Here is a 72,089-nt window from a genome sequence, read left to right on the forward strand (position 1 = left end):
GATGAGGGAGAATTGCAGCTGTCCACAGAGCAGCTTTCAGATCTCAGACTCATAAACAGAAGCCCCAGAGGGGAGGGATTGTTGGTGCAGCCTTTTGTTGTCTTTCCCCTCAAAAGCGGAGGAGGGAGGGGTTACAGGGGGCGGGGGGGGGGGGAACAGCTCTTCCAGCAGCCCTGTGTATCACCCCCTTCAGAGGGGTGATCGGATGACCCCTAAGCAGCTGCCCCTCAAGGCCTGATGGACGCCACCTGCATTCCCCTCACTCAGGGTAAGGACAAAGACATTAACTCTTCAGGGCTCACAAGCACAAGCTCACCATCAGCCTAGAATGAAGACTTCAGTCCTCTCCTCATCCCCACACGCACCGTCCCTGGCACATGGTAGGCACACTGGGTCAAAGAAGGTGATTTCTTAGGTTCTCTTCCAGCTCTAGCATCCTTTAATGTTCCCTAGGGTGGACCCTGGAGCCAGTGGGAAGAATCAAGTGCTCATAATGCCTCCCCAGAGGGAGTAATAGTATATTACCAGATAATAGTAATAATAATTAATGGTGGTACAGTAGCTAGCAAGCCAGCCCTGGAGTCAGGAGGACTCATCTTTATGAGTTCAGATCTTGCCTTAGACCCTTACTAGCTGTGTGACCCTGGGCAAGTCACTTCACCCTGTTTGTCTCAGTTTCCTCATCTGTAAAATGATCTGGAGAAGGAAATGGCAAACTACTCAGGCATTTTTGCCAAGAAAACCCCAAATGGGGTCATAAAGAGTCAAACACAACTGAAACAGTTGATGAACAAGATAATAATAATTAACTTTATGTAGCACTTGAAGGTGTGCAAGGTACTTGAGAGAGAGAGAGAGAGAGATGGGTAGATAGAGGTATAGTCATTTTATCTTTACAATAATCCTAGAAAATAGAGCCTATTATTATCCTCATTTTACAGATGAAGAAACTGAGGCAAGAAGAGATTTAAGGGTCACACAATGAATATTTGTCTGAACCCAGTTCTCCCTGACTCCAGGTTCAGCCCTCAATTCACCACATCAAGTAGCTGCTTCTAGAAGGAGGGGTTACCGACAACAACTGGGAACCACAGCTGATGTTTACCTCCTTTCAAAGGCCGAAATTGCCATAGGCACGTCTCCCCCAAGCTCCATTCTTCCTCTAGTTGCTTCTGTTAATACATTGGTACAGGCTGTTCCAGCTAAGCACAGGTATTGTCCCTGGAGTGGAGAACATTCCCTCTCCCCAAACGCCAGGAGCCCAACAAAGAAAAAAATGGAACAAGTAAAAGAAACTATATCCGTGTGTGTGTGTGTGTGTGTGTGTGTGTGTGTGTGTGTGTGTTTAGGAAGATACCCCAAAGTCCATCCCTGGAAGAGAATTTTGACTGGAAAGTTACTATGGGGGGGAAAGCAGGACCCAGGGTAGGATTGGAATAGGCAGAGGGCATGATGGGTGGAGTACTGGGCTTGGAGTCAGGAGGACCTGAGTTCAAATCCTGCCTCAGACATTTACTTAAATGTGTAACCCTGGGTATGTCCCTTCTGTGTGTTTCCTGAGCCCCTCACCTTTCACATTTCCCCCAGGGAAACCATCAATGGGAAAGTGTTGGAGTGAGGAAGATCTGTTGTTGAAATCCCCCCTTATCAAATACCCAATAGACTGTGACCATAAATAGAAATGCACACACACATGCACACACGCGCACAGGTGCTTCTGTAAAGCTCATCACAAGATGGATATCTAACAATATTTGGATTGTTTTTTTTAAAAGGCGTAAGCATGGGCACTTTTCTGTGCCTCGTTTTCTTCAACTATAAAATGAATTTATTGGAGCCACTGGCCCCCAACATCCCTTCCAGTTGTAAATCTAAGAGTCTCTGATTCTCTCCTCAAGAATTCTGGTCTGGATCATGAAGCAAATGCACAGAGTAGCCTTGAGGAATCCAGAACAAGTCCAGAGAACTTCCAGTTGCCCATGGTTTCCTCATGCCACAAATATGCCCTGCCCAAATGCAGCCCCCTCCCAAGATGGTTAATTGGGGGGAGGGGAAGGGAGTGATATCTAAAGGACACAGATGTCAGTAAGCCTCTGTAGCAGCTCAGGAGATCTCCTCTATCTGCCCCTTCCAGGCAGGAAGCTCTCATAATTGGGTCCTCTTCTCTACTCAGTGGGCTTCCAGCCCTACTTCCTGCCCTGATCCTGGGCCAGAAGCAAAACGACAAACAGCAGCAGGCCTCTAACCTGTCCTCCCACACCTTGGTAAATGGTCTTAATGAGCTGCTGTGGCCAAAATCACTCCTTATCTGGTACCTAATCTGGGGTCTCAGGGTTGGGGGTGGGAAGAAGGCTAAGAAATGACTTGCCCAGGATCCCACAGCTAGTGAGAGTTTAAGTATCAGTCTTCCTAACTCCAAGACCAATCTACTACACCAACCCTGAATGGGGATTAGTTTATAGCTAGCTGAGAACAAGGTCCTGAAGCAGGTAGGCAGTTTAGTACACAGAATGTCAGAACTGGAGTCAGGAAGACTCATCTGGGGCAGTTGGGTGGCGCAGTGGATAAAGCACTGGCCCTGGATTTGGAGGACCTGAGTTCAAATTCAGTCTCAGACACTTGACACTAGCTGTGTGACTCTGGGCAAGTCACTTAACCCTCATTGCCCCACAAAAATAGATAGATAGATAGATAAATAAATAAGTAAATAAATGAATGATGAAAGAAAAAATGAAAGAAAGAAAGAAAGAAAGAAAGAAAGAAAGAAAGAAAGAAAGAAAGAAAGAAAGAAAGAAAGAAAGAAAGAAAGAAAGACTCATCTTCCTGAGTTCAAATCTGGCCTAAGACTCTTACTGGCTGTGTGACCTTGGACAAGTCACTTAACTCCATTTGCCTCTATTTCCTCATCTGTAAAATGAGCTAGAGGAGATGGCAAACCACTCCAGAGTCTCTGCCAAGAAAAACCCAAATGGGGTCACAGAGGGTCAGACACGACTGAAAAACCACGGAACTTAAAGCAGGAAGAGTCTTCAGAGGTCATCTAGACCCACTCCATTTTACAGTTGAGAAAACTGAGCCTAATAAGTAGTGAAATGACTTGCCCAGAGTCACACAGCTAATGTCTAAGTCTTCCCACCTCCATGTTCCACATTCCATCTCCCTCAGCCTGCTCCCTCCCCGTGCTATGTAGAGATGCCAAAGCAAGCCACTGGACTTACAAGGAGTAGACCAGCGCCAGGCAGTCAGAACAGGGCCGACAGAACCTTCCCTGTCCTGGCCCAGGAGCCTAAGGGGGAGACTGAGAGATGGAAACAGAGCTGCCTCTGCTCTCCCCTTTCCCTCCCCCAATGGAATCCACCCTCCTGTTGACCTTTCCACTATCTCTGGCCTGGGGGGTGGAGGAGAGGTTGGGCTGAAGAGTATGCGCATGTGTGGGGGAAGCGGAACTATGGGATGCCCAAGGTAATAAAGCACACTGGGATGTGGGAGGAGCTCGCTGTCTCTCCTCCCACCCGCCCCCAGACACCTTGAACTTGTCTTCCAACAAAGCAGTCCGACTGATTCATGGCTCATTGGCTGCTGCTGTGAATCACATCTCTCTGGGATGAATAGATGCTCTCATGCCTCCAGAGGAGCACAGAACACTCTATATTTGTTTGTTGTTGTTGCCGCTTCGTCTGCCTGACAGGTCCTTTCCTCCTTCTACCTCCCACCACACTCACACACACACACCATACATACATACACACCGTACACACACATATACACACACCATACATACACACTATACATACACACACACCCCATACACACACACTGCATACACACACACATACACACACACACATACACACCTTATTTGGGACCAATTGTATTTGTCTTTCCATCATTCCCTTCATATCTGTTCCCCAGCAAAGCATCCTGGGCCACATACTTGCTACCCAACAGCTGGTAGGGTCCCCTGGTCAGATGATAAGATTTCTACCTGAAAGGGACTTTAGAGACAGAGAAGGAAACTGAGGACCAAAGAGAGAAAGTGATGTGGTTAGAGTCACCCAAGTATAACAAAACAGCACAGTTGGAATTCCAACCCAGCTTCCCCTGACTCCATGATTTTGCTCATAAGATTGAGCTGATTCAAGGCATCAGATGCTATCCTGAATGCTTCCATGGGTCCAAGAGAAGCCACCAGTGTGAAATCTTGGGGAGGTCTTTGAGTTTTGAGCCCACCCAAAAGCATAGAGGTAGAGGAAGGACCTCCTTATCCCAGTTCTTTGAAAGTGAAGAGAATCAGTAGAGTCTTCTAGAAATAGCACCCAATGGGGAGATAGAAGGTCAGGTCCTGACCATGATCTCATATGAGTCACTACCTTCTCGAGTCCTCAGAATTATCCCCTGTCAAGGAGGCTGAATTCTAGTAAGTGACCTCTCACCTCTGGTCTCACAGGCAATCCTTCACTCCTTCCCTAGTAGTCTCTATGTTGCCCCAATATGTAGAATAAAAAGAGAATTGAATGTGTAGTTCACAGATCCAAGTTTCAAATAAGCTACCAGCTCTTCAACCTTAAAGAAAATAATTTTCGCTTTCTGGGCCTCAGTTTTATCATGCATAAACCTGGGGGGGTTATAGTTGTTGTTCAGTCATGTCCGATGCTCTGTGACCCCATTTGGGGTTTTCTTGGTAAAGACACTAGAGTGAGGGGGCGGCTAGGTGGCACCGTGGATAAAGCACCGGCCCTGGATTCAGGAGTACCTGAGTTCAAATCCGGCCTCATACACTTGACACTTACTAGCTGTGTGACCCTGGGCAGGTCACTTAACCCCCATTGCCCCGCAAAAAAAAAAAAAAAAAACAAAAACAACAAAAAAAAAGACACTAGAGTGGTTTGCTATTTCCTTCGTGAGTTCATTTTACAGATGAGGAAACTGAGGCAAAGAGGGTGAAGTGACTTGTCTAGGGTCATACAGCTAGTAAGTGTCTGAGGCAGGATTTGAACTCAGGAAGATGTCTTCCTGATTCCAAGCCTATGGCTCTATCCACCATGCCTGGTGATTCTATTATATGATATCTAAGGTATAGGAGCCTAGATTTAGAGGGGGAAGGGTCCTTCAAGTCCAACCTCTTCATTACAGAGGAGGAAGTTAAATGAGTTGCCCTTGGCACTGTGTCGGTGCAGAGTAGGTGCTTAATAAATGTTTATTGATTGCTCAATCGACCAAGGTCACAGTGGATTAGAACACAGTCCCTCTAACACCAAATCAAAGTACGCAGGAGGCAGCAGTCAACTCTGCCAAGGACACAGACTGACGCAAATGGCTCCCCAATACCGGGGTTTCCAGCGTTACACTCAGACAAAGAGAACTGAGGCCATTTGCAGATGAACCAGTCTCAGGTCAGCCAAGCCTCGGGACCCTGGGCCTTGAGAGCCACTAATCACCAGGAAGTTAAATGAGGGTGCACATGAGGATTGGCAAGATTCCCTTCCTGTTGGGGCCTGTGATTCTGGACTCATCAGCCCTTCTGGCAGACTGTCAACAGTCCTCCTCTCCTTTGGGGGAGGGGGTCGAGCCTCCTCAGATGTCCTCAGATGAATGACTTCTCTGATCTCCTGTCCATTTATTTAGCAAATGTTTATAGTAAAAACCAGCTCCAGAGAGAGGAGCTGCACGGTCAGTCCCAGGAGCTGTACAAAGCTCGGCTAAGATGTGGTGCCTGTCTCTGTGGAGCCAAGCAGGAGAATTCTACCTCTCTGAATTGTGCCAGGCCATGGGGGTAGAGGCATGACTTACACACTCTGATTTCCATCCCCGATATCTAGCAGAGTGCCAGGCAGAGAGTAAGAGGGCTTTAAACCAATCAAGACCGCTCTAAGTTGAAAAGGGAGATGGAGGGTAAATACTACTGGGTCGGATCTGACCATCCCAAGGAAAAATAACAGACAAGGATTAATATAAAGCTACAGGCTTGCCCAAAGTATGGATGATAAACAGTGACCTAGAGAGACTAAGGAAAGAAGAAGAAGAATGCTATGCATGGTCTGACCTTCACCCTGAATCTGGAGAGAGCAGATTTCAAAAGATTTAGAGAAAGTACAGGTAGGAACCAATGCCTAATATTTGGAGGAAGAAGTCAGCCCCAAAAGGATGGGAAGCCCTCAAAAATGGAATTCTCAAAACACAGGGAGAAATGTTTCTAATTAGGAGGAAAAGAGGAGGCTGCCTGGGAGTGGGATTGCATAGAGAACTCACTGACCAACTCAGACTTTTATTTTTTTTTCTGCATTAGTCATGTTATGAGAGAAGAATCAGAGCAAAAAGGAAAAACCTCATAAAAGAAAAACAACAACAACATAAAACAATAGAAATAGTATGGTTCAATCTGCATCTAGATTCCACAGTTCTTTTTTTTCTGGATTTGGAGAACATTTTCCATCATGAGTCCTTTGGAACTATCTTGCTGAGAAGAATCAGGTCTATGACAGTTGATCAACACATAATGTTGTTGATGCTGTGTACAGTGTTCTCCTAGTTCTGCTCATCTCACTCATCATCAGTTCATGGAAGTCCTTCCAGGTTTCTCTGAAATCCTACTGCTTATCATTTCTTACAGCACAATATTATTCCATTACATTCGTATACCACAACTTGTTCAGCCATTCCCCAATTGATGGGCAGCCCCTCAATTTCCAATTCCTTGCCACCACAAAAAGAGCAGCTATAAATATTTTTGTACATGTGGGTCCTTTTCCCTTTTCCATGATCTCCCTGGGAACCAACTCAAACTTTTTTTTTTTTTTTTGTGAGGCAATTGGGGTTAAGTGACTTGCCCAGGATCACATAGCTAGTAAGTGTTACGTGTCTGAGGCTAGATTTGAACTCAGGTACTCCTGACTCCAGGGCCCGTGCTCTATCCACTGCGCCACCTAGCTGCCCCACCAACTCAAACTTTTAAAGGAGAAGTGCTGTATACATTTTAAAGGACAAGTACTGTCTACATTAAGATTCAGTTTGTGTGGGGACTCCATCACTGCAGCCCATCTACAACTGGGTGGAGAGATGAGCTTTCTTCCATTTTCTCTATACGTCTTTTGAAAGATGGTGTGACATAGTAGAGTGCTAGGCCTGAAGTTAGAAATAGCTGGGTTAAGGGCAGTTAGGTGGCACTGGCCCTGGATTCAGGAGGACCTGAGTTCAAATCCGACCTCAGACACTTAACACTTACTAGCTGTGTGACCCTAGGCAAGTCACTTAACCCCAATTGCCTCACAAAAAAAAAAAAGAAATAGCTGGGTTCAAATCTCATCTCTGGCATGTATTATGTAATCACCTTAGGCAAGTCTCTTTCCATGTTGATCATGAACCTCATGAGAGAGGAGTCACCTGCTCTCAAGATTTCTGGTTGAATAACTGGACTCATGGAGCAAGGTCCCTCTAGAACTAGATCTATGATGCTATAAACCAATGGGAGCCTGGAGGGTAGTACCCAGGGAAGGGCTCCTTGGCCCTGTGTTTGTTGGTCAACATTTTTTTCAATGACATTAAATTTTTTAAATCTCACAGAACCAAGAGGGAGTCCAGCAGTGTCAGCATCCCAAAAGATCTCAAGAAGCTGGAACAATGGGTTGAATCAAATTAGCTAAAAGTTGATTTGGATAAATATGAAATTTTATACTTAGGTTGAAAAAATTAACATCACAAGTACAGTCACATAGCTAGACAATAGTTTCTGAGCAAAAGATCTATGATTTTTACTGAACTCCAAGTTCAATAGCACAGTGCCTGGCACATGGTAGGTGCTTAGTAAATGCATTGTGTTTGATTTAATTTGATCCTCACAACAACCCTGGGAGGTAGATGCTACTTTCATCCCCATCTTACAGTTGAGGAACCAAAGTGACTTGTGCTGGGTCACACAGCCAGTGAGCAAAGTCAAATTTGAACTCAGGTCTCCATGCCTCCAGGCACAGCGCCTTATCCATTACCTGCTGACATAGCTTTAGAATCAGAAAACCTGGGTTTAAACCCTACCTATGATACTTACTGGCTGGGTGATCCTGGGCAAGTCGCTTCATTTCTCTCCACCTCAGTTGAGTACAATGAGCATGATGACAAAATCTGTGCTACTTACCTCACAGAATTGTCAGAAGGGAATTTTCAAGGTTTTATAAAGCTTCAAACCCTATAGAAAAGTTGCCTCTTGTTATTAACTGGGAGTTTTCGCTTTTACCAGTTTCTTTATGAAATCACTTAAAGAGAGCATTTTGCTCTGCATCGTGCAGTGTTGCTGTGAGGAGGGCCACCCACAGACATTCTTTACTTCACTGACAGTTACCTGAAAGGAATAAAAGAAATCTCTCTCTCCTTCTCTCTCCCTCCTTCCCTCTCTCTCCCCCATGCTCTTTTCATCTCTCTTCTCCCTCGCTCTCTCTCTCTCTCCTCTTTCCATCTCTCTCTCTGTGTCTCTCTGTCTCTCATCTCTCTCATCTCTGTCACTCTCCCTTCATTCTCTTTCTCCCCCTCCTCCCTCCATCTCTCTCCCTCCATTTTCTCTGTCCCTCTCCTCTCTCCATTTCTCTCTGTGTCTCTGTGTCTCTCTTCTCTCTCACTCTCCCTTCATTCTTTCACTCTCCCTCCATTCTCTCTCTCCCTCTCCTCTCTCCATCTATCTTTCTACCTGTCTCTCTCCACTTCTCTCTTTGTTTCTCTCTCCTGTCTGTCTCTGTCTTTCTGTATGTCTGTCTACTTCTGTCTCTCCTTCCCTTTCTCCCTCCTCTCTCTGTCTCTCTTCTCTCTGTTTTTCTCTATCTCTGTCTCTCCTCCCCTTTCTCCCTCCTCTGTCTTTTCTCTCTGTTTCTCTCTCTGTCTCTGTTTCTGTCTCTCCCTCTATCTTTTTCTCCTCCCCTCCTCCACTCTATTTCTCCTCTATCTCTCACTATCTCTGTCTCTCTCTCCTTCCCTTTCTCCCTCCTTTCTGTCTCTTCTCTGTCCCTGTCTCCCCCTCCCTCTCCCTCCCTCCCTCCTCTCTGTCTCTCGCTCTCCCTCTCTCCCTCTCCCTCTCCCCCTCCCCCTCCCTCCCTCCCTCCCTCCCTCCCTCCTTCCCCTCTGTCACTGTCTCTCTGACTCACTCAAATATGCCTTCTTAAGGACAAAAAGCAAAACAGAGAATGTTCTTGTTATGTTGACTTTGATTTTTGTCATCAGCATGAGTTGCCACCTACTGGAGGGGCTCTTCTGGCCTGGTCTGACTCACATTTACCCATGATGCTGGGCATCAGAGTCATGTCAGGGAACTTCCCTCTGAGAATCCTACTGCCCTAGGAGCCTGAGCCTGGGTCAGGTTTAGAATCCACAGCACCCCAGGCCATCCCTGACTCCCTGCTTTCTTTGTTGTTGCCTACTGGGCAACCAGGCAGCTAAGTGACATGGCGGATTGAGTGCTAGACTTGAAATCTGAAGGATCTGAGTGTGAATCCTGCTTCTCACACTTATTAACTATGTGACCCTGGGCAAGTCACTTAATCTCTGTGAAGCTCAGTTTCCTAATCTGTAAAATGGGCATTATAATAATAGAACCTGCCTTACAGGGTTTTTGTGAGGACTAAATGAGGTAACACGTCTAAGGTGCTTCCCAGACCTTGAAATGTCACATACACACCAACAATTTCTATCATCACAGTGACGTTATAGTCATTGTTCTGGCTGAAACCAGAACCATAAAAGAACCAACACCACCCCCCCAGCCCCCATCCACCCAATCTTTTTCAAGACCTCAAAGCCCCAGCCCTGCTTTCCTGCTGACCACAGCCAAGGGTCTTCTAGTCAAGGAACTGGAGACCAAGGCAACTGGCCCTTTGCCTATGTCCGTGGAAGGAAGGAAGGAAGAGAGGGAGGAAGGGAAGAAGGAAACAAAAATATTTATTAAGTGCCTACTATGTACCATCTGCTATGCTAAGCACTTTACAAATGTTATCTCATTTTATTTTGCAACAATCCTGCAAAGTAGGTGCTATTATTATCTCTACTTGACAGTTGAGGAAACAGAGGCAGACAACAGTGAAATGACTTACCCAGGGCCACACAGCTAGTAACTATCAGAATCTGGATTTGAATTCAGGTCTTCCTGACTCCAGGCCCAGCCCTCCCTCCATTGTACCACCCAGCTCCTGAAAGGAGGCGGATATTGAGATGAGAGTGGAACCCCATAACCCCATCAATGCTCTTGCTTTGGCATCCCTAAGGCAGGGATTCACAGGTTCATTGATTTAGAGCTAGAAAGAACTGTAGTTTGACCTCTCACTTTACAGATAAAGAAGCTGTTCCTTCCAGAGGCACTGAGTGACCTCATCTTTAGGGGTGGGTTTTCTACCTTGGGAAGGATGCTGGGAAGGCGGTATTTTTGGTGACACAGGGGACTTCCCAGTGCCCTGCATGCACAAAGATCACAAAAGTTGGGGCAGTTAGGTGTCGCAGTGGATAGAGCACTGGCCCTGGATTCAGGAGGACCTGAGTTCAAATCTGGCCTCTGACACTCAATACTTACTAGCTGTGTGGCCCTGGGCAAGTCACTTAACCCCAATTGCTTCCCCCCTACCCCCCCCAAAAATCACAAAAGTTAACCTTTGATCTACCAAGATCTACCAAGAACAAACAGGTAGAACATGGCAGAGTGAGGGTTTGAAGCCAGAGCCTCTGGCTCCAAGTTCAGGCCATTTCCCTTTGCACCATGAATGACTATACTCATGCAGAAGATCACAGATGGGTGTAAAGTATGTCAGTGACTGGAAAAGTCTTCCTCCAGTGGGATACAAGGAAAGGGGTCCTGGACTGAGGGTCAGCAGCACTGGACTCTAGTCCTGGCTGTACCACCCAGGGTATGTGTGACCTTGGACAGGTGGCCTCTCCCAGGCACCTCAGTTTTCAAATTAGATAATCCCTCCCACCCCCAACATTCTCTCTAACATTCTCTATTCCAAGCTCCCTCCCACCTCTAACATTCTCTGTTCTAAGCTCCCTCCCAGCTCTAACATTCTCTGTTCCAAGCTCCCTCCCAGACCCAACATTCTCTCTAGCATTCTGTTCTAAGCTCCCTCCCAGCTCTAACATTCCCTGTTCCAAGCTCCCTCCCAGCTCTAACATTCCCTGTTCCAAGCTCCCTCCCAGCTCTAACATTCTCTGTTCCAAGCTCCCTCCCAGCTCTAACATTCTCTGTTCCAAGCTCCCTCCCAGACCCAACATTCTCTCTAACATTCTGTTCTAAGCTCCCTCCCAGCTCTAACATTCCCTGTTCTAGGCTCTCTCCCAGCTCTAACATTCTCTGTTCTAAGGTCCCTTTCAGCTTTAACATTCTATATTTTAAGGTTGTATGTTCCCAGAGCTCTTGCAGCTCTGACACTCTATACTCTGTGCTCTGTCTCATTCCCAGTGCTGGTGTCTGAGCTGCTTATTCCGTGTCCCTGTGAGCACCACCTGCCCTTCTAACCCAGCTGTCATGACAAGGAGTGAGTATGGGAAGGGGGCGAGTGGTCACTGGACGTCCACCAGGACTCAGCCATGTCTCCATGGCCACAGGCCATGACACTGGGAAAAGGAAGGAACAGTTGGGGGGAGGGGAAGGAGAGGAAATAAGCCTGGGGTGGCTGAATCCTTCCTGGTAGGAGAGATTCCCAGTAGCAGCGTCGCTATCAGACAGGAAAGGAGCCTGAAGTGCTCAAAATAGAACATTCTCAGCAAGGAGCTTGGTCTAAATTCTCCACTCCCACCATCTGGTTCTGATTGCGAGCCGAGGGGAGGGTGGGGCGGAGAGGAAGCAGAAGAGAGGAGAATGAGGAGAGGGGGCTGGGAGGGCAGGGTAGAGGGTCAGGAGCCGCATCCCTGGTCGTGCCCTGGTGGGTCCATCCCAAGGGCAGGGAGCAGCTCTCCCCCAGGTAGAAAATCCCAAGGTGAAGATTCAGGCCTTGGGCTAAAGTTCTGCCATCCCCCTCCCATCCCCTGCCCCCCATCCTCTTGTAAGATGCTAGTCTTTCTACAACTGTGAGCTCAGGAAGCTGTGAACAGGCCCTGCTCCCTCAGGGAGATCAGACCCTAAGAGGAGAGAGAAAAAGCAGTGGGACATTTAGTGGGGGGGGGGGGGGAGTGACCTGTCCAAGGCCACACAGAGAGTAAAAGGTGGGGTTTGACTAGAGGTGCTAGGACTCCAAAGCCTGGTCACTGTCCACTACACTAACACAGACCCACGTAGCCCGTCTTTCCCGCTCTCTAGACCCTAACCTTCTTCTGCAAAATGGAGATGGGTGGACTAAGTGATCTCCCAGACCCCTGTGAGCCTGCACATTCTACTTTCTATGTTCTAAGATCCCTCCCAGTTCTGACATTGCATGTTCTAGGGTTCCTCTCAACTCTGGCATTTTCTGTTCTAAGGTCCCTCCAAGTTCTAAGATTCTACGTTCTAAGATCTCTCCCACTTCTGGCATTGCATGTTCTAGGGTCCCTCTCAACTCTGGCATTTTCTGTTCTAAGGTCCCTCCAAGTTCTAAGATTCTACGTTCTAAGATCTCTCCCAGTTCTGGCATTGCATGTTCTAGGGTCCCTCTCAACTCTGGCATTTTCTGTTCTAAGGTCCCTTCAAGTTCTAAGATTCTACATTCTAAGGTCTCTCCCAGCTCTGACATTCTAACTTCTAAAGGACCTTCCCCCTTTAACATTCTCTGTTCCCAGATCCTACCCAGCTCTGACATTTGGTGGACTATATTTCTAAGTCTCTTCCAGCTCTGTCACTCTCTCTGCTATTCTCCAAGGATCCTTTTAATCCCAATTTTCTCTGACTAATGATCTTTGTGAGAAGGACACTGAAGGAAAGGGAGTTGTGCTGAAGGGAGGAGATGGGTAATTTTGGAGCATTGGGCATTAATGAGGGTGTCATAAAGACGAGTCCCGGGCATCCATGGACTTCACAGGACCCCAGATTTTTACTTATCAGCCTGATGCTGGTGGTGGCCTGGGAAGCCTCAAGTCCTCAGAATTGGCTAAGAGCTAACCGCTGTGACCAGCTGGAAACTCTACCTCAAGCCCAGGACCTCTGATCATGGCTGCAAAGATCAGAGAAGAAAAATGTGACATGAGGCAACAATCATGAATTGGTCACCTATTATAGGAAGAAAGCCCTGGGCTAGACTGAGCTGAACTGGGCCAGGTAGGTTGGGCCTCAGGAAATACGAAGGAAAGGAGGGATATTGATTCTTGCCTTGGGAAATTTATAGGTAGGTGAGAACTCAACTCACCCAATGGACATTATGGAATGAGTCATTTTCCCCTCTCTCCAGGCCTCAGTTTCCTTCTTTGTAAAATGTAAACCCTGGTCTAGATGATTAAAGGTCCCTTCCAGTGTTATGGTCTTTGGCCTCTAAGCAACATTTGAAAAAGCAGAGGGAATGGAGAACAAACTGGATTCATCAGGGATAGACCTTCTGGAAGAGATAGGAAAAGGGCAGAAGACATAAATTGGGAATTGGGGGTGCATGGGAAATGACAACATAAAAACAATTAGTGGAAGGCTCTAACTCAACTCCCTCCTTTTACATAAAAGGAAACCATGGTCAAGAAAAAGACTCTCACTTGTCCAAGTTATCTAGGCAGGGTGTGATGGAATAGAGATTAGAAACCAATTTTTTGGGTTGTCATTGCTTTTGTTTGGGTTTTTTTGTTTGTATTTGGTTCAGGTTTTGTGGTTGTTTTGGTTTGGTTTTACTCTGAATCCAGTGGCTTTCTACTCAACCATACTGAATTTACCCATCTTGCTTTGGGGGAAGTCATCTAAACTTCTTGGAACAGAAACTAGGTAAACCAATTTCCACCCCACTTTTCTCCATGTCTTTTGGCTTCTGGGCCAATCCCAGGCTCTTAAGGAAATTCCTCGTTGAAGTTGGGGGAAAAAAACCATCCAGTTTGTTACCTCTTTTTAAAAAAGCTCCCAAACCTGTGAGCTGCTCCTAAGACTTTGTCTTGCTTCACCCTTGAACTTCAACTTGCTGGGATATTTTGATGCTATTCACTTGAGAAGATATTTGGACTTATTTTTGGAGAAAAAAAAAACCCTTCCCCTTCCCTCCCTCTCTTCTGCTTGCAATAATTACAGATGAATGGGAGTTGACCCCTGTGTCATTGACCTCCCAAGGCCTTGTAAAATATCCCAGAATAGGAGGAAGCAGGAGAGAGGATGCCCGGAGAGTGGCTGACTGGGGGTCAGCAAAGGAAAGGAGGAGGGGGAGACAGCTGGGACTGAGGTCAGCTGAGAGCTGTGTCAGATGAGTAACCCAGATAACACTTCCTGTCCTAGTCCCCTCATTGCCCAGCCTGAAGCCCACACTTAACATATCTCAGTAATAGGCAATCTCTGAATCTTATCATGTCCAAATAATAGGCAAGTAGTATATTGTCTTCCTCTATAATCAGGGTTCCCAACTTGGGTTGTGAGAAATTTGTCAAGGGAATATTTGGTAAATAATTATATCAGCCTGTTGAAATATTCTAGAAATTCCAAATTTATTTCAAACTAATGAAGTGACAAATTTTTGGTATATTCTTGAAGAAAAAATATTCTCTTAATTTTCTTTCTTATCTTCCAATGGGTAATAAATCTTATTTCATTTCCTAATGAATTAGGAGTAAAGGAAGGTTTCTCAAAAAGTCAGGGACAGGAGGCAGCTAGGTGACAAAGTGGATAAAGCATGGGCCCTGGATTCAGGAGGACCTGAGTTCAAATCCAGCCTCAGACACTTGACACTTACTAGCTATGTGATCCTGCGCAAGTCACTTAACCCTCATTGCCCCACCAAAAAAAAAAAAAAAGAGTTATTCTTGCTATACTCGGTATAAAAGCTAATTGATGTCAACTAGTCCATTGATGATAGGGAGAACATACTATATGGGGGCTTGTGAGAAATAGTATTAAAAGCCACAGGTCCTCAGGGTTACCCCTAGACTCCCGGCAGTCTCTGGGAACTGAAACCTCTGTCCTCCTGATGCTGGCCAAGTCAAGGACCCTTCAGTGACTGAAAACAAGCTGGCCCCATGTCTATACACAGTTTGTTTTCCAGAAATGAAGGAGAAAGCCTTGGCCTCTTCCCGATAGACAGGCACCTCCTTCTCTCAGGACTGGGTCAACATGATCCCCAAGCCTTAGAGGGACTTTCCTCCCAACAGAAAAGTCTGGGCCTGGAAGGGGACAGGACCCAGCTGGGCCATGATACACAGTAAGGCTTAAAATACTGGGGGGGGGGGGGGGGGGCGGGCAGGGTAGAGTAGAACGCAGGGCATGCCACAGGCATGACCAATCAGCTGGGACTCACTAAATATTATTCTTCATAATACACCCCTCATTGGTACACAGAGTGACACAGCAGTTTGGTTCCCACTAATGAGGAAGTTAGGTTCACTTCGGTAGAGTACTGGGCAAAGATACAGAGCTGAAATAAGGCACCAATCTTGCTTGCTTGTGGAACTTTCAGCAAAACATTTAACTACTCTCGCCTCACTTTCCTCATCTGTAAAATGAGAGGGTTGAGCTAAATGGGCTCTGAGGCCCCTTCCAGCTCTGAATCCGTGATCCAATCCAGGGGTGTCAAACTCGACTGGAAACTGGGGGCCTCTAATCCCTAGATAAGGATCTCGGCAGGCTAGGGAGTGACTTCCTTTTAAAATGTAGCACTATGGGGCAGTCAGGTTGCAGTGGATAGAGCTCTGGCCCTGGATTCGGGAGGACCTGAGTTCAAATCCAGCCTTAGACACTTGACACTTACTAGCTGTGTGACCCTGGGCAAGTCACTTAACCCTCATTTCTCTACCAAAAAAAAAATATAGCTATATCAAGGTTTTATTGTGTTCTCATTTATTTTGTTAAATATTTCCCAATTACGTTTGTCTGTTTTTTCCCAAAGCAAAGATATTTAATGAAAGAAAAAAGAAAGCCAATAACATGGGAAAAATAGCCCCCCATATACAGAGGCACACTCTCCCACAGGTCAGAGAGGTCTGGGGAAAAATGAATGCAATACTTAGCATTGTAGGTCTAGACCTGCCCAATGCAATTTTTTTCTTTTTCTTTTTTTTTTTTTTGGTAGGGCAATGAGGGTTAAGTGACTTGCCCAGGGTCACACAGCTAGTAAATGTCAAGTGTCTGAGACCAGATTTGAACTCAGGTCGTCCTGAATCCAGGGCCGGTGCTCTATCCACTGCACCACCTAGCTGTCCCCCGAATGTAATTTTTATGAATCTATCAGCATTCTATTTTTTTTCTTCCTTTTTTTTTTGTGAGGCAATTGGGGCTAAGTGACTTGCCTAGAGTTACACAGCTAGTAAGTGTCAGGTTGTCTGAGGTCGGATTTGAATTCAGGTCCTCCTGAATCCAGGGCCGGTGCTTTATTCACTGCGCCACCTCGCTGCCCCATAGCATTCTAATCTAAGCATTCCTGCTTTAAAAAAAAAAAAAAGTCCAAATGTTAAAAGTCCCTCCATTCCTTTGTTCACCTCTCCCTGACTCAAGCCATTTTGAAGCCCCAATTTAGAATATTACCCAATGACATCTTAACGTAGTTCTAGCTGAGCTGGGGATCATTGCTGTCAGAGGCTCATTAGACACCTCTGATCCCCAGAATCCCAGCATTTGACAGTTGAAAGCACCTCAGGAGCTATTGAGACCAACCTATACTCAAAAGGAATTCCAGACACAGCCTAACTGGCAAGTGGCCATCCAACCTCTACTTGAAGACCTCAAGAGAGGGAGGAACCCACCACCTCCTTGAGGATCCCATCCCACCTTTGGATGTCTCTAGCTTGTAAGATGGACAGCTAGCTGGATAGGGACCTGGAATCAGGAAGACCTAAGTTCAAATCCAACCTCAGACATTTACTACCTGTGTGACCCTGGCCAAGTCACTTAACTCTGCCTCAGTTTCCTTATCTGTAAAATCAGCTGGAGATGGAGATGGCAAACCACTCCAGGATCTTGGCCAAGAAAACCCCAAATGGGATCAATGAAGATTGGGACACAACTAAAAACAACTAAACAACAAAAAATTTCTAAGAAATTTTTCCTGGCATCAAGTTTAAGTCGGATTATTAAGCATGAACCAACTTTTCAGCTCCTCAATGACCTCTCCCTCTGATTTTTGGGCTGTAAGGTGAAGCACTCAACTCCCAAATCCTTCCTTTATAGAAGACTTTGAACTTTCAGAACTTTGCAGGTAAATCTCCCCTTTCTATCAGCAGCTCTGCTTGGCTTAGACATCATGTCTCCACACCAGGGAAGTACCTGGTTCTCCTCCTCCCCCATCCCTTTTTGGCTTCCTTTTGGAGCCTGTCTTCCCCCATTGGATTCCCACGCTCCTGGAGGGCGTGGATTGTTTTTCTTATTTGTACCATAATCCGGCTCTTATTCTATAGAGAGACTCAGAGGAACCTGGGACAACCTTTATGGACTGACGTAGAGTGAAAAAGGCAAAAATAGGAGGATAAGGTAAAGAGGAACCACAATAATGTAAAGTAAAACAACACTAACAGACCTCAGAATTTAAATCAATGCCCTGGCCCCTCTTGGCTTCTGAGACCTGAAGGTGAAGACGTCCTCCCTCTTGACAAGCCACAGGTGCAGAAGGAGGCACATAATTAATTGTACATCTCTGTTAAAAGGAAGGGTTCTAGTGCAGGGCAGGGGGGTTGTAAAAGATAATTTTTTAGGTATCAACAAATTTAAGAGGTTTTTGACCAATCAGTCAGTCAACAATCATTTAATTGTCAAGCTCTGAGCACGGAGGATGTAATATGACCTGATAGCAACTGCTAGCATTTATACTAGAGCTTCAAAGTCTATAAAGGACTCTACATGGATTTTCTCATTAGTTCCTCACAATAGAATTGTGAGATAGGTTCAATTGTGCCTACTTTATATATAAGGAAACTGCGTTTACTTTTTTTTTCCCCAGGGCAATGAGGGTTAAGTTACTTGCCCAGGATCACACAGCTAGTAAGTGTCTGGAGCAGAATTTGAACTCAGACCCTTCTAACTCCAAGTCCATCACTGGGTCACTTAGCTACTTAAGAAAGGCAAAAACAAGCCCTTGACCTCAAGGAGATTATATTCTAATGGGGAAGACAAACATGAAAATAACTAGGTACAGAAAAGATATTTACAGAGTAGATAGAAGGTAATATGCAGTAGATAAAGCACCGGCCCTGGAGGATCTAAGTTCTGGAGGATCTAAGTTCAAATGTGGCCTCAGACACTTGACACTTACTAGCCGTGTGACCCTGGGCAAGTCACTTAACCCTCATTGCCCCGGGGTGGGGTGGGAAGTAATATGCAGTGGGGGAAAGGGAAGAAGGTGGAATTTGAGCTGAGTCTTGAAGGAAGCCAGGAAAACAAATAGGTGGAATGGGAAAGCATTCCTGGCATAGGGTACAGCCAGTGCAAAGATCCAGGGTCCGGAGATGAGTGTCCTGTTAAAGCAATAGCAAGTAGACCAGAGTAATTGGATTGCAGAGTATTTTTTGAATGGGAGAAGGGTGATAATTTACCTTAACTACTTTCAGATACCTGTTCTTGATTTTCAGTCATGTCTGACTCTTCATCACCCCATTTGGGGTTTTCTTGGCAAAGACACTGGAGTAGTTTGCCTTTTCCTTCTCCACCTCTTTTGACAGATGAGGAAACTGAGGCAAACAGGGTTAAGTGACCTGCCCAAGGTGGCACAGCTAGTGAGTATCTGAGGTCAGATTTGAACTCGGGAAGATGAGTCTTTCTGATTCTAAGCCCAGGTCTCTATCCCTTCAAATACATAAACATTTTTTTTTTTTTTTTGCAGGGCAATGGGGGTTAAGTAGCTTGCCCAGGGTCACACAGCTAGTAAGTGTCAAGTGTCTGAGGTCGGATTTGAACTCAGGTCCTCCTAAATCCAGGGCCGGTGCTTTATCCACTGCGCCCCCTAGCTGCCCTGAGCTCTGATATTGTGATCCTATAATTGGGAATTTAAAAGGAGCTCTGAGGTGATCGGGCCATTTCCCTCCTCCCTCCCTTAAGAGTTTGTTTTGTTTCTGACTAATTCCTCCCTTACTGCTTCTTGACTTTGGACTTTGTCAGTGCTGGGTTCTGTGGACTTCTGGGGGAAGGGGAACATCTGGCGTGAGCTTCTGCCTTTTATGTCCTTCTTCCTCCTGGGTTCACAGCCCAGGCTGAGAGCCTGAAAGCTTTCAGTGATGTGATTTAGGACAAAGTCTGCTCCCTGACCTTCCGGTCTGAGCTCTTCATGTCACTGACCAAAGTTTGGGTCTGTGGCCTCATCAGCAGACTCCTGCCGGACTCAGCCACCATTAGCCCGGTGGGAGGCTCCATAGGTTCAGAGAAACTGAATTGCCATCTCTTCTTTGGTCCTGGGACTCCTACCCTGGCTATCCCACTGCAGTCTTCTACCCTAGGCTCGGGGCTAGAACTGAGTCCCTGCTCTGCTTCTGGGATCAAAGCTTTGGTTGTTTCTGGAACACGTTTCTATGTCTATTACCTGGAACTGGGTAGTTGCAACAGAGTGTCACTGGTTCCTACACTCAATGCTAGTTTAAGGATGCGCTGGAGTCTCTTTCTGATCTGGTACTTCCTGACTCTTCTTCAATCCCTGCTTCCTGCAATGCCTGCTCCTATCCACATCTCATTCCCAATATCTGGAGACCTCTCTGACGCCTTAAGCTGCCCGGGGGTGGACAAATGCCTCCTTCTTTTTCTGGGCTTTCCCAATCAGAATTCAGTCTAGTGCATTTTTCTAGATCTTTGTGGAAGAGATGTGCAGGAGAGATAGGCTATACTGTTTCCTCTTACTCCATCTTGACTCTGTCCCCCCCAGTTATACCTCTAAAGCATAATAGTTTTAAAAGTTTTTCACAATCCCCCCAAAGTATATCCTCCCCAAATGGTTTAGGCAAAACTTCCTCAAAGATTGGTCACAACTATACAATGATCCAAGACAACTCTGAAGGAATTATGATGAAAAATGCTATCCATCCCCAGAGAAAGAACTGGTGGTATCTGAATACAGATCAAAGCATACTTTTTTTTTAAGCTTTCTTGATTTTTCTTTTATCTGTGTTTTCTTTCACAACATAACTAATATGGAAATATGTTTGGCATGACTACACATGTATAACCTCCATCAAATTGCTTGCCTTCTCAATGAGAGGGGTGGGGAGGGAGAGAATTTGGAACTCAAAATTTTTAAAATGAATGTTTAAAATATTTTTACATGTAACCAGGGGAAATAAAATAACCAAACAAATTTTTTTAAGAGTGGTTGTAACTGAGGGTACAATTGCTTTGTATCTTTGCAATTTATTGTTTATTATCCAAAAAGGAAGGCTGTGAGCTTTCATTTGAATAATTCATACCAATGCTATTTCTTGTATTTGACCTGAGTTTTGGTACTCCTTGATGTTGTCTTTATTGTGTTTCTTGTTCAACTGGTTCATTTTTCTTCACTCTGGTTCCCTCTGTACCATTTCACTTGATAATTTCATCGGCTTCCATTGATTCAATTCTATGCTGATAAATTTTTTAGTCTGCTTATCCAGCCCTAACCTCTCTTCTGACCTCCAATCTCCCATCCCCAACTGCCTATTGGACATTTTGAACTGGATGTCCCATAGACGTCTTAATTTCAGTATGTCCAAAACTCAACTCACCTTTCCCCCCAAACCCTCTCCCACCCCCTTCCAAACTTTCCTGTTACTGTCCAGGGGTCACTATTCTCAGTTCCCCCAGCTTACAGGCTAGGCGTCATCCTCTACTTCTCTGTCTTAAGCCTTACATTAAGTATATATTGGCAAGGCCTGTCAATTTTACCTTTGCTACGTCTCTTACCTACAGTCCTTTCTCTCCTCTGACTCTGCCACCAGCCTGGTATAGGCCCTCCTCACATCGCTCCTGAACTATTGCATTGGTTGGTCTCTCTGTCCACTCCCATCCATCCTCCATTGAACTGTCATTGTGACCTTCCTAAAGCACAAATCTGACCTTGTAAACCCCCTCCTCTTGCCCCTCCCCCAGACTAAACTCCAATGGCTCCATAGCCCCCCACCCCCACCCCCCAGGATTAAATATAAAATTCTGTTTGGCATTCAAAATCATCCATGACCTGACCATACTCTGTTTTTCCAGATTCTAACACCGTCCTTTGGTCCAGTGACATTGGCTTCCTTGCTGTTCCTTGTACCAGGTAGTCCCGTCTCCTGACTCTGGACATTTTCACCAGCTGTCTGCCACACCTGATGTTCTTCCTATTCATCTCCACCTCTGGGTTTCCCTGTCTTCTTTCAAATCTCAGATAAAATCATGATCCATCGCCATACATCTTGACTTTTGTCTTGCCACTAGACTCAAGCTGTCTTGCCCCAACTCAAGGAGAGAGTGAGTCTGATGACTTTGCACAGCTCTGCTTCCTTTAAATCCAATTCACATGCAAGTCAAGACACCATCACCGTGATGTTATTGGTCCTCTTTGAGAAGGATGAACAACAATAATAAGGTCTGTCCCACCAGAGACTATAAAGGATTAGAACTGATAGCAAACCAAGAATGTTCATCGTTATACCAATAATCCATAGATTTCTATAAATTAATGAACAGATTCTATATTGCAACTCTTTCTAAGCTGTATCCTAGAAACATATCATGGCAAAATCCATTCCCCAAAAGATAAATGGTGAAAGGATAGAAAGAAAATTCAAAAGAATTGTAAACTATTAACAAGTACATGAAAGAATGCTCCAAATTACTAGTAACAAGAGAAGTGCAATATACATTGACAAAGATGACAAAAGATGGAAAGAGTCAATATTGGCGGGGTTGTGGGAAGATCAGGCATGGTGGTACATTGTTGGTGGAACTGCAAATCATTACAACCATTTTGAAAAGCAATTTAGAATTATTCAAATAAAATGTCTAAAATGTCCATACCCTTTGCCCTAGAGATTCTATTACTCAGCCAACACCCCAAGAAGTCTATTGATAAGAAAGTCCCCATATATACCAACTTTTCTATTAGCAGCACTTTTCGTGATAACAAAAAATTGGAAACCAAACAGATACCCATTGACTGGGGAGTGGCACAACAAATTATGGTATATGAATATAATGAAATATTACTATGCTGTAAGAAATGATGAACATGATGTTTTCTGAAGAACAGAGAAGCACAAAAACATCTACATCAACTGATTTATAGTGAAGTAAGCAGAGCCAAGAAAACAACATACATGATCACTATAACAATATAAATTAAAAGAACACCCACCCACAAACAACACATCCCATAAGTAAATGTTGCAAAATTATAAAGAACATTCATGGCTCAAAATAAGATATGTGGGGGGCAGCTAGGTGGTGCAGTGGATAGAGCACTGGCCCTGGAGTCAGGAGGACCTGAGTTCAAATCCAGTCTCAGACACTTCACACTTACTAACTGTGTGACTCTCAGCAAGTCACTTAACCCCAATTGCCTCATGAAAGAAAGAAAGAAGACAATATGTGGGAAGACACCACCACCTCCTCATTTGGCTGAGATGGGAGGTACATAGGCATTGTAAATTACACATATTCTCAAACTTTTTTCAATGTATTGGTCAGTTATGCTGATTTTTTTTTCTTGTTCTCTGCCTCTGTGTCTGTCTGTCTGTCCCTGAAAATACTATTTGTTAAATGAAATGGCTCTCTGAAGAAATGAAGAGGAATACTGGGGAAATTTATGATGATGTAAAAAAAAAAACCCAAAACATCAATAAAAACTTATTTAAAAAAAAATAACATTTGTTACATAAAGTGCTTGATGCAGCCCAGTAGACATTTATTAAACCCTTCCTTTGGGCAAAGGAGTAGTAGGTGGAGAAGATGAGATCCAGAAATGGGAGTTGACTTACCCAGGTCACCCAGGTAGTAAGGGGCAGAGCTGGGATTTGAAGGCTAGTCCTTGAACCACCACACTACACAGACCCCACATTGTCTGACTCTAAATCCATCACCCTTGGGAGTCATCCACTTAGGCCCATATTAAACCCAATGTCCTCCATGCCAGGGATACAAAGACAAAAGCCAAAACATCCCTTGCCCTCAATGAGTTTCTGTTCTCCTGACAGCATTTCAGGGCATCATCAAAGCATAATAAGATCATAGCCCTAGAGCCAAAAAGTACCTTGGAGACTAGTAGTCTCTTTTCTCATTTTTCAGATAAGGAAACTGAGGCCCAAGGGAAACTAAGAGACTTGCCCAAGTGACAGAGGCAGAATCTGAACACTTTCCAGCATTGTTCCCCACCAACATACAACCCTCAGTCATCCATCGATGTACCTACAGGCATACCCTTTCCTCCACCCAGAAAGGGCTAAGCCCAACCATGGCTTCTTCTTCCAAAGAGCCCTCTGGGATTCCCCCCAGTCCCTCTTCTCACTTCACATATCATTTTGTATTCCTCTCATGGAACTCTCAGGTAGTACCTCCTATTATAATGATTGGTGAACCCACGTCTTCCTTACCACACTTTACTATGTTATCTCTGCTCTGTCCATGAATAAACTCTCAAAGGGGCCACGTTCTTTTGTCCCTTCTGAATGCAAAGCTCTGATCCCATCACTCCTTTGCTCGGAAGCCCTCCACTCTGCCCAGTGAATAAATTCCAGAGTCTCCCATTCAAGGTTCTCTATCATCTCAGATGATCCTACACTCCTGCACCTTAACGTATGTTCCAGCCAAGCCAAACTATTATCCAAAGAGTTGAAGTCTAAGTTCAAAATTTAGAACTTGGAGAGGGACGTAGAAAGGCTCTGCTGAGTAAGTGATAATTCGCCTTGTCCTCTGATTATTTATCTTTTTTTTAAATTGGAGGAAAAATGGGAAACCTTACCACTGTCAGCAGCCTCTGGAGACCTAGGGTCCAGGTGAGGAGAGGAGACAAAGTCTCTTGAGATTTTCCCCTTTTATAGTTTAAAATGCCTCCCTCCCTCTAGGGCTGCCATGGCAAAGAATAAATCAACTAAATAACAAGTTTCATCAGTCCCTCTAATCCCTCCAAAATAGCCCAACCCTAGGGAGGGAGATATACACAAATTCTTTTCAGATCAGTGTGTTCTGGGAATGCTTGGTTCTTTTCTGGTCCTTGTGGGCTGAAGGGGTACAGTCTGCAGAACCCACAATAGTGCCCTTCTTCCCCTTAGGCTAATAAGAAAGCATGGTTTGAGGAGGGGAAGCTGCTTCCACCCCACCACCCACCATCCATTGTGACTAAAGATTTGTACCCACACACACCTGACCAGACTGCTAATCACCTAATACCAATAATCCATAAATGTATATAAATCAACTAACATATATCACAATTCTATACTATATATGACAACTCTTTCTCAGCAGCATCCTAAAATATCTATCGTGGTAAGTGCTCAATTCAATGCAACAAACATTTATTAAACCCTTCCTTTGGGCAAATTGATAGGGAACATGGAATAGTAGGTAGAGTCTGTCCCAAAGTCAGATATCAATCTCTCAATTAATAAACATGCATTTACAATGGCATATAAATTATAAATGATGTAGGACAAGCAATCATTTTGGTATGGTTTCATTTTTTGACATTACCCTGACTTAGAATATCTGCTTTTTTCATATGAACCTGGATTGAGAGGGTTTCCTTTAGCTAATTCTCTGTCAGTTGAATAGTGGATTTTGTTCCATGTATGTTTCTTGTATGTTTCTCTCAATTCAATAATTCCTTTCCTTATTTGTATTCTCCATAGCACAATACCAGGCACATAGTAGGATCTTAATAAACGTTCATTGACTGACTGACTCTGGTTTTTAAGAATAGATGTTATTCTAAGGAAGTGTGTAATAGTTATAGTTCTGAAAGAGCACATGTCAGTGACTGTTAGAGATACTGCAGAGGCTGTTGGTGTGGATAAGTCATGTATTTCAAGTGTAGTGAGACTCTGAACTTATTCTCCCAAACCTTGGGTTCCCAGAACTAAGCTGGCTACATACACTTAGCCGAAGCCCCCATTCCAGGTGTTTCTCCTTAGTGTTAAATAGCAATACATAGTGCCCCAAAATCATTTAACCAATTAACTTCAATTAGTTTTTATGACAGGATATATGTTCTGGGAAGATAGGGCACAAACAGAAGTTACAAATAATTTTTCCCTACCCTTAACCCAGGGATCTCATTCTCCCATCTATCATTTTAGTCTGTGGGAAGAGGGGTCTCACCTAAAATGATTTGCTATAAAGCATCAACCCCATAAAGTTCACTTCCAAATTCAGCATCAGCAGTGGATGGATGGGTCTACGCCTCAGCTAGGCCAAACACATCATTGCCCTTCAGGGTCTCAGGTGCCACCTCAACCATACTTGGCTTTCTACAAATGCCTGCACAGACTCTATCTCCCAGGCTTCTGGAAACTGATACTGTGGCCTTTCAAAACTCACAATTTCTAGCCATTTCCAATACTCCTTCACATAGAAAGAATAGAAACAGCAGAAGCCCAGACCACAGCAGGGCCATTCACTCATAGGTCACATAGTAACGTAGCCAATGGGGAGGTAATGGCCTGAGACCCACAGAGGACTTACAAGAATGGTTTCCCTCTAAAGGACTTATGGCAGTCCTTGCCCACTCACTCAAACACAGCCCAACAGGAAAAAATAAGAATCAATTAGTGCCTTTTTTAAGGTACCCCAGTTCCAGCTTAGCTGTCAATCAATAATTCATCTCTTCACCGCATGGTTAGAAGACCGAATCCAGTTACAAAATGGTTTTGCAGGCTCCAAAATCCACACGGGGATTATATCAGCTGAGTACGCAGCACATGCTTATAAAACTGAGCTTATTGGCCAGTTCCCCATTACACAGAGTATTATTCAAGCCCACAATAAAATAGGATCATTCACACCAAAGGGCAAAGGAAAGTATGGTCAAAAATGAAAAACATTGCCAAGAATTGACAAAGTATTGCTGTGAAATAGTCTAATGAATCCTTAAAAAACACACACAGACTGTACAATATAAAATACTTGGGAGTATACCTGCCAAGACAAACAAGGAACTATATGACCAGAACTATAAAACACTTTTCACACAAATAAAGTCAGATCTAAACAACTGAAAAAATATTAATTGCTCATGGGTAGTCCAAGCCAATATAATAAAAATGACAATCTTATCTAAGTTAATTTATTAATTTAGTGCTATACCAATCAAACTATCAAAAATATTTTATAGACCTAGAAAAAATAATAACAAAATTCATCTGGAATAACAAAAGCTCAAGGATATCAAGGGAATCAATGAAAAACACACACACACACACACACACACACACATGAAAGAAGGTGGTCTAGCAGTACCAGATCTCAAGCTGTATATAAAGCAGTACTGGCTAAGAAATAGAGAGGTGGAGCAGTGGAATAGAATAAGTACAAATTACACTATAATAAATGGCTATAGCAATCCAGTATGTGATAAATCCAAAGATCCAAGCTTTTGGAACAAAAACTTCTGGGGAAACTGGAAAACAATATGACAGAAACTAGGTGTAGACCAACATCTCACACCATATACTAAAATAAGGTCAAAATGGGTACATGATTTACACTTAAAGGGTAATATCACAAACAAATTAAGAGATCATGGAATGAAAAGACCTGAACTGAATGGAAAATTTGACTTTCAAATGCTAGAGGAGCATAAAAAGGTAAAGGAGAAAAGGAAATCATAAGAAATATTAAAAGGTTAAACTGTTTACATTCCTACATGGGAAGATGATACTTGTAACTCATAAGAATTTTCTCACTATTAGGGCAGATGATAGAAATAAATTTATACAGAGGGCACAGGTGGGAATTGATTATGAAGGGATGTTATCTGTAAAGCATCTATTTTTGTTTATCTTTTTTTTTGTGGGGTGGTCAGAGTTGGGTGACATGCCTGGGGACCAGCAGTGGGTGAGTGTCTTGTGTCTGAGGACAGATTGAGACTGGGGTCCTCCTGGGTCCAGGGTAGGTGCTTTGTCCACTGCCCCATGATGACATCTTTAGCGTAAAATTGAGGAGTGAGAGGAATGCACTGGTGGAGGGGGAAGGGGAAGGGGAGGGTAGAATGGGGTGAAATCCCACATGAAAGAAACAGCAAAGGGCTTATGGAGTGGGAGGAGAGATGGGGGAGGAGCAGGGCAGTGAAGAAACCTTACACTCATCAAAATGGGCTCAAAGACCTTAATATCATCAGTCTATTCAAGGAGGGATTAACATACTTGGGTGGAGTAATCTATCTAAGATGGGCAGTGAATGATCTTTACAATCTTTAGAATTGGCTCAAAGACCTTAATCAGAGTTGGCTCAGGAAGGGATTAACACACTCAATTGGGTGGAGTAATCTATCTAACCCAGCAGGGAAGGGGATAAGGAGGGAGGGATGAAAGAAGGGAGGACAGAGTCCAGGAGGGACAGTCAGAAGCAAAAGGGATTCGTTTGAGGAGGGATAGGGTGAAAGAAGATGGATAATATAGTAAATATCATGGGGGAAAGGAATAGTATGGAGGGAAACAGTTAACAATAGTAACTGTGAAAAAGAGAAAGGGAAAAAAATGTACAAAAAATATTTATGGCAACTTTGTGGTAGCTAAGAATTGGAGATAGAAGGAATGTCCATCAGTTGGGGAATGATTGAAAAAACTGTGGTGTGTGATTATGGTGGAATATTATTGTGCTGTGGGAAATGATGAGCAGGATGATTTTGGAAAAACCTGGAAAGACTCATATGAACTGATGTATAGTGAAGTGAGCAGAACCACGAGAACACTGGGCATAGTGACAGCATTAGTGTTCTATGAACAATTGTGAATGACTTAACTACTCACAGCAATGTGATAACTACAAATTTACTGAGAACTGACTTATCCCCAACTACTCTCCATTCCCAGACCAATGAATTGCCTGGGTCTAACCAATCGTGGTCAATTCCAGACTCTTGATTGACTTGCTAATCTCCCCCAAGAAAACTATACCTTCCCAATGCTTCCCCACCTTATTCCTTGGACTTTATGTTATAATGTAAAGCGTTCACCTACATTAAGCAGTTTCTATTTAGAATTAAGTAGCATCTATACTTAATTCAGGAGCAGTTCTATAGTGTCTTTTGTCAAAGGTTCATTTACATTAAGTAGTTGTACCTGACTCTGGAGCAGTCTTTTGGTTCCCTTTTGTTCTATTACCCCATAAAAACCCTGTCCTTAGTTCCCATCTTTGGGTATTCCTAGCTTCTTGCTTTGAGATAACACTCAAAGCTATGGTGCCTCGGCCCCAATTAAAGACCTTATTTTCTCCTATATTGATTATTTAATTAATTTCCAGGTTAACAAATACAATGATCCAAGACAATCCCAAAGTACTAATGATAAAGCATACTATCCGCCTCCAGAGAAAGAACTAATATGTAATGAACATGGACTGAAGCATGCTACTTTGCATTTTCTTTTTTTTTCACTTGAGTCTTTTTATATAAAATTATTAATATGGTAATGTTTTACATAATTGCACATGTATAACCTGATGTGGAATGGAATTTTGGGTCAAATTAATCATGAGTCGTCCCAAAAGAATTACTCAGTGACTCAGTTTCCCAAGTTTTATTGCAATACTGTGAGTGACCACAGGGAGAAAACCAGAATATTGGAAAGGTATCTCTCCAATAAGGAAAGGAAAGACAGTTATATTTATAGTACGGATAAATTGATTATCAGTCTCATTATAATAATCTCCACCTTGGGGAGGTACAGGAGAGGGCCTGTCCTACTCATTATAATATTCTCCACCTAGGGGTGTTTCAGGGGAGGGCTTATCCTAATTTGGAGTTCCTGGGGTCCTAAGCCAACCCCTAAGGCGGGTACCTTTTTCAGTGGAGGTGTGTTTTGGGGGGTTACACATCATAAGGTGAATCTGGGGACAAATTTGGCCTTTTCTGCGCATCTCTTTCTGATTCCCATGGCTAGTTTCAAAATATCTCCATTTTTCATTAGAATTTCTATAGGTTGTCTTTTTCCTTTATTGTTATTTTGACCTGACCCGCTTTGGTCCGTTATGGATGTTGATCACTATGGGTACAAGAACCTAACATAAGTTATCCATTAACTGGGATCTGACTCCCTTTTAGAGCTAATACCTGTATTAGAGCTTGGGTCTTAGGTTTTTCTATTAACCCCTTTTTGCCTCCTACATCATAACCTATATCTGATTGCTCACCCCCTCAAGGAGGGGGGTGGATAGGGAGGGAGGGAATGAGAGAGGGATAGAATTTTTAACTCAAAACTTTAAAAAAATAAAATAATTAATTAAAATGTGGGAAAAATAAAATAAAAAAGAGAGAGAGCATGGAATAGTTTATCTGTCAAATTTATGGACAGAGGAAGAGAGCAATACAAAATATAAAATAGATCATTTTGATTATATAAAATTAAAAAGTTTTTGCACAAACAAAACTAAGGTAACCAAGATTATAAGGGAAGCAGAAAACTGGGAAAGAAATTTTAAAACAAGTATCTCTGATCAAGGCCTCATTTCTCAATTATAAAGAGAACTGAGTCAAATTTCTAAAAATACAATTCATTCCCCAATTGATTAATGGTCAAAGGATATGAATAGGCAGTTTTCAGACAAAGAAATCAAAGCTACCTATAATCATATGAAAAAATGCTCTGTATCACACTATTATTGATCAGAAAAATGCAAATTAAAACAACTCTGAGGTATCACCTCACACTTATCAGAGCAGCAAATATAACAAAAAAGGAAAATATTGGATGTTGGAGGGGATGTGGGAAAACTGAGACACTAATCCACTGTTGAGGGAGTTGTGAAAAGATCCGACCATCCTGGAGAGCAATTTGGAACTATGCCTAAAGGGCTATAGAACTGTGCATACCCTTTGATCCAGCAATACCACAGCTAGGTTTCTATCCCAAAGACATTCCAAAAAAGAGAAAAAGACCTATTTGTACAAATATTTAAAGCAGCTCTTTTTGTAGTGGTTAAGAATTGGAAAACAAAGGAATGCCCATCAATTGGGGATTGGCTAAAAAACCTGTGGCATATGATGGTGATGGAATATTATTGTGCTATAAGCAATGACAAGCAGAATGACTTCAGGAAGGCCTGGAAAGGCTTGTATGAACTGATATATAGTGAAGCGAGCAGAACCAGGAGAACATTGTGCACAGTGACTTGTTGTTTGATGAAGAACTGTGACTGACTTAATCATTCTCATCAATGCAATGATCCAAGACAATCCCAAAGGACTAATGATAAAGCAGATTATCCACCTCCAAAGAAAGAACTGATATTGACCGAACACAGACTGAAACATTCTATTTTTCACTTACTTTCATTTTTTTTCTTTTATTCAAGTTTTCTTATACAAAATGACTAATATGGCAATGTTTTACATTATTGCACATGGATAACCCATATCTGCTTACTGCCTCAGGGAAGGGGGAGGGGAGGGAGGGAAGGAGAGATGATAAAATTTGGAACTCAAAACTTTACATAAAGGAGTATTTACTGGAAAAAAAAAACACCCACACAGACCTATAGAAAGAGCCGGTAGCTACAGAGTTGTTATTGATTCCTCTATATGGCAGAATAAGCTTCCTAAAGGAGGAAGAACCTTGAGAAGATGGGAAGACTTGGGGGAGGGGGAACCTCCAAAGAGCTGCTAACCCATTGTTAGTAAGAAAAATACTTGTAATAGACAAGACAGTATAAAGCCTGAAGTACTGAAGTTTGGAAAAAGGTCATTTTTACTTTAAAAATTCACTTTTTGGGGGGTGGCTAGGTGGCGCAGTGGATAAAGCACAGGCCCTGGATTCAGGAGTACCTGAGTTCAAATCCAGCCTCAGACACTTGACACTTTCTAGCTGTGTGACCCTGGGCAAGTCACTTAACCCCCATTGCCCTGCAAAAAAAAAAACAAACACTTTTTCATTCAAGGTTACACCAAATCTATTGTCAGAAGAAGTCCAGAAGAGCTTTTAGGTTCTGGTCATCTTCATCAGGCTACAAAACATCCACCTTTCCCTCTTACTTCAAATGGGCCTAAAAATGTTGCCCCTTTGAGGGAATGATGGATTTTGATATATTGATCTACTGAGAAGTAGAATTGTTCCAGAATTACAAAAATTCCCAAATGGAAATGGAATATTGCAATATGACCTAGCACCATGCCACATGACATGAAAGGTTAAGAAATTTATCCAAGAGATAGAGAAAAATGTTTCAATTTCCCGAGACCTCCCTTCCTTTAAGCTCCACTTAAAAAAAAAAAGAAGAAGCAAAACCCTATAGACTCTAATCAAGGCCAGATTAGGAAAATTAAATGTTCATTAAGAAATGTTCAATATTCAATCCATCTTTGTAAGATTCTCCGATTTATGTCTCATTTCTTTAATTAAAAAAAGTTTTATCATACATTTGAATATCCACCAACATGACTTGATAAACAAAGGACAGGATTCTTAATGAAATGGAACTTCTATTATAAAATGTTTTTTATTTTTATTTTTGATTACTTTTTAAATGTTCCTTTTTAAAAAATAATAAACGTTTTTATTTATAGTTTGGGGTTCCACTTTGTATCCCTCTTTCCCTCCCTCCCTTCCCCCTCCCTGTGGCCTCAAGCAATCAGATATGGGTTATACCTGTATGATTATGTAAAACATTACCATATTTGTCATTTTGTATATGTCAGGTTTTTTAAACATAGATATAGATATATTAAGTTGGACATAATCACAAAATTACCCTGCTTGTCTCTGCCCCCTCCCAAATTTCCTTCTGCTCTCATCGGTATATTTTGTTTCATATTTCACTGATATTGGTTTCTTTTTTTTTTTTGTATTACTATTTTTCCCCAATAAAAGCCTTCCCTCATAAGAAATAAGGAGAGTCAGAGTAATTAATCATTTCCTTAATTTCATACATGTAGCTAGCCAAGTAGGTGCATTTCTTTTTTAAGTTGCTTTTTGATCCAAAAACACGTGTCACAACCATCACTCTAATGGTGCATAACAGTGGGGGGAAAGACAGTATTTCAGGAGAAGTCATATTTCACAGGACACAATACACAAACAAGCAAAAGTGAACTGTCTCTGATTTCAACCCTGCTGCAAGCTTTTGCTATAAATCCATTCCTCTGTTTAAAAAACCTGGTTCTGTTTAAAGGATGGGGTCATGCTTTCATTTCCTTTTCATGTTTGGATATTTTATCTGTGTTTTTGTATAAGTGTGAGGAAGCATAGCAAGGCCAGTTGGACCGGACGGAAGAGCATGGAAGAGGGGGGTAAAGTATAAGAATCATGGGAAGGTAGGCAGGGGGCCAGGTTGTGAAAGCCAAACAGAGAACTTTATATTTGATCCTGGAAGCAATAGGAAGCCACTAAAGTGTATTGAGTAAAGGATGCTGGTAGACCTATGTTTTAGAAAACTCATTTTGGCAAATGAATGGAGGATGCATTGGAGTGGAAGGATTTACAGTAGGAAGACCGATGAGGGGGTATTGTGATAGTCTAGATGAGAGAGGGTGGGGACCTGAAAGAGTGAAGTAGCTCTATGAGATGAAAGAAGAAAGCAGAGTGGAGAAATGATTTGACAACTGGTTCAATATGAAGAATAATTAAGGAGGAAATTTGGGAATCCAGGTGACTAGAAGAATGGCGATGGCAGCAGTAATTAGGACACTCAGAAGAGCTGGTTTAAGAGGATAAGATATTAAGAAGGGTAATACTGATTGCTAGCCTTCCAAGCCTGCTCTTCTTGTGTGACCGTCCCACCCCAAAATTCACCGACTTGGCCAGCCATGTGCATAATATTAAGGAAAGGATTACTTACTATAACTCTCCTTATTTGTTAAGACTTACTTTTTTTTTTTTTGGTGAGGCAATTGGGGTTAAGTGACTTGCCCAGGGTCACACAGCTAGTAAGGGTCAAGTGTCTGAGGCCGGATTTGAACTCAGGTCCTCCTGAACCCAGGGCCGGTGCTTTATCCACTGTGCCACCTAGCTGCCCCAAGACTTACTTTTTTTTTTAAGACTTACTTTTAAAGACTTTTTAAAGGGGTGATAGTGATGCAAAAAAGAAAGAAAGAAAGAAAGAAAGAAAGAAAGAGAGAGAGAGAGAGAGAGAAAGAAAGAAAGAAAGAAAGAAAGAAAGAAAGAAAGAAAGAAAGAAAGAAAGAAAGAAAGAAAATACTGACAATGAAATATGAAACAAAATACACAGATGAGAGCAGAAGGAAATTCTGGTGGGAGTGACAGGCAGGGTTGATTTGTGATTATCTCCAAGTTGGTGTACATATTTTAAAAATCATAAATAATAGAAGTTCCGTTTCACATACAATCCTTTTTTAAAGCCTCAAAGAAATTGCCCACTGAGGGACATCTGCCACAGCCACCAATGGATCTGGGAAAAGGGCAGACTTGATGAAAGTATTTTCCTGGGGTGGTGGAGGAAAGGTTGTGAACTGGAACAATAGGGATTATGAATGAAGGGTTGGTAGAAATGGATGGGAGACAAGGTCTTGGAGAGGATAAGATGTAATATATCTTCCAACTCTTCTACTGGTTGATCCCACAACCTTTGGGGTCATGCTAGGGGATTTGGGCTTCCATTTTGGTAACCATTGGCTTATAAGGTACAGACCTTCAGGATCTGTCATTCCTACAGGTACTTAAGGCTGTCCCCTTCCTCTGGTCCATACCCCATTTGGAATAACCTCTTTCCTCCTGCCTCCTCCAAATCTTGCCTATTCTTCCAAAGCTCAAGTCAAATCCTACTGGCTCCAAGATAAAAGCCTTCCTCAGCCAACCCCTACTCTTTCCATCCAAGGTCCTCTTTCTTTAAACTCAGACAGCCCTTTGAAGTCCAGCCTATCTATACTTGAGCTGGTGGGAAGAATGGGTTGCCATCCTTCTTTGTCATCTTCCATGATCAACATCTTGTCTCCCTAAGTACTGTGGTGCTCCCGTGCCCTGGACAGAGGAGGTTCTCCCTAAGCCAGCCCTGCCAGTTTCTCCTTTATGAGAAGTAGCATGTCATGGGGGGCCTGGGAAGGCCAGGTAGAAGGCTATTCACTGGTCCTATCTCACAGGACAACTGAGGAACAGATGAGGAAATGGACGTGAAAGTGCTTTGGGAACTGTTAGAAACTGAACTCAAGAAAAGAATGATCACCATTATGATTGTTTGCCTCTGTGCCCCTCAGGGCCTCCCATGATGTTCATTCATCCCTGACTATGGCCCTGAGCCTCCCTCCCAATTATTTCTTCTCTTTCACATAGGCACACACATACAACCTTGATACTGATGCCAGAAAAGTCTTGGGTGTGGTCTTTTTGCACCAAGAATGCAGTGTTCCTGTAGGCTTGTGTTCTTGCCAGGGATAAAGCAGATGGTTTCTCCACCAATGCTCAGACTCCCATGGCTATATGTGAGTTTAGTAGAGGTCAGCATTTTGGTTTTTGAACCATTGTCCTTGAGTTGGGGGGTCATATTGCAATGGGCTAGGGTGCATTGAGGGACATTGAGGTAACAAATACGGTTCAGGGTGGCCATGAGGCAGGCTGAGACCTGAAGCCTCTGGGCCAGAGAAAGATTCCAGCTTGGAAAGGCACTCAAACCAGGGAAGATACCAATCATGCTACATGGAAGTCCTAACAGTCCCTTACTGGGCAGCAGCTACACTGAAATCCAGCATTGGCCCCATCTAGATTTTCCAGGGCCCCATTAGTGAGTTCTGCTCTCCATGTTTCCAGAGAGCTCTGGGTCTCCTATCAAAGTTATATAAAGAATGAATTCAGGGCGGCTAGGTGGCACAGTGGCTAAAGCACTGGCCCTGGATTCAGTAGTTCCTGAGTTCAAATCCGGCCTCAGACATTTAACACTTACTAGCTGTGTGACCCTGGGCAAGTCACTTAACCCCACTGCCCTGTTAAAAAAAAAAAAAAAGAATGAATTCAGGGGCAGCTAGGTGGCACAGTGGACAGAGTACTGGCCCTGAAGTCAGGCATACCTGAGTTCAAATCCGGCCTCAGACACTTAACACTTACTAGCTGTGTGACCCTGGGCAAGTCACTTAACTCCAATTGCCTCACCAAAAAAAAAAAAGAATGAATTCAAATAAGAATAAGAGCCAATGGGCCCTCCCTTAATTAAGTTCTCACTCACAGTGCCAGAGATTGGAGGATGCTGAAGGCTGGTATCCCTTAGGAGGGGACAGTAGGCAACTGATCTGTAGCTTTTGAAGCCTAGAGCTTCCCCAGAAGCACGGAGAAGACGACTTCTCCAAAAGGTTAATTTCTTTTTCTTTTCTTTTTTTTTTTTGGTTAATTCCTTTCTGGAAGGAAATCAGCATTACTACAAGGGCAGGGGGTAAAAAGCAGAAGACTCTTTTTGCCCTAGAGGAGAAGAGAAAAGCCTTGCAGGGAGCCCACATCTCTGAGGAGGGCCACTTAGAGATTCTTTGACCCAGTGAAACCTCCATTGGGTCTACACCCAAAGAGGTCAAAGAGGAAAAGGACACACTTGTGTAAAAATATTTACAGCAGCAGCACTTTTGTGGTAGCAAAGAACTGGAAACCTGCCAATCCACTGGGTGGGATGGGAGAGGGCTGAACAAGTTAGGGTATATGTTGTTGTTGAGTCATTTCAATCATATCTGACTCTCCATGACTCCATCTGGGGTTTTCTTGGCAAAGATACTGAAATGACAGGTGAGGCCAGGCTGGGGTGGGGGCAAAATGATGTACAAATCACTGCCCTTGAGGAGCCTTATACTGAGCAGACTGTGATGGCCAGAGAGGTGGTCTCCCCAGAGTCCTTCAAGCAAAGGACAATGGGCCATTTGTCAGGTGTGTTGTTGACAAAGAGATGTTTCTTCTGTTAGGAGTTGAAGGAAGGATCAGCAGCGTGGGTGAAAAACTGGATATGAACAAGGGCTGGGAAGAATTAGAAGTCACACACCTACGCAACTAGGAAATTAATGATGGACTCAAGAAAAAGAGCAAAGTTTGGAGAAAGGCTGGTTTTATGGAGGATGGTGCTGAGTTCAGTTTTAGCCACAGTGAATCTGAGGTGACACCAGGACATCCAGATGGAAATGTTCAACAAGTAGTTGCAGATACAGAACTAAAGGTTATTGTTAATAATAAACACTAGCATTTACAAAGCACTTTAAAGTTTGCAAATATTACGTCATTTGATCCTCACAACAACCTTGGGAGAAATAATGACATAGCCAAAACCATCATCACAAAGTATTTCCTGTAAAGATAATTAACAACTCTGGAGCCACAAGGTCTTGGCATCTCTTTATCCTTAGGAAGGTCCTCACAAAGTTCTCTGAGGGGGTGGTGTGGGTGATGAATGCATAGTTCCACTGCTCAGCTGGGCTGGCTTCTCCCAGGTTGCATCTCTGTGAGAAGGATGGCTTGTTCCCCAAAGGGCATCTTAGTGAGATGAGTCAACTCAAAGCTGGGCTGGGTCAAGCACCTGGCTAAGCTACATCTGTCCTGGGTAGCTGCTCCCAGAGCAAAACAGATGGACCCACACAGGCCACTCTGCCTTAGGGAGGCAGTTGCTGCCAGACTGGGCTGGGCGAGTTCTGTCACTTTGCTTGGGGCGTGTTGTTCTTGCTGCTTGGGTGGGTTTGCTGGACCTCCTGAACTCAGTCTTCTATGGAAAGCTTCAAACAATGGTTCAGTTGGAGCGCGACAGTGTCCTTTCAACTAGGGCTCTCCCCTTAGAAGCCCTCAGAGTCTCAGCTGTGAGGCCTGTCCCCTCCAGGCAGGAGATGAGAGAGGTAGCCTGTGTGGTTCAATGAAATTGTCTCATTTTAGGTCCATTCTCCATCCACCTTGGATCTGGGTGCTCAGTTCCAATCTAGCCAGGGATATTTCCCAGAGCATCTTGGGGGCTTCTGCAGATGAGTGGCTATAGACAAAGGCTCCTGCCCTGAAGGCAAGTTCATTGTCTTTACTAGCACTTTCATGAGCGTTATTAAATTTGAGCCATGGCTCAGCCTCTTCCCGGCTAAGGTGAGGAAAGTTTAATGCCATGGAAGGCCTTCCCTCTTTTTCCCTCTCGTCTTTTTGTCCTTCCTCAGTCTTCACCTTCACTAAAATTGAGACATATCTGCATTTTGCATTTCTGTGCTAACAGGGATAGGAAATGGAGGGTGATGGAAGAGGACAAAGGTAAAAACTCAGAAACCATCCCTGACCATAAGGACATTGCGTGCTAATTAGAGAGTCAAGAAATAATGGGATAGGGGCAGCTAGGTGGCGCAGTGGATAAAGCACCCACCCAGGATTCAGGAGGACCTGAGTTCAAATTGACCTCAGACACTTGACACTTACTAGCTGTGTGACCCTGGGCAAGTCACTTAACCCCAATTGCCTCAACAAAAAAAAAGTAATGGGATAGGTACAAACAAGTTACATTCATAAGAGAAAGAAGCTGATCTTAGAGAGGAAGACTCCAGTGGATAGAAGAAATGGGAACAAGAAATGGGAGGAGGGCAGTTGTGAGAATCAAATGAGACAATGTTTTTGTTTTTGTTTTTGAAACAATGTTTGTAAAGAGTTTAGCACAGTACATGGCACCCAGCAGGTATTTAATAAATGCCCCCCTTCTAAATGCTACTTTAGATGGAAGGCTGGGGGCTCAAAAGGCAAGAGAAAAAATGAGCCAGGGTGGATAATGTGGCACCCACAAATCCTGTGTCAGAAAGGAAGACATATCTTTTTGGTTTGGTAGGGACTCTTGGTGGGTTTTGGCCCAAATGGACAGAATTCAGCCTTATGCTGACCACAGCCATGAGCCATAAAAACCTGGGTTCAAGTCCCAGTAATGCCATTCATTAGTGAGTGATCCTGAATGAATGAAAATGAATTTTATTAAGCACTTATGTGTCGGGTGGGCAGCTAGGTGGCACTGCAGCGGATAGAGAGCACTGGGCCTGGAGTCAGGAAGACTCATCTCCCTGTGTTCAAATCTCACTTTGACACTTTACTAGCTGTGTGACTCTGGGCAAGTCATTTAACCCTGTTTGCCTCAGTTTCCTCATGTGTAAAATAAAATTACATTCTTACGGGGGAAGACAACACATAAAAGAAAGCTGAAAAGGGTGGTGGGCAGAGAGAGGTACACACATGAAAGCACAAAAGTGGGAAAAGTCTTAAGTGTCAAGAGTACAGCCTAGAGAAGAATGAAGTCTTGGCTGGCCTGGGCATCCTCCCTTTAAAATGGAAGTGCTGGGGCAGCTGGTGGCACAGTGGATAAGGCACCAGCCCTGGATTCAGAAGGACCTGAGTTCAAATCCCGCCTCAGACACTTGACACATTCTAGCTGTGTGACCCTGGGCAAGTCACTTAACCCTCATTGCCCTGCCCCCCAAAAATAAATGAATGAATGAATAAATAAATAAATAAATGGAAGAATGAATGAATAAATAAATAAATAAAATGGAGGTGCTGAGAGGAGCCAGCCAATCAGAGGAAGGGGTGAGGGGCAGAGGGCATTTTCTGCGTGAGAAGTCTGGATGAAGTGACCTTCCAGGGAAGAGGTACTCAATAAGTGCCTGTTGATTGATTTGTCTTGCCCCTGCTATTTCCTACTCACATAATCCTGGGCAAGTCACCTAAGCTCTCTGGTTCTCAATTTCCTCATGACTAAAATGAGGGTGGCAGGGTGACTGGATGATGTTGGATGTTCCCTTTAATTCTGGATCAATGACATTTGTTCCAAGATCTCTCCCAGCTCTGATGCTCTATGTCCTATTTCCCAACATCACTCTAGCTCAAATGCTATGTGATAAGATTACAGATTATATGGGGAAGTCGTTGGGGAACCTCTTTTGACTGACTACCTCTGACTGAGATGGAGCCCTCAACCCTTCACCTGTGCTTGAGAGACAAACAAAACACCATAAGAATTATGACTGTTTCCCCCTTCATACAGAACTAAGCCTAAAGGTCTAGTTCCATGATTCAGTATGAAAATGCTAGACACTCGTTCCCAGAATTTTCTGTCATCCCTTATTCTAAGTAATGCCCTAGGAAACTGACATGCAACTTTATTCCTATAGAGCCCAAATTCTAGGAGAATCTCAGTGAAAGATGCTGCACTATTTTGGAGAGTTTTCTCATTAGGGAATAGGAGACGCACACAGAGAGAGAAATGAGGGAGGAGGGAGGAAAGAGAGAAGAGAGAGATTAAGAAAGGAGAGAAAAGAGAAACAAAGGGGAGAGAAAAGAAAAAGGAGAGAGAGGAGAGAGAAAGAGGGGAAGGACAAGTAGGAGGAGGAGGAGGAAGAGGAGAAAATGCAAACTGTTCTAGTATCTTAGCCAAGAAAACCCCAAATGGGGTCACAAAGAATTGGAAATGACCGAAAAATGACTAAACACATGCCAGGTACTGTGCACTAGGGATATAATAACTTAAAAGGCACCAGCCCCTGCCCTCAAGGAATTTATAATATAATAGGAGAAGATAGCCCATTCTGGGAGAGGTGACCAGGGAAGGAATTTTTATTCTGGGGAGGTAAAAAGGGATAGTAGTGGGCCATGGATGAAGTACATTGGGGCTGGCAGCCACGCTTTTGTGTGGGGACCTCTGTCTGCCCCCCACTCTTTTTAGCTTTCTTTTATGTTTTGTCTCCCCCCATTAGAATGTAAGCTTCCTGAGGGCAAGGACCATCTTTCTACTTTTTGAACTAGCCTCAAAAGTCCATTTACATGGGCATTCTCCATACACACACACACACACATGTATATTTATATATACACATATATACACACACATATATATATATATACACATGTATGGGTGTATATATCCATATATCTAGGTATAGCTACATAGATATATGGATATATACACATAAACGTGTATGCATGTATCTATCTATCTATATAAATAAATATTCACAGTATAGGTGCATGTATACATGCACATACATGTGTTTGTATATATCTAGATATACAGATATATACACATACATGTATATACATACATAAACATGTGTCTACACCTAGATATATACACACATGTGTGTGCATGTATATATGCATATACATATACATGTTAATGTTTAGCTATATCTATCTATGGATAAATATCTCTATTTAGGAGAAAATCCCTAGTAAATGCATAAATATCTAAAGGTAGGTAGGTAGATGTAGGGATAGCTGTTCCCAACTTGTAAAATATGGCTTGAAGAGAGGCAGAAAAGAAGCATCTCTAGCTTCTTCTTCCCCTTCCACTTTTCCAAGGGAGACTTTATTTCCTGTCAGGAGGGGAAGCAGGAAGTTGGGGCTAGAAGCTTGGTCACTGCTCTCCTCAGAGAGAGGGGATACATGGCTAGAATTATGTCTGTCTGCTACCTTAAATATTATTAGTCATGACGATGTTGTTTTTAGGTTCAAGATAAACTTCTGGTTGGTGTTCATTAACGGGGAAAGGAGGATCCCAAGCATTATATCCAAGGCTTGACTCCCTTCCTACCAAATACCAGTTTCACAATAAACACACATAACAATTATCATAGAAACCCATTATCCGACTCAATAGCAAGACGGAAATAAGAGAAGGTATAGATAGAAGACTGTATACCAAACAAGACAGAGTGAAGGAGCTCTCCCATTGGGAGCAAGGAAACTCAGCTCAACCCAAAGAGTCCTACATGTCAGGGGAAATCCCTGAAGTCTTTAGTATAGAAAGCTGGAGAAAGGGAAATGATGGAGACTGCCAGTTCTTCTCATGTCAGCTTCTTCCCAGAGTCTTATTCTCCCTTCAGTAACCTGAACTGGGGTTGTCATCACCCATCTTCTTTCTCGAAGCTGGAAGTGTCCAAAGGAGAGACCAAAAAACCCAAAGAGCTTCAAGAACCTTGAAGAAACCCAAGTCAGTCCAAAGAGAGTCAAAGAGAATGGAGCAGGGTGTCGATATCCACCAATGAAGAGAGAGGTCCACGCCATTCCTCCCCTGGGCTAAAACTCAATCAAGGATCATCTGGGGCATGTCCAAAACTGCAGTGTAAATGGCAACATCAGCACTTTTAAATGAGGGTGATTTTCCTGCTGTCTCTTTGGTACTGTGTTCATGGCACTCTGCAGAGCATTACCTGGGAGTACATTACTGTGGCTACATGTCCAGCTACACACAGAATATATCCACAATGCACAGTAGTCATTCAAAAGCAATCTGCAGGGCAAACAGGGCAAAGCTATGTAGTTGTAGCAATAACACTATCCATGGCTTATTTATAAAACACAGCTATAAGGGGTAGCAAACGTGCAAAACAATGAACAAATAGACATCACTATAGCACGGCATTGTCAAATGAATATAACCCTAAAGGTAAAAACAACAAAAAAGTATACTCAGACATGTAGGATTTTACATGTACAGCAACAAATACATACAATTAAATATAAGTTGCATTTCACATGGGCAACCTCTAGTATTGTCACCTAGATACATGGATAACTATATGTTCAGATTTACCTATAATTGGCATTGATATCCACCAATGAGGAGAGAATACCGTACCAATGGGTTTTGGGACTTGGACATAAATGTATGTGTGTGTAGAATATATATGTCTGGTTTTGTTGTTGTTGTTGTTTTTCAGTTGTTTTTCAGTGGTGTCTGACTCTTTGTGACCCCATTTGGAGTTTTCTTGGCAAAGATACTGGAGTAATTTGCCATTTCCTTCTCCAGCTCATTTTATTGATGAGAAAACTGAGGCAAACATGGTTAAGTGACTTGACCAGGGTCACACAGCTAGTAAGTGTCTGAGGCCAGATTTTAACTCAGATCTTCCTGACTCCAGGCCTGACACTACCCATTGCTCCACCTAGTTGCCTCTGAATTGGATAAATTTGTGTTGGAATGGTAGTGGATAGAGAGCCAGTCTTAGAGCCAGCAAAACTCTAAATGTGACTCTAGATGTGCATTCTCTCTTCCTTGATAGAACAAAAATTTCTTGAGGGCAACCACTGTTCCGTATTTGTCTCTATATCCTCAGTGGCTAGCAAGGTGCTGACATATAGTAGATTCTTAGTAAGTGAGTATGGATTGGTTGATTGAAATGCTAGAGAGATAAGGACTGGGGGAACCTGGGAAGACTGACCTGCATTGGGCTTAGAAGGAAGAAAAATATTCTAAGTAGAGGAGATGAGGAAGGAGTTTATTCCAGGGTTGTGGAAGAATGAATGCAAATGCATGGCTATAGGAGAAAGAATGTCAAATTTAGGGAATAAATAGTTTAGTTTGGCTGGAATGCTGAATCCTGCATTGGTACAAGCCAGATTGTGAAAAGCTTTAAATAATAGGCTAAGAAATTTGCGTTTTATCCTTTATGCAACAGGGAGTCAGTGTGGGCTTTGGAGCATGATCAGAGATGTGTTTTAGGAAAATTATTTTGGTAGTTGGGTGATGAGTAGATTGGACTTGAGGGAAATTGGAAGCAGGAAGACCAATTAGAAAGCTATTTATAGAAGTTGATTTGGGAGATAATGAGGGTAATGAATGTACTAGAAAAGTGACCATATGAATGGAGTAAAGGGAACTGATTGGAGAGATTTTATGGCTATATAATTGACAAAACTTGGCAAAGTGTTGGATGTAGGGCACAAGGGAGAGAGGAGTCATGGATGACGCAAAGATAGTCAACCTGAGAAAGACAAAAGAATTGTGCCTTCACAGGGTTGTTTTGAAGAAAGTATTTTATAAACCTATAATCATGAGTTGTTATTATTTCAGGCAAAACACCAAGGACAGTTCTCTGAGCCACCCACTAAGGATCACCTTCCACATTAAAGACAATATCATAGAACTAATCCCTCAGATGCTTTGCTGGTGTCCAAATGTCCTATGTGTTGTACAACTAATATCTATCAATATCTCATTACCACATGGGTCAGGCCCTTCCTCTTTCCTGCTCTCAAGAGGGATTAGTAACTCCTAAAAGGAGACAAAGTAGTTTCAGGAATTGATGGGCTCCTGTTTTCCTGATACAGCTTCCTGGTCACCTAATAGCATAAAAGTCCCATGCACAGGCAATAGGGATATCCCAAGTTGGTGGATTTCTGAAGGTGAGTCGCCAAGTCCTTCATCTTATCTTCCCTGATAACCAAATGATTTCCATATGGAGACAAGAGTCCACATCCAGAGAACCCACATGCCATTTTAACCTTGCTCATCCTTGCTATGTGAGGACAAAGTAAACCTCCTTTTGTTAACTATTCAATGACTAACAAATGCCTCATTTCATCCCAACACTGGACCCAACTGAGAAGACTGAAGGCGTCTCAAGTCTATAGTTTGAATACTATGCCTCTGGTATTCCTCAGATCTGTCCCCCATATTTCTTTAGAATAGAAAATGAGGTTAGTTTTTCATGACCTGCTCTTCATGAAATCCTGCTCAATCAGTGATTACTGTTTCCCTTTCTAATTGTTCACAAACCACCCCCTTCATGTTCTGCTCTAGAATTTTTCCAAGAGTGGAAGGAGCTGGTCTATTGGAGGGGAGTTTTCCCCATAATTGTTTTCATCACATCACAACTGAAAGTTGAACCTGAGTCACACAAAAGAATCAAGTGAACATGAAGCCAACAAATTAGCTCAGATGTAGCCACTCTCTATTCATTTAGACAAGGTTTGTTGTTGTTCAGTTTTTCAGGCATGCTCTACTCTTCGTGACCCCATTTAGGTTTTCTTGGCAAAGATACTGGAGTGGTTTGCCATTCCTTCCCCATCTCATTTTATAGATGACAAAACTGAGACAAAGAGGGTTAAGTGACTCATCCAGGGTCACACAGCTAGTAAATGACAGAGGCCAGATTTTAAGTCAGGGAGATGAGCCTTGCTGACTGCAGGCCAAGCACTTTATCCACTGCCCCACTTAGCTTCCCCTTGGACTAGGTTAGTAATGGCAATTTTAACAAGGCCACTGAGCAAATTTCCAGGAACTGGCTACTGAAAGTTCTTAAAAGTTGGCTCAGAACTTGAATTTCAAGCTTCACTCAGATGTCATACTTTGATGGGGACAAAAAGGGTTTATTTTGTTAAGAAATCAAACACCTGTTACCTTCAAGTACACAGCTGGCATACACCCAACAGCAACAGATGATTTACTTGTGAGTGATTACATGGAAGAGCTCTCTTTATCTTGACTTCACAACCCTGGGGAGAAAGGCATATCAAAGAGAGGTTTGAGTGCAGGAAGAAGTCAATAATCACCACCTCAAACCTCACATTTGCCCACCACTTTGCAGTTTGCAAATTCCTTGCATATGTTATTTCCTCTAAATCTCAGGTCAACCCATCACAGTGGGTACAGACAAGTATTATTATTTCATTTAACAGATAAGGAAAGTGAGAATCAAAAAGTCTCAGCTTCCTGAGTGACTTTCTTTTCTTTCTTTTATTTTTTTTTATGGGGCAATGAGGGTTAAGTGACTTGCCCAGGGTCACACAACTAGTATGTGTCAAGTGTCTGAGGTTAGATTTGAACTCAGGTCCTCCTGACTCCAGGACTGGTGCTTTATCCACTGTGCCACCTAGCTGCCCCCTGAGTGGCTTTCTCAGGACCAAATGATTGGTCAGTGTCAGAGGTGGGATCTGAACTTGGATCTTCCCTCTCCCTGTGTAGCTTGATCACTACCGTGCTTTATAGTAACTCTACAAGATTCTCAATTTGTAACCTACAGAAAGTCACAATGTTAAAGACAGTTGGAACTTGAAGTCATAGAAAAAAATTAAGGGGATGTCATTCCACATTTCTGAGTCTCAATTTCCTCATATATAAAAGTGGGGCAAGAATAATCTGTAGTACTTAACCTTGCAGAGGTTGTTAATGAGGCTTCAATTAGATTATATATGGGAGTGACCCTTTGAGGAAGTCGGTTCACTTATTTATGTAGAGCATTTGAAAACCGTGCAGCACTGCACAATGAAAAATAATCAGAAAAGGGAAGCTAGGTGGCGCAGTGATAAAGCACTGGCCCTGGATTCTGGAGGAACTGAGTTCAAATCTGTCCTCAGACACTTAACACTTACTAGCTGTGTGACCCTGGGCAAGTTACTTAACCCTCATTGTCCTGACCAAAAAACAAAACAAAACAACAAAAAAACAACAAAAAAATAATCAAAGAGTTGTAAGGAACGGCAAAGATCCTGGAATCCAAACCCAGCAACCTGTGGGACCTCAGGCAAGTCACTGAACATCATTGGGCCTCAATTTTCTCATCTTTAAAATGAGCTGGGGGCAGCTAGGTGGCACAGTGGATAGAGCACTGGTCCTGGATTCAGGAGGACCTGAGTTCAAAACTGGCCTCAGACACTTGACACTTACTAACTGTGTGACCCTGGGCAAGTCACTTGATCCCAATTGCCTCACAAAAAAAAACAAAAAAAAAAAAACCTGAGCTGGCTAGACCAGACCAGACCCTTCCCAGCCCTACTCTATGACCTCCCCCAAAAAGGAAATGACTTATCTAAAGTCATCCAACGAGTCAGAATCAGAGCCCTGGAATCTAGATCTCTAGAACCCAGGATTCACTGTTCATGACATGCTAATACTCTGCATCTCCCCTAAGTGATTTCCTTGGGCCAGACAAGACAGTTTATGCTTTTTGCCTAGAGTATTCCCTTAGGAGCCCCTGCAGGGGTCCGTATGTACCCAGCACCAATAAAGAACCAGTCTTCCCTGTGAAGACTGTGAAGTCTTCATCACCCTAAGTGCCTGCTCACTCTTTTTTAAAAGTGCTCTGTTCTGGGCAGCTAGGTAGCACAGTGGATAAAGCATCAGAAGGACCTGAGTTCAAATCTGACCTCAGACACTTGACATGTACTAGCTGTGTGACCCTGAGCAAGTCACTTAACCCTTATTGCCCCACAAAAAAAAAAAAAGTGCTCTGTTCACCAAGGTGCTCTTGCCTCCCTGAAGCTTTGCTTTTCCTTTTCGTGGAAGGGTAAATGCAGAGGGAGCAGGATGAGAGGGAGGAGAGGCTAGAGATGATAGAAGAATGTCAAGTGACTGGTTACTGATTCTGTTTGAGACCTTCTTGCAGACAACAGCTATTGGCACCAGGGCCTTGGTTGGAAAGTAGATATTCTCCTTCAAAGGCTGCTGAGAAAGCTAGGCTTATTATGAGGAAAAAAGATAGGAAATAAAGCCTGGTCAAGAACCACTGGTTATTGAGACACTGGCCCAACAAATGGGCAACTGGTTAGCAAATGTCACCATGAGAGCTATGAAGAAGAATGAAAGAAGACTGAGGATCTCACTCCCAGAAAGCACGGAAGGCAAAAGGAATTTGGTGGGGAGAGTGAACTAGCTTTACATTTCTTCCAGTGTCAAATGACAGCTAAGTACCTAAGTAAATCTGCCTCCCTCCTAAGAGAAAGGGGGAAAGGGACTCTCTGCTTCCTTTATTATTTGTTATTGTGTTCAGTCACTTTTCAGTCATGACTCTTCATGACCCCATTTGGGGTTTTCTTGACAAAGAAAGTAAAGTAGTTTGCCATTTCCTTCTCCATCTCATTTTACAAATGAGGAAATTGAGGCAAACGGGGTTAAGTGACTTGCCCAGGGTCACACAGCTAGTTAGTATCTGAGGTCAGATTTGAACTCATGGAGTCTTCCTGAATCCAGGCCTGTGTTCTATGTACTATGGAGCCACCTAGATGTCCTTTCCCTTATATTAGGTAAAGCAAGGTAATGAAAAGTCTTTCAAGGAAAAAAATAATGAAGAAAAGGGATCCATGGGAGCAAAAGGGAATCTTGGCCTGGGTCAGGAGGTTGGAAGGTAGAAAAGACTATGACACAAACTGAAGGGAAGGGGCATGATGGCATGGGAGAGCCTTGGACTTAGGTGCAGATAACCTGGGTTTGATTCCCTGCTTTGCCCGAGTGACCTTAGGTAAGTCCTTTTCACTCTCTGAGCCTCCTTTGCCTCATTTGTAAAATGAGGAGATAGACCTAGGATCAGAGGTTCTTAACCTGGAGAAAGACAGACAGACAGGCAGATGCTTTAAGATAATTAATTGCCTTTGTAATCTTGTGTATTTTATTTCTGAATTAAAAAACATTCTTTTAATCTTTATTGGATTTGTTTGTGCAAAAACTTTGCAATTTTATGTAATCAGAGTGACCCTGTATGATCCTTTCCATTTCATTTGTCAATGAACTTTTCTCCTGTCCGTAGATCTGAAAGATAATTTTGTCCATATTTCTTGAATTTGTTTATCATGTGACCTTTTATATCTATAATCACCTTTGTATTTGGAGTTTATCTTGGTATAAGGTATAAGGTGTTAGTCTAAATCTAATTTCTTCCATACTTTTGTTCAGTTTTACAAGTTTTTGTGAGATAGTAAATCCTTATCTAGCTAGGTTCACAGTTTTTATAAGATACTAGGGTACTAAATACATTTGTTTCTGAATTTTAGTTAAGCTAGTTGTTCCACTAATTGATCTCTCTATTTTTTTAAGCAGTACCAAATTGTTTTGTGGGTTATTATTATTAATAATAATAGCAGCTAACATTTATCTAGCACTCTGTTGCAGGCACTGTGCTAAGGGGTTTACAATTATTACCTTATTTAATCCTCACAACTCAGAGATAGGAGCTATCATTATCCCCATTTTACAGATGAGGAGAATGAGGCAAACAGAGGTATCTTGCCCAGGCTCACGTAGCTAGTAATTTTCTGAGGTCAGATTTGAACTTGGGTCTTTCTTGCCTCTTGGGCCAGCACTCCATCCACTTCACCATCCTGCTGCTACTTAATTAGGGCTTTGGGGTATAGTTCAAGATCTGGCACTGATAGACCCCATTATTCCCACTTCTTTTCATTATTTCCCCTGAGATCCTTTGCCTTTTTTTTTAGCATTTTTTTTGTTCTATAAAGCAATCCTTTGGTAATTTAAATAACGAACTGGGGGAAAATTTTATAGCGAGTTTCTCCAATAAAGGTCTCATTTCCAAGATATATAAGGAACTAATTTAAATTTGTAAGACTAAGAGCTATTCCCCAATTGATAAATGGGGGAACAGACAGTTCTCAAGGGAAGAAACCCAGGCTATCTATAGCTATATTAAAAAATGTTCCAAATCACTGCTAATTAGAGAAATGCAAATTAAAGCAATTCTGAAATTCCACTTCACACCTATCAGAGTAGCAAAAATGACAAAACAGAAAAATGAAAAATGTTGGAAGCACTGTGAGAAAATAGGCACATTGATACATACTCTTGATAAAACTTTGAATGGGTACCATTCTGGAAAGCAGTTTGGAATTATACATAAAATTTTACTAAACAATGAATGCCCTTTGACCCAGCTATATTAAGCCTATTCCCAGAAGAGATCAAAGAAATGGGGAAAAGATCCAATATTTACCAAAATATTTATAGCAGTTTCTTTTGTGGTGGCAAAAACAAAACAAACAAACCCCTGGACACTGAAGGAATATTCATCAATTGAAGAATGGTCAGATAGGTTGTGGTATATGAATGAGATGGAGTACTATTGTGCAGTAAGAAATGTGGAAATAAAGTATTTCAAAGAGACATGGAAAGACCTGTATGAATAGGTGAGAGGAAAATAAGCATAAACTGAACAATTTGTACCATAATATAATTGTGATAAAAATCATTTTCGAGGACTTTTTTTAAGCTGATGAAGAATGAAGTAACACCAAGAGAACAAGTGATACTGTTGTAAAGACAAACAACTTTGAAAGCTATAAGAATTGGGAGTAATGCAATGACCATGCATGATTCCAAAAGGATGGATGATGAAACATTACAATCCATATTCTGACAGAGAGAGAGAGAGAGATTTAGGGTACAGAATTTTATATGTATGCATATAAGATGTACATATATATGCACACATTTATATACAGCCAATGAGGGAGTTTGCTTAACTGTGCATATTTGTCACAAAGAATTTATTTTCCCCACACTGGGTTGAGGGGATGAGAGGGAGAGAAAATAGTTTATAGTTTTATAGAAAATAGGGGTTTTTTAAATAAAGAAGTGGGGGAATACTACATGTGTGGAATGTTACATGAATTTTCAGATGAGGCCTCAGTATTACAAGTTTTGCTTAATTGCCTTACTTTGTTACAAGGAATCAAATGTAGTAAGGGTAATATCTGTAAGTGTTTGTAATATAAAACAAAACATATCAACTTTAAACACTTTAAATAATAATAAAGTATTCATTAATTAAATAAGTAATAATAAATTATATCACTCACATAATATATTGTACAATCTAATACATAATAGTTAAATGTTATAACTATATAAATAAGATATAAGATAATACAAATAAATTCATTAAATAATAAGACAAAAAAACCAAACATTATTCTAAAAGAAGGCTCATAGGCTTCACCAGACTGTCAAAGGGGTCCAGGCTTGGATGTACTAGAGCCAGCTGGAAGCAATCACAAAGGCTGATTGTTAAATTTTCAGAGTGAGTACTTACATGGAAATCAGTAAATGCTTCAAATCAGGGTTTAATTTATTATGCTGCTGATTATATATACTTAAGAAAGTAATAAAAGAAAATGTTAATTGTGTAGATTAATATTAAAAGTGTGTCACGTGTCCATTTTTCCCCTCGGAGAGCAGGTTGTTAAATGTATCCAGGACACAAAAATGAGTGAGAACCCTTCTGATTCTAAGCCTATGATCTTATGATCCTAAGCTAAATAACAGATATGTTTCCTCCTCTAGAGGGGGAACTGCACCTCTTTGGATGTAAGGAATGATGAAAGGATCCAAGGAATGATGAAAGGCATCCACAGATGTCATTGGAAGGGAAGTAGAGACAAGCAGGAGTAATCGGTTACTTCTTTCTGAGGGTTCTGGAGGAGGCTCTTTATAAATCTCTTATCATAAACAACAGGTAGGTTTGATGTCTTCTTGAGGCATGTTGGCAAAAGTAATTACCACTAGCCACTCCTATGTCTACAGGGTGGGTGGCAGGGGCAGCAATTATATTGCCAAAAACAACGTAGGCAGCCTTACCCTCAGGAGTTATGAAATTCTGGGAAAGAAAGGGAAGACCTTCACGGTATTCTCATTGCTGCTGCTGAATAAGGTGAAGGGGTTTCCAAGGACAGAGGAGGCTTCATGCAGTGAATTTCCAATCAAGAAAATGGGATCTAACATGGAAATTTTTCGACCACAGCTGAAAACATATCATTCACCCATCTTTTACTTCCCTCCTACTTTGAGAGAGGATATATGTGGTTCCAGATCTTCTTTAAAGAAAATCTTGGCCAGGAGCAAAGTACACCTAATGAAGGTCTGATTTTAAAAATATATAAAACCTGGGGTTCATGCCCGGGTCATTTGTATCTCCTCATTGGGGGACAGGATTTGACGCTGAATGGCTTCGTGAGGGGTGATATTGGCCTGAGAGCTTGGGAGAAGAGAGGCTTTTCCTGCTTTGAAAGAGGATGCATATGGTTCCTGGCTTTCTTCAGGGAGAAGAACAGATTATAGACATATAGCACCATCCCGCAACATTTCCTTGGTTTCCAACTTGCCTCCCTACATATTTTAGGACATTAATTTTGGGTGCAATTGAGCACTCTCTGATTCTCTGTTTTCCTCTGTCTCTCTGTCTCTGTCTTTCTCTGCTTCTGTTTGTCTGCCTCTCTGTTTCTCTCTCATGCACATACCTCTATCTCACTCTCAGTGAGGGAGTTAATTCACTCAGTGTAACATTTGGAATATTTTCCTTTGTATGATTTCTCTGCATTCTGTTTTCTTTCTACTTGGATAAATATATTTAATTACTATTTATTTAAATAAATAGGGGCAGCTAGGTGGCACAGTGGATAAAGAACTGGCCTTGGATTCAGGAGGACCTGAGTTCAAATCCAGCCTGGGACGCCCTGGGTAAGTCATTTAACCCTCATTGCCCCACAAATAAATAGATAAATGAATAGATAGATAAATGAATGAACAAACAAATAAATACATTTAATTACTATTCACTATCTATGATGTTCTTTCATATCACTAGTATTTTGTGGGAAAGAACCAAGCCTCCACTTATAAATCTCATGCCTTCCTCTTTAAGAGATTGTGACCAAAAAAGTAGAACCCAATATTAATTTTCCTTAAATGAGTAATATTTGAGAGGTGTAGACACATGTCATTCTATTCTACCCTTCCTGAGAAGAGCAGAAAAATTTCATGACCCCTCTTCTGGCTGCCTTCCAGGTAGGAACCAAAGTCTTCCTTGGAAAAGATGGGCAAGATTCTGGTGATAATCTATTCGTGCCTCTGCAAATCGCATTAGGATAGCCCTTGTAGACACATATAACCTATATAGGCAACACACACCTTCCATAAGTTTTCATGAAGTCTTTCAAATATGATCAAAGGCTTTAAGTTGAAAATGGGGAAGGGAAGAGAAAGAAGAAACTTATACCATCAAATCTACAATACCACAGAAAGTAGTAGATACAATATATGAAGAAAAACAGCAGTGAAGGAAACCAGTTCACAGGAAACAGTACCTAAGAAGCCAGAAATAAAACCTATGACCTCAAATGTCTATCCACAATGGGAAAGTATGAATAAGAAACAATGGGAAGAGATTTTAATGCAAAGATGAAATATTGCTGTGAATTGTTTTACTGGGACTCATGATTGGAAAATGGCCCTAGAAGAATATACCTTATTGAAAAGGAAGTCATCAATATGCATTATAAAAGCACTTATTATGCATCAGGTAATGAACTTTATCAATTATCAAATAGGTTTTCCCTTTTGTTTTTACAGAGATTTTCTCTTTCTATCTCTCTTTTTCTCTCTCCCTCTCTCCTCCTCTCTCTTTCTCTCTTCTCTCTCCCTCTTTCTTTTCCCTCTCTCTCCCTTCTCATCTCTTGTCTCACCCTTCTTTGCCTTCCTCCCTCTCTTTCTCTCTCTCTCCCTCTCTTTTGATTTCTTCTCTCTCCCTCTCTCTGTCTCTCTCAGATAATAAATTCTATTCTTGACCTACCTTAATGATAATGTAATTCTTCAAAAGATAGAAAAATGACAAGGAACTCTACCATTTGGGGCTTGACTTTTATATACACGGAGAGGATCTAGTTGCTAAAATAGAAATGATGGGAACTGTGGGGTGATATGACCCTATCATTTCTGAATTCTTAAGAGAAGAAAGTCAGGTATAATCTCCCAGAGGGAGAAAAGGGAATAAATATAAGTAGACTGGAAAGACACATTGGGTTCGGGTTGTCAAGGGCTTTGAAAACCAAAATGTATTTATATTTAACCTTATTAGCAATAGGGAAGTTTATTTAGTAAGGGAGAAGCATGGCTTTACAAGTGCTTTAGGAGAATCACTTTAACAAATGTGTGAGGGATGGATTGAATTAACAACTGTATGGAAGACAGACTAGAAAGGGGAGAGACTTAAAGTGGGAGGACACTTTCGAAGCTGTTGCAATAGTCCACATTGAGTGGTAATGAGAGCCTGAGCTAGAGTGATGGTCATCAAAATAGAGGGAAAGGGATGAAGAGTAAAGACAGAAACAACTCCAATGAGGGATTGTTGTTGTTTGTCTTTCATTCTCGAAGAGGTCCATGACCTTGGGAAGTGATTAATTGGATTTAAGTGAGGGAGGGCTGTGCAAAGTCACCAGCCTCACTCTCTCCTCCAGAACCATCTGGGTCCAGTGGCAAGATATACATCAGGATGACTGGAGATGGCCCTAGATATTTTTGGTTTTTTGTTTTGTTTTGTTTTTTTTAGTGAGGCAATTGGGGTTAAGTGACTTGCCCAGGGTCACACAGCTAGTAAGTGTTAAGTGTCTGAGGCCAGATTTGAACTCAGGTACTCCTGACTCCAGGGCCGGTGCTCTATACACTACGCCATCTAGCTGCCCCGATGGCCCTAGATATTTAAGGCATTTGGGGTTAAGTGATTTGTCCAGGGTCACACAGCTAGTAAGTGTCTGAGGTGAGATTTTAATTCGAGTCCTCCCAATTTCAGGACCAGTGCCCTACCCACTGTGCCACCCATCCCCAATGATTGAATAAAAAGAGGCAGTTATCTAAAGTGATCTAAAGTGTGTGTTTATGGGAAATTTGATAACCAAGATGAATTTTAAAAGGAAAAGAAAGACATAAGCAATGGCAAAAAGTAAATGATGAATACCAAATCATAGCATAGTCCTGATAAGAACGCAGCCCGGTACCAGTTGGTACAAATAATGATTCCCCTCATGTGGGCATATTATTTAAATTAACACTATTTGATGCTACAATTGTGCAAACCAGGGCAACTGGTACCAGTCCAATGGAAATATGCAGTGTGAATTCCAATAATGAATTCCGGGGGGATCCATTATTCACGTGAACCAAGGACCTGGTTTCAATGTTAGAAACGCTAAAGCTCAGAGTGAGCTGAAATTGGTGATAAATGCTATTGAAAATGAAAAGGGTTTGGGGAACTATGCTGGAGAGAAGAGGAAGATGTAAGAAGATGTGGTAGCACCCTTCAGGGTGGATGAAACCTGGGGAGTGCTGGAGCCAGCTGGAAACAGATACCTAGAGCTAAATGTTAGATTTTCAGCGTGAACTTTTACACCTTAGAAATCAGCAAATGCTACAAATCGGGGGGCTGATTTATTGTTTTGTTGATTTTCTAAGCTTAAGAAAGTGGTGGTGAAAATGTTAAAAATGCAAATTAAGCTTCAAAATGTGTAAGGTATACTTCTACCTCCCATTCCCACCCCCAGTTGTTAAACATTTATGGGCATACTCACTGGTTGAGACAATGATAACACTCCTCAGACAGGAACCCAAACTATTCAACCCTAATTTTACTTCTGTTTTGTTAGCCAAGCACTGAACAAAAATGGTTAATAGATAGTGGAAAATCAAGATAAGTCAGGAGCTAGTAGGGAAGCATCTTGGTGTTCTTGTTGAATTCAGATGAAATGTATCCCTGCTAGATATGATTGCTGAGCTTCTAGTGGTGATTTGTGAAAGACGAGGAAGAAGGAAAGAAGTTCTATAGGACCTGAGGAGGGAAAATGTATTGATTTTTCAAAAAGGGGGAGAGATTCATACGGAAGAAGTTCTGCAAATAATATGCATGACTTCCATTAGTGGCGATGGTTTATGATGGTTTGTGAGCACTGAAAAGGGGAAAGGGTGATCATACGAGACAAGAATGACTTAATTGAGAATACCTTATGTGAAACTGACTTCATTTCCTTTTTGGACAAAGTTGCAAGATCATAGATGAATGTTGTAGAACAACATTAGATTTCAGCAAAACCTTTGACAAAAATCTATCATACTATCCTTGAGGATAAGTTGGAGAGATGCCAGTTGGACAGTGAGACAGATGAATTGAAACTGGACCCAAAGAATAATGTTGTTAGTGGGTTGATGTCAAAGCAGAGAAAAGGTCCTTAGGGGAACAACCCAGGATCTGTCTTTGGTCCTGAGCTGTCTAAGTTTTTAACCACTAACTTAGATGAAGGCATAGCTGTAAGGTTAATCAAATTTTCAGGTGACATGAACGTGAGAGGATTAGCTAGCATGTTGGCTGACAGAATCAGGATCCAAAAAGAGCAAGATCAGGCTAGAACAATGGGCTAAATTGATCAAGACACATTTTAATACTGTTATAAATGTCCTAATATTTGGGTTCCAAAAATCAACTTTATAGGGACAAGATGGGGAACGCAGTATCTAGTTCAAACAAACTACACAATAGTTTGTGTGAAAAATCTTTGATTTAGCTAATCTTTGATTAGCAGGCCAATATTTCATATGAGTTAGCAGGACATAACAGACCAAAAAAAGCTAAGCAGTCAACAAATATCTTCTGTGTTATCTTCTGTTTCCTCTATATCATCAAATCCCCAATTTTAAATTATAATGGGCTAGGTGGTGGTGGTGGTGGTAGTAGTAGTAGTAGTAGTAGTAGTAGTAGAAGAAGAAGAAGAAGAAGCCGCCATATGGCTAGCATGATCTTGGATAAGCTATTCACCCAACCCCTTTCACAACTCTCTGAGATGCTCAATTTTTTTTTTTTTTTTTGCAGGGCAATGAGGGTTAAGTGACTTGCCCAGGGCCACACAGCTAGTACGTGTCAAGTGTCTAAGACCGGATTTGATCTCAGGCCCTCCTGAATCCAAGGCCAGTGCTCTATCCACTGTACCACCTAGCTGCCCCCTGAGATGCTCAATTGAAGAATAAGTAGTGATCTTAGTTGAAGGAAGACATTTCCTTACTGGGACTTTCCAGTTACAAACAAAATCTCCAGTCTAGTCCCTCTCTCCTCTCCAAAGCACATCAAGTCATCAACTTCTCGACAGTATGTTCAATGTTATCCTTCAGACAAGCCTGTTCGGTAGATAGTCTTGTTCCTCATTCTATAGATAAGGAAAATGCTTAAGTTCTTGTCCGTGAACAGAGAGATAATAAGCATTTGAGGTGAAATTTGAACCCAAGCCTCCTGAGCCAAATTCAAGCAGCCTCTCAAATGGGGAAACTGAGGCAAAACTTGCTCCACACTAGCAAAGTCCAAAAAGAGATGTAGCCCTGGCTCTATCCTGCTTAAGCTAAGGTTACCCAGTTCATGAATGAACAGGCCACAAAGTATCACTCCATGGTTCTCTAATGTAGTGCTCTGCCCACATCCAGTGCCTAATAAATGTTCATTGTATTCTCTAGGCAATGTGGATCCCAGGCATCCAAGAGGGAAGGGCTAATATTCCCCTCCTTTCTAGCTCTCCTCTGTCTTCCTTCTCCACTCCCCCCACCATTAGAAGGTAGGCTTCTTGGGGGCAGGGACTGTCTTGTTCCCTATGATTTGCATGCCCAGAAAAGCAGTGTCTGACCTACACCAGGTGCTTAAAAGATACTTTACCTCTCTACTGATTTTAGGAAGAGCCATCAATTAGAGGAGAGAAGTAGGAAACGGAGATATCCCAAGTCAGAGCAAATTACTAGTTAGGGTTGAACTTGAAGTGAGGAAGAGCTGAGTTCAAATCCAGCCTCAGAGATTCAGACATTCCAACATCCATGAACCCGGGCAAATGACTTAACCTCCCTGTGCCTCCGTTTCCTTATATGTCAAATGGAGATAATAACAGCACCATACCACTGCCACCCCAGGGTCATTGCGAGGATAAAATGAAATATTTATAAAGCACTTTGCAAACTTTAAAGTGATGTTTAAATTCTAGCTCTTATAATTATTAGTTAGATGAAAACTAGCTAAACTCCTAAGGTTACTGAAAGAGAGAGAGAGAGAGAGAGAGAGAGAGAGAGAGAGAGAGAGAGAGAGAGAATAAGAATGAGAGAGAATCCCCAGATCTTGGGTGGTGGTATCAGAAATCATAATAAAAGAGATTCCCAAACCAGATCTGGTGTCACAAGAGAAGAGATCTGTGACAGGGGTAGGTGGGGCCTCCTAGTCTCCAAGAGACCTGTGGCCCACATAAACAGAAGTAGATAAGCAGGTGGGTGTTTGTATCAGGGAAAGGGATAAAGGAGACTAGTCATAGCTCAAGCTACCCCATTTCACACCTTAACACACAAACAGCATCACAAAATGGGTGTGGCAGTAAAAAGTGGTAGCTGAAAGGAGTCAAGGTAAAGCAATCTTTTTTAAAACAGAGAGGAAGAGAAAAAATTTGGAACTCAAAATTTTATTTTAAAAAATGTTGAAATTTTGAAAAAAAAAAAAAAACAACCACCCCTGTGTTAACTCCTATGAGTCTAGGTTTACAAAATGCTTTCTTTCTTTTTTTTCTTTTTTTTGGGGCAATGGGGGTTAAGTGACTTGCCTGGGGTCACACAGCTAGTAAGTATCAAGTGTCTGAGGCCGGATTCGAACTCAGGTACTCCTGAATCCAGGGCCGTTGCTTTATCCACTGCGCCACCTAGCTGCCCCCCAAAATGCTTTCTTAAAGTCAATCCTAGGAAGTAGGTATTATTATTCCCATTTTACATATGGGACAACTGAGGCCCTGAAAAGAAAAGTGACTTGCCTGCAATCATGCAGGTAATTAGTGGCAAAGGAAAGACTTGAACCGGGCCTTCTGATTTCATATTCAGAACAGAACACCACTGCGGTATCTCCAAATTAAGGTTAAATCACTAGATGTCCTCTAACAACCCACCATCGCTAAATCAGTCCATTCTACAGATGAGAATGCTGAGGCCTAGTCGTTTCCCCAAGGTCACACTGGTAGCAAGCACGGAGGCAGGAGTACAATCCAGTGTCAGAGACAAAATTCCAACTTGAATTCTCTGACTTTGAACCCGAGCTCCTCCCGTTGTTGATGCCTCCCTTGCCCATTGCTTGAGCTGCTTCTGGAAGCACTATGCTATTTATTTAAAGAAGCATAACTGAAGAGACCAGAAACCTCAGAGATGATCAGTTATGATCACATGATAAGAGAAATCTCGGAGTTACAGAGGTGCCCTCCCTCTTTGCACTATAAATATTCTCTTCCTCCCCCCTTCCCCTCCTACCTCAGCCCCTGCAAAAATTTGGCCTTAAAGACACGCAATGAAGATTCTAGAAGCTCTGGGGTATTATTCAGATTCAGAGCAAATCTATTTTCACCTTCAAGCTCAAATATTCTCTTTTCTCCCTCCAGCAGCCTTACCTTAAATACCAAAGTGGAACTCTCAGCACTTGAGGGAATTATTCAAAAGATTTTGCATTTAAAAAAAAAAAACAGCCAGCCTGATACACTAGAGTTCTTACGCAGTTTTCCATTTCAGTCAGTCAACTAGCATACCCACTGTGCGCTAGGCCACTGTGCTAAATGCAGGGCATCCAAAAAATGAGTTCATTCACTCTTACCTTCAATCAATCAAACACTAATCACCCAAGATTAATTTATTAAAGCTTCTGATAAGATGAACAAGTGGACGTTTGGGGTGCCTGCTTTGGCTTATCTCTGGAGGGTCAGTGTTTGAGCAGGGAAGGGGCAGTGTCTCTGCAGGAAGGGGGTAATGTCTTAGAGAAGAACTGAATATATATCTGGCCTCATGATTAATGGGGAAGGTTGCTGCTCGTGTGGCTTAAGAGGCATCCTGAAAACCCCCATTCTCCAAATATCTTCCCAATAAGTGACCCCAATTCTAGCAAATGTAGGCAAAAGGATGCCAGATACTATGTAGATGAAGATACTGTGTACTATGAAGATGTCCAAGGGGAAGTTGAGGGAGATAGGAGTGGTGCGGGTAGGAGGAAAGGGGAGGGACAAGTCAAGGTATGAGGCAGAAAATTGAATATGGCACCTAGATAGCACAAAGGATAGCATGCTGGACTTGGAATCAGGATGACCTAAGTGTAAATCCTGCCTCACGGACAAGAGCTGGGTGACCTTGGGCAAGTCACTTGTCCTCTCTCAGCCTATTTTCTCATCTATAAGATGGGGCTAAAATAGCTATCTCAGAGGTTTGTTATGAGGCTCAACCTGTAAACCATATGGAAGCTCCATTGCAAGACTCAAAGTGCTATGTAGATGCTAGCAAATAGTCAAGTGAATTCTAAAGTGGTTGAATGACCAGACCCGATGAATAATTATTAATGTCTTCGTGTCAGCTTGGAAAGAAGTTGTTTATAGTAGAACAGTTCAGAGCAATGGATTTGGCCCCCTGCTGTCTAATATTATTAATTGTTTTTAATAAAGGCACACTTAGCAAATGTAGCACTGCTGACATAAGGCTGGGAGGGACAGGTCATAATCTGAATGACAGAGCCAGGGACCAAAAAGCTTTCAACAGTCTAAAGCCCTAGAATCAAATCAAATAAGAAAAAATGTCAAAGGGGGGGAAATGGAAAGTCTTAGCCTCAGGTTCCTAAAGTCAACTTGACAAATACAAGATGGCAGATGCAGTTGATCAGGGAAAGATCTGTGGGTTTCAGTGGACTGCAAGTGCAATGTGATTCAGCAGCATGCTTTGGTAGCCAAACAAGCACATTCAATCTTCAGCCATGGGGTCTAAGACTGGAAGAAGGGATGGTCCTGCTGTTCCCTGCCCTGCTCAGACTACAGTTGAATCATTGTGATCAATCCCACTCACCAGGTTTTTTTGGGGGGGGGTATTTTTTTGGTGAGGCAATTGGGGTTAAGCGACTTGCCCAGGGTCACACAGCTAGTAAGTGTCAAGTGTATGAGGTCAGATTTGAACCCAGGTCCTCCCGACTCCAGGGCCAGTGCTCTATCCACTGTGCCACCTAGCTGCCCCTCACCACAGTTTTGAAAGACATGAACAAGCCAAAACACTCAGATGAGGGTGTCCAGGATGATCCAGCTCAAGCCTTAGAATGATTGGAAAGACACTCACCCTTAACCTTTTGAAAACCTAAAAATGACTATCAGGTTCCTCAGTTTCCTCATCTGTCAAATGAGGGGATTGGAACAGAGGAAGTTCACCATCAATATGGTGTTAACTGGGCAATGACTACCCAGGACAAGGCACCTATGAGCAATCATTCAACTTCCACTTGAAGACCTCTACTGATGGAAAGGTGCCACCACCTCTTGAAGCGCCAAGCAGATCTTTGAGATCTAAGAACTAATTGGAGCTAGGCATGCTTAGCCCAGAAAAAGGAATTTACAAGTGATGCGATAGTCAATCATCAAGTATTCAAAAGATTATTATAGGGGCAGCTAGGTGGTACAGTGGATGGAGCGCTGGCCCTGGAGTCAGGAGTACCTGAGTTCGGGTCCGGCCTCAGACACTTGACACTTCCTGGCTGTGTGGCCCTGGGCAAGTCACTTGACCCCAATTGCCTCACTAAAAAAAAAAAAAAAAAAAAAAAGATTATTATGTGGGAAAGCGAGTTGATTTTGTCTGTTTGGCCCCAGAGGACAAGTAGGTGGAAGCTTGAAGAAAGACTAATTTCAGCTCAACATGAGAAAAAACTTCCTAACCAATAGAAAGATCCCAAAGTACAAGAAGAAGAACAGGGAAAAACTTGAATTCAGCTCCTCTGACTCTCCATTATACAATGCTGACTTTGGATCATATCCTATGTTCCCCATAGATTCTCTGTTCTCCAACATCTCCAACAAGTGGTGATCCAGCCTTTGCTGGTGAAGGGGATACCACCATCATGCCCTGCCACCACCCTACCTCATCTCCCAAGACCTCCCATTCCATCCTTTGATAACTCTGATTCTTAGGAACTTTGTCCTTCTGTGAAGTCTGTAATGTCCACCCACTGATCCTAGTTCTGTCATCTGGGACCAACTAGAACAAGTCATATTGCTTTCTTCTGTATACTTTGGGACTGCTATTTCTGCCCCCACACACACACATCTTCTCTTCCACAAGTTAGACTTTCCCAGTTCCTTCAACTGACCTTCAATTACAATGACCATTTTGGCTATGGGATTTTGGATACTTTCCAAGCTCATCAATATTTTTCCTAAATTGTGGCAACCAGAACTGAAGACACCACTCCAAATGTGATGGTTCTTTTTGCCCCAGTCATGTCTTCAGGATCCCATTTGGGATTTTCTTGGCAAAGATCCTAGAGTGGATTGCCATTTCCTTCTCCAGCTCATTTTTTTTTCTTTCTTTTCTTTTTTTTTTTTTTAGTGAGGCAATTGGGGTTAAGTGACTTGCCCAGGGTCACACAGCTAGTAAGTGTTAAGTGTCTGAAGCCAGATTTGAACTCAGGTACTCCTGACTCCAGGGCTGGTGCTCTATCCACTGTGCCACCTAGCTGCCCTTCTCCAGCTCATTTTACAGATGAAGAAACTTAGGCTGACAAGGTAAAGTGACTTGCCCAAGGTCACACAGCTAGTAAGTGTCTGAGGTCAGATTTGAACTCAGGAAGAAGAATCTTCCTAACTCTAGGTCCAGTGCTCTATCCCCTGTACCACCTAGCTGCCTTGTGATATGATTGGGGCAGAGGGTGGTAGGACTGTAATTGTCCTAGTCTTAGACATTGTTTCTCTCTTAATACAGCCTACAGTCACATTAGCTTTCTTCTCACTGCCACAGTATATTGTGGAGCCATACTAAGCTTGGAATATTCTATAAAGCTAAAGCTGTTTCTTTTTTTTTTTTTTCAAATGAACTACTTCCTAGTCATGATTCTCTCATCTTACATTTATGAACTTGTATTTGAACTCCAGAATACAACTTTACATTTATCCTTATTAAATGTTATCTTACTGGATTGAGACCAATGTTCTAGATAGTCAAGATCTCTTTAGAGGTTGACCTGCCATCTAGCCATGCTATTGGACATCCCTTCTAACTTTGTGCCATTCAAATCTGATAAGCATGCTATCTAGATCTTTATGCCAATCACTGATAAAATGCTAAACAGCAAGGAGCCCAGCACAGACCCCTGGGACATCCCACTAAAGACTTCCTGGTGAGTTGACTGTTGAGCCTGTAAGGACAACCCTTTGGGTCTGGTCAGTCAATCAGTTCAGAAGCCTTTTCCCTGTGTCTTGAGCTTGTCCTTTAAAGAGATTTTATCTGGAGTCTGGAGATTGGAAAACTGGAGAGAGAGGAAGGGCAGACACAACACACAGACCATCATGTCTAGGTCGCTCTCCCTTCTCTCTCCATGTCCTGGCTTCCTCTGCCTCTTTGAAGTCTCAAATAATGTCCCACCTTCTGCAAGAAACCTTTCCCAGCCTTCAGTCTTAGTGACTTCCCTCTGAGATTCCCCCTTATTCATCCTGTACACATTTCTCTTGCATAGTTTACACATTATCTCCCCCATTAGCTTTGCGAGTAGGGATTTGTTTCCTTTCTTTTATCCCCACTGCTTAGCACAATGGTTGACACATCGAAGCCACTTAAGAAATACTATTTAATGCCTAGCTGACTGACTACTACTGTCAGTCCCCTCGATGGAGACCCATTTGACTATGCAGCTTCTTCAAAGAAAATGTGACCCTGAGGACGGCAGAGAATGGAGGTAGCAGCAGAAGGGAATGCTAACGCAAACAGAAGTGACTCACGCCAAGTCGGATAGCTAGTGTCATAGATGGGATTTAAACCCATGTCCTCTGTTGATTTCAAATCTAGGGCTCTGTATAGTAGAATTCATTTAAAAAGCAATCTTTTAAAGTAAGAATTGTGTCTTCCTAAGCCCTATAGTTGTGGGGTGGGGTGGGGGGGGTGGGAAGCTGATACAGAGGAATACAAGGGTTGGAAGGAAAGAATTTCGGGAAGCTCTTCTCCTTTCTCAGTTTCAATCATCCATTGGCTTGGACCATAGGGGAGTTGTGGTTTGATTGCTGATGGTGAGCTGAGGAAAGATGGAAAACACGCCCCCCCCCCCAGTCTGGTTGGTAGATAAGGTGGTTTCCTGTCTACTGCAGAGGAGGTATTGACCTTCTTGGACTTTTTCAAAAGGGAGAAAGCCACAGGAGGAAACAGAGGCTGGGCCCCTGGCTCACCACTGATTAGAGAAAGGAAACCGAGAGGTGGGAGGACTGGAGAGATCTGAGGAGTCAGCAGGGATGGCTTAGACAAGGGAGGGTATAGGGGGGAAAGATGGGGAGAAAAGGGAGGAAAGACCCTATTTCTGAAGACAAAGAATTGCCCATCCCCTTTGCTCCCTCCCACCCATGAAGAGATTCAGTCTAATGGACGAAGTTAATTGCATCCAGCCCAGAGGGGCTGTGGTATGTGGAAGGAAGACAAGGCTTTGTGTGAAGAGAAGAGGCTAATCTCCTGGGTTTGACCTTTCTGAATGATAGGATCATGGGCATGACCCAGCATCTCTGAACTTTGGTATTAGAATACATCGAATTGGGGGCAGCTAGGTGGCGCAGTGGATAAAACACCAGCCCTGGATTCAGGAGGACCTGAGTTCAAATCTGGCCTCAGACACTTGACATTTACTAGCTGTGTGACCCTGGGCAAATCATTTAACCCTTATTGCCCCACAAAAAAAGAATACACCAAATGGGGGTGATCAGATTTGCCATGATCACTTTATAGGACAGTTTCATGGAAAGTATGTGGAAAATGTAGAACTCGTGGCATCTTAGAACTGGGACTTTTTGTTATGATGGCTCTACAGCTGTCATGCTCTGCGACATCTTGGAGCTAAGGAAGCTGAGGATGCATGGTGGAGTAGACAAGGCACTGGATTGGGGTCAAAAGACCTGGTTTGAACCCCACTTCTGCTATTTACCAATGGGGTGACCTTGGACAAGTCATTCCCTCTTTGCTGGGACTCCTTTTTCCCGCCTGTAAAAAGAGACGCAAGGACTAGATCTCTAGATCTAAGGTCCCTTCCAAATCTAAATTTATGACCCTATGATGTAAGTTGAACCCTGAGAAAATAATGTTCCCTTACCCCAGACCCCACGCCTAACCCCCAGGGAGTCATATATCAATGACAGGGACCTGCAAGCTAGGGAGATTGGGCAAGAGTGCGCATTGAGGCTTATCCCCACTCTAGGATCTTGTTCTTCTGAGGCAGCAGCATTAATCTCTCTTTGAACAATTCTTTTTGAATGGGGCCATGCCTGGTATCATGACATCCCATGTATCCCCACCCCCGGGTAATTTCTTCACCAACAGAAACCAGAAGGAGTTCCAATGTTCCTGATTAAGGAAGGCTGTATCAGAGAGTCAGGTCTTACAGCCTTTCATTGCAAGCTATTCCACATGGGAAAGGTTGGGGATTTGGGAGGGATAGATAGCCACAGGGTTCCAACTGTATCTCTTACCAGTTACCAGCATACAGCTAGGGCTACCAACTTCTTTTTTTTTTTTTTTTTGGTTTGGTTTGGTTTGGGTTTTTGCAGGGCAATGAAGGTTAAGTGACTTGCCCAGGGTCATACAGCTAGTAAGTGTCAAGTGTCTGAGCCTGGATTTGAACTCAGGTCCTCCTGAATCCAAGGCTGGTGCTTTATCCACTGCACCACCTAGCTGCCCCAGCTATCAACTTCTACCCTTAATCAGCCACGGACACACACTTCCTCATTCTCCCCCTCCCCCAAAGGGTCATTGAAATCACCCTCAATCCAAACTCACCCTACCACTCTCTCATACTCCCTTAGTTTGCTGAATTTTGCATATGAAATTGTTGTTTAGTCATTTTAGTCATGTCTGACTCTCCATAACCCCATTTCTTGGCAAAGATATTGAAGTGGTTTGCCATTTCCTTCTCTGACTCATTTTACAGATGAAGAAACTGAGGCAAATAGGGTTAAGTGACTTGCCCAGGGTCACACAGTTAGCAAATGTCTGAGGCCGGATATGAACTCAGATCTTCCTGACTCCAGGCTTAGTGCTTTCACCACTGTACCACCCAATCACCCAGAGTCAAAGGATCTAGATTTAAATCCTCATCCTGCCAATAAGTGACCTTGTCACCACAGGCAATAAGTGCCTAATTAACCTCCCTGGGCCCCTCTTTCCTCATCTGTTAAATGAGTTCATTGGACTAGATGAAAAGTACAAGGTGCCTTCCAGCTCTCGATCCGTAATCATATGAAATGCAACCAGGACCGTTCACCTTCTACCTCCTCGTCAACCCCAAATATGCCAAGGGTTCTTTGTCTTGTTGTAAGTCACAGACCCTTTTGGAAGTCTGGTGGAACTTAGGCTTTCTATTTAGAGGCTAATATGTCTTCAGGCCATCTATGTTTTCATTGTATAAAATAAAAACACATAGTATTACAAAGAAAAGAAATTCTATTGAAATACAGTTATCAAATTTAAAAAAACAGTCCCTAGGTTAAGAACACCCTGAAATAGACCCCTACCAGACCATGGGCTACTTCTAGCTGTTCCTCAATAGGTAGGAATGTGCCTAGGGTACCTAGGTGGTGCAGTAGATAGAGCAGTGGGCTTGGAGTCAAGAGGACCCGAGTTCAAATCTAGCCTCAGACACTTGACACTACAAGCTGTGTGACCCTGGGCAAGTCACTTAACCCTGATTACCTCAAACATCCAGGATCATCTCCAGTCATCCTGATCTATATCTTCCCATTGGACCCAAATGGCTCTGGAGGGAAAAGTGAAGCTGGTGACTTTGCACAGGCCTCCCTCAGTTAAATCCAATTCATTGTAAGTCATGACATCTGTCATGGTCCTCTTAGAAAATGAAGGACAAACATCAACAAGACACATACCCCCGCCAAAAAAATTTAAAAATTTTTAAAAAGGAATGATAAGCAGATGGATTTCAGAAAAACCTGGAAAGACTTACATGAATTGATGCCGAGTAAAATGAGCAGAACTAAGAGAACACTGTACAGAGTATCAACATTTTGTGATGATCAACTGTGATGGACTTGGCTCTTCTCAGCCATGCAATGATCTAAGACAATGCCAAAAGACTTATGGTGGAAAATGCTCTCCACATTCAGAAAAAGAACTATGGAGTCTGAATACGGACTGAAGCATACTATTTTCACTTTTGTTGGGTTTTTTTGTTATTGTTTTTATTTTTTCTTGCCTCCCCCCCATTTGTTCTGATTAATGTGGAAATATGTTTAACATGATTGTAATGTATAACTTATATCGAATTGTTTACTGGCTTTGGAAGGGGAGGGGAGGGGAGGGCGGGAGAAAAATTTGGGAATTCAAAAAATATCTTTACATGTAATTGAGAAAAATCAAAATAAATAAATTTAAGAAAAAGAAATTAAAAAAAAAAAACAAGACACATACCTACCTGTGCAGCTCCCAGGACACACCTGTTTCTCCCTTCCAACAATTGGTTGTAAGGGCTAAAATTCTAGCTATACTGTCTAAAATATCTAATGAGTGGTTGCCAGTAAATTATAAGCTTTCGCAAGAGTTAGACTTTAAGCATTTATTAAGGAGAATAAGAATTTGGTAAAGAGAAAGAGAAAGGCCTACATTCATCTATCTATTAAAGGGAAAGAGCTAGCTCTTTCCTAGCTCTGCTCTCTGCCAGAGTCCTCAGGAAAGAGCGCGAGTCAGAGCGCCGGGCTCCCCCTTCTTCCTCCCACAATCAAACATCACTTCCTGACGCCAAAGAAAAGACGCATGGTCCTGCCCTCAGAGGCCCTCTCCTCATGTTGGAGCTTTCCTACAGTAAGTCTCCATCAGGTGGCATCATTCCAATAGTTACAATGTCCTATAGACTCCTGAGCCTCTGACCTAGAATACTGTAGATATCTTGTCTCCCAATCAACCAAATGAAAAAAAAATATTTATTAAGGATCTACTATGTGCCAGGCACTGTGCTATGCACCAGGGACACAAGTAAAAAGAATAAAATTACCCCAGAGTTTAAAACTAGGAACAATAGGGAAAATTACAAAGAAACAAACTTAGGCTTGTTCTGGGTGCCAATCTTTCCCATATTTAGAGCCATACCAAAGTGGAACCACTGGCCTTGGGAAGTGCTTTGATTGATAGCCTTCAAGCCCAGATTGGCCAGCTACTTGGTGGGGTGTGGCCAAAGACACCTTGGTCAGGTACAGGTTGGAGCACGTGGTCCCCTTCAACTGGGAGATTCTGTCTTTCTGTGACCTTGGTTTTCTGATTCTACTGCCCTCCCTAGGCCCCCAGGTTTTGTCTGAGAGCTGAGCTGTTGTCCTTGGACCTGAGCTTCCTGGAACAGAATGGGTTTGTCCCTGGGTGGTCCTGGTCCAACCTGGCTAGGAGGAACAGGAGGGAGGCTAAAACTTGCAGCTCTCCCCGGGGAGTCCCAGAGCAAGGCCTGAAGAGTCAGTGGAGGGGAGGGGGGCTGGGGGCTGCATTTGGGGAGTGGAGGCTGAGCTGCTTGGGGGACTGATGACTAAGAAGAGACTGTTTATCCTGGCTCTGCCAACGCATGTGTAGGGGGGTAAACAGGAATGAGAGGAGGACTTGATTGACGAAGCTTGAAAAACTTCCGGCTGCCATAGCAATTGGAAAGTCATCCCAGTGAGGGGGGGCCAGAAGCTCCCCTCCTTCCTGTGTGAGTTGAGGGGAGGGGGACAGCGTGGCCTGATACAGTGGAAAGAACACGGGTCCAAATGCCTTGGCTACTTATTTCCTGTAGGATTTTTTTTTTTATAGCAGATGACTTCCCTTTACTTCCTTCTCTAGTGAGATATATATATATATTTATTTATTTATTTATTGCAGGGCAATGGGGGTTAAGTGACTTGCCCAGGGTCACACAGCTAGTAAGTGTGAAGTGTCTGAGGCTGAGTTTGAACTCAGGTCCTCCTGAATCCAGGGCCTGTGCTTTATCCACTGGGCCACCTAGCTGCCCCCTCCTGTAGGATTTTGGTTAAGTCTCTTAACCTGTGCGGGTCTTTCCAGTCAGATCTAGAAAATGAGTTCTTTTCCCCCTCTAAATCTCTCATCGAATGATGGGATTCATCCTCTGGCCCAAGACAACCTCAGCTAGATGCTCCCATAGTCGTTTCACAGGAGCCAGTGGGCCAGGGTGTATTCTCCCAGAATCATAGATCTTGAGCTGAGCTAGAAGAGGCCTTGAGGGGCCAACTAGTCCAACCCCCTTGTTTTACTGGTGAGGGAACTACAGCCCAGAGAGGTTAAGCCACTTGCCCAAGGTCACACAGAAACCAGATCTGAACCCAGGAGACTCTCTCAGTGCAAATCCACCTAGCTTTCCACTGTACTGCATTCCCTCTTTACATTCAGTAGTGGGAGGGATGGGGGCGGCTAGGTGGCACAGTGGATAAAGCACCGGCCCTGGATTCAGGAGGACCTGAGTTCAAATCCGACCTCAGACACTTAACACTTGCTAGCTGTGTGACCCTGGGCAAGTCACTTTACCCCTATTGCCCCGCAAAAAAAAAAAAAAAAAAAAAGGAAGAAGAAGTGGGAGGGTCCTTACAGATCATTTAGTCCAGTCCCCTCAGTTTTAGAGGAAAATGAGGCTGTGAGAAGGGAGGTGTTAGGCGTCGCCCTGGCTGAGATCTGGTGGAAGGAGCTCACGAGATTTCTCTGCCCAGGACCCAGTGGAGCCCCATCTCCTGGGCATGACCCAGTTAGTAGCTGCTGGCATGTGCCCTGCACTGTGGGCCCCACTGCCTCACCCCGCCTCCTTTGGTTCTGTACAGTGTCTGGGCCTCTGCCACCTCACTGCCACAGCTCCTGCAGCCTCCGGACCTGGCCACATCATCTACAGACTGAAAGGAGCCTTCGAGGTTAGCTGGCACTGCCTCATGGTGCCAGCAGCTGACACAGTTCCAGACACAGAACCGCTCTCCAAGGCACGCGGGTCAGCTGCGGGCCCGGGAGGACTGTGGAGAGGAAAGAACGATTCTCAGCCTCAGTCCTTTGACCAGAAAAGTCTACCAGGCTCTGATTACTGGGGGTCTTAGGAGCCACAGAGGGGGCTAGGGGGCAGATGACACTGGGTGTGGGTGTCATAGGGGTATCTACATACATGAGAGGTTTGGAGAAAAGAGCCAGAAGAAGTTAATCAATCAATCAATCATCTTAAAAAGAATAGCCTACTGTGTGTTATGGATCAGACACCTGAAGTCCAGAAGGGAAGCAACTTATTGGAATTCTACAGATGATGAGGAGTAGAATTAGGGCTTAAACCCAGGCCGTATGATTGCAAACTCATCCGTAAAATAAGAGGTGAGACTAGATGATCGCTAAGGTCCCTTCCAGCTTTAAATATCCAACTCGACAACTCTGAAGGACTTATGAAAAATGCAATCGATCTACAGAAAGAACTGATGGTGTCTGAATACGGATTGAAGCATCATTTTTTTGGTTTGTTCCTTTGTCTGAAGTTTTGTTTTTGTCTGTTTTCCTTCATAACCTGACTAATGTGGAAATGTTTTGCATGACTACTTATGTATAACTTATATTGAATTTCTTGAGTTCTTGGGGCGGGGGTGGGGGGAGGGAGGAAGGGAATTTAGAACACAAAGTTTTTAAAAATTGATGTCAAAATTTGTTTTTACATGTAATATGAGAAAATAAAATTCTAAATATAAAATATATAAAAAGTATAAACATCCAACAGCCTGTCAGAGATCTCCAAACTGAACTTAGTCTCTTTCCCCTAAGACCTCCCCCCAGCTCCCCTGTTACTGTCCAGAGCAACACCATCTTGCCAGTCCCTCAGGGCTCACAGCCTAGGAGTCACCCTTGACTCCTCACTGTCTTTCACCCCCCCATGTCCAAGCTGTTGTCAAGGCTTGTTGTTTTCACCTCTGCAAAGTCTCTCAAACCTGCCCCCTTCTCTCCTCCAGTATTGCCACCACCCTGGTGCAGGCCCCCACTGCCTCGTGCTTAGACTTGCTCATGGATCTGCCTGCCTCTGGTCTCACCTTACTCCAATCTATCCTCCATGAGCCACCAGAGTGGATTTCCTAAAGGCCAAGACATCTGATCCTGTTGGCCCTCTGCTCCATGACCTCCGGTGGCTCCCTATTGCCTCCAGGACCAAGTACAAAATCCTCTGGCATCTCAAGCCCTTCATAACCCAGACCCTCTCCTGCTTTTCCAGTCTTCTTATACTGTCCACCCATCCTCCTCCTGACTCTTTGATCCATTGACACTCAATGTTCCACAATCAAGATCCTCCATCTCTCCCCCACCCCCACCCCCCACCCCCCGCCGGGGCAATTCCTCAAGGTGTCCTCCATGCCTGGAATTCTCTCCTTCCCCATCTCTGCCTCCTGGGCTCCCCTGAATTACTTCAAGTCCCAGCTAAAACCCTAACTTTTTTTTTTTTTTTTAGTGAGGCAATTGGGGTTAAGTGGCTTACCCAGGGTCACACAGCTAGTAAGTGTTAAGGGTCTGAGGCCCGATTTGAACTCAGGTACTCCTCACTCCAGGGCCAGCGCTCTATCCACTGCGCCACCTAGCTGCCCCTAAAACCCTAACTTCTACACAAAGTCTTTCCCCATTCTTAATTCTAGTCCATCTGTTGATTAGTTCCTACTTACCCTCCATGTAGTTTGTTTGGACATAGTTGGTTGTATGTTTTCTCCCCATTAGATTGCAGGCCCCTTGAGGGCAGGGACCGCCTTTTACTTTTCTTTGACTTCCCAGTGCTCAGCACAGTAGGTGCTTAATAAATGGCGAGTGACTTGGGGCCCTACTGCATAGACTAACATCAGGTTAGACAAATAACAAGTGTTTACGGAATGGAAGAACTGGGTCATAAGGTCCCATTATATTCAGTAAATACTTGTTCATTCATCATTATGGCAAAGTGTGGTGTGGCAAGAAAACTCGGAATCAGTCAATAGCTGTTTCTTCCCTTATGTTCTAAGGTCTCTTCCAATATGTTCTCTTCTGAGATTCCTTCCAGCTCTAAAGAGCTCATCAGAGGGGCAGCTAGGTGGCGCAGTGGATAAAGCACCGGCCCTGTAGTCAGGAGGACCTGAGTTCAAATCCGGCCTCAGACACTTGACACTTACTAGCTGTATGACCCTGGGCAAGTCACCTAACCCTCACTGCCCTGCAAAAAAATATAAAGAAAGAAAAAAAAAGAGCTCATCAGCTCTTGGTTCACAGGTTCAATCATCATCGCTATGCATATGACACCTAGATCTATACATCAAGCCCTGGTCTTGCTTTTGAGCTGGATCACACATCTCCAATGGCCTCTTGGGCATCTCCAACTGGATGCCCAAGTACAACCTGGTCAAAGTAGAATTCCTTATCTGTCCCCCAAACCCTCCCCTCTTTTCAATTTCCCAGGTACTATTGAGGGCAACGCCATCCCTCCCATCACCCAGGTTTGCAACCTTGGTGTTACCTTTGGTTCCTCTCAGTCTCAGAGTGAGGATAAGAGTAAGAATGAGAAGCATTTTTAAGTACCAGACAGGCGAGGCTCTGGAGAGACAGAGCCAAAAATGAAACCATCCCTTTCTTCAGTGAACTTGTATCCTATCAAGAGATACAATGCATGTGCACAGAATAACTAGCATTGACATAATACTTGGAGCTTTGCAAAGTATTTTACAAATATTCTCTTATTTGATCCTCGCATAGCAACCCTGGAAGGTGCTATTATCATTGCCATTTTACAAATGAAGAAAGTTAGGTAGACAGAAGATTAAGTGGAGTCATACAACCAGTAAGTGTCTGAAGCTGGATATAATATAGATATTCGTGTACACACATAAGTATACTGAAAATCAATGCAGGATAATTTGGAGGGAGAGGCACTAGCAGCTGGAGCAATCAGGAAAGGACTTATGCAACTCATTACTCTTAAGCGGAGCTTTGAAGGAAGTGAGAAATTACTAAGATCAGAAATGTACATTCCATACATGGCAGATAGTCTGCACAAAGGCACAGGGATGGTGGTGACATGTGTGAGCCACTTTGACTGGACCTAAGGGAACATGGAAGGGATGAAAGTGTACAAGAAAGGTTGGAAGGTATGTCAGAACCAGGTTGGGAAGGGTTTTTAATACCAAAGAAAAGAGCTTGTAATTAATCCTACAGGTAATAGGGAGCCACTGGAGGTTATTGAGTAGAGGAGTGACCTGTGTTTTAGGAATATCACTTTGGGGGCAGCTAGGTGGCACAGTGGATAGAGCACCGGCCCTGGAGTCAGGAGTACCTGAGTTCAAATCCGGCCTCAGACACTTAACACTTACGAGCTGTGTGACCTTAGGCAAGTCACTTGACCCCAATTGCCTCACTAAAAAAAAAAAAAAAAAAAAAAAAAGGAATATCACTTTGGCAATTGTGTAGAAGGTATATGGGAGAGGGAAGAAACTTAAAGTGGGGACATCCATTAAGATGCTACCATAATAACAGTTAAGAAGAGATAAAGGTCTGAACTAAGGTAGTTGTTAGTTGTTAGTCAATTCAGTCATGTCCAACCCTTCCTACCTCCATGAGGTTTTTTTGGCAAAGATACTGAAATGGTTTTCCATCTCCTTCTCTAATGTGTCCGCATTTTTCCGATGGAACTGAGGCATATAGGGTTTAAGTGACTTGACCAGGATCACACAGATAGTAAGTG

This window comes from Dromiciops gliroides, chromosome 6 (genome assembly GCF_019393635.1).
Source record: "Dromiciops gliroides isolate mDroGli1 chromosome 6, mDroGli1.pri, whole genome shotgun sequence".
In the NCBI taxonomy this organism is placed as follows: Eukaryota; Metazoa; Chordata; class Mammalia; order Microbiotheria; family Microbiotheriidae; genus Dromiciops; species Dromiciops gliroides.